The following is a 54,720-nucleotide window of genomic DNA, read 5'->3' on the forward strand; positions in this document are numbered from 1 at the left end:
TTGGTTGAAATATGTTTGTGCTAATCCCTTAACTGTTCATATACAATAGAACAAAGGTGCAGCCTGCACACCTCCTCTTCCAAGTCTTTTAGGGAAGCAAGTGAGGAGTAGAGTTCATTGCCTTGCAAAGGAATAGGTCTGACCACAGTTTACAGCGTGCAAGCTTCATACCTTCTGATTTTTTTTCTTTGCAAATATATCCATGCCAAAGCATAGCTACCATCAGTAGTGCAGTTGAGGGGGAAAAAAAACCCTTACAAAGCAGAAAGCATGATCGACGGGTCATTTGTGTTGTTCTACAGGCAGGCTTTGAAACTTGCCAAGTTTGGTAAACTTTTGGGTACACATTAATGAACAAGCTCTGCCAGGGGTCAGAAGGTAATTTGCTTCTTGTGTCAGGTGGACCTCATGATATTTTACTTTCTGTAAAATACATGAAAGATCTCATCACAAGCACAAACCTCAGTGCTCAGTTCTCAAAGCACAGCTGGGAAGGAAGGAGGCAGAGATCAGCTGGGGAACTTCCACCAATCTCATGGAGATTGTGTCACACAGAATCATGGACCTCTGAGGTTGGAAGGGACCTCTGGAGATGACCAAGTCATAGAATCAGAGAGTCATAGAATCCTTTAGGTTGGAAAAGATGTTTAAGATCATGAAGTCCAACCATTAACCTAGCACTGCCAAGTCCACCAATAAACCATGACCCTCAGCACCACATCTACATGTCTTTTAAATACCTCCAGGGATGGGGACTCATCCACTTCCCTGGGCAGGCTGGTCCAGTGCTTGACAATCCTTTCAGTGAAGAAATTTTTCCTAATATCCAAACTAAACCTCCCCTGGCACAACTTGAGGCCATTTCCTCTTGTCCTATCGCTTCTTACTTGGGAGACCAACACCCACCTGGCTACAATCTCCTTTCAGGCAGCTGTAGAGAGCAATAAGGTCTCCCCTCAGCCTCCCTTTCTCCAGGCTGAACAACCCCAGTTCCCTCAGCTGCTCCTCATAAGACCTGTTCTCTAGATGCTTCACCAGCTTCGTTGCCCTTCTCTGGACACACTCCATCACCTCAATGTCCTTCTTGTAGTGAGAGGCCTAAAACTGGACACAGCACAGTGAGGTGTGGCCTCACCAGTGCCAAGTACAGGGGCACAGTTACTTCCCTAGTCCTGCTGGCCACACCATTTCTGATACAAGCCAGGATGGTGTTGGCCTTCTTGGCCACTTGGAAATCCCACCTCCCCTATCTCAAAGCAAGGTCAGCTTACTCAGGGCTGTGTCCAGAAGTGTATCAAATATCTCCACAGATGGAGACTTCACAGCCTTCCTGAGCACATCTTCCAGTGTTTGGCCACCTTCATAATGAAAATTATTTTACTTATGTTTAAATGAAATTTCCTGTGTTTCAACTTGGGCCACTTGTCCTGTCATTGAGTACCACTGAGAAGACCCTGGCTCCATCTGCTTTACTCTTCTCCATCAGATATTTGTATGCATCGATAAGATGCACCTGAGCCTCCGCTCCTCCAGGCTAAATAGTCCCAGCTCTCTCAGTCACTTCTTGTATAAAAGATGCTCCAAGCCCTTAACCATCCTCATAGCCCTTTGCTGGATCTGCTTCAGTATGTCCACGTCTGCCTTGCACTGGTGAGCCTAGAATGGGACCCAGCACTCCAGCTGTGGCTCATCACAGGGCACAGGGATGAACTCCATCAACCTGTCTAACACAGCCCAGGGTGCTGTCTCCCTTCTGTGCTGCAAGGGCGTGTTGCTGCCTCATGGACAACTTCTTGTGACACCCTGGGATGCCCAAGGACTTTCCTGAAAAGCTGCTCTCCAGCCAACCAGCCCAGGCACTTCTGCAGCCCCAGAGTGGGAGAGCTGCACTCTCTCTCAGGAGCTGGGATCGCGTCCGGTGCAGTGCCACGATGGCTGCTCCGCGTGGTGCTGGAGATTGTGCCCCATAGCATGTCACTACCATCACTGAGCGTGTGCACACTGTGCTCAGCAGCGTTTCTGGGGAATCCAGATGCCTTCTTTTGACATCTGTATTTGGCTTATGTGGCAAGGTTGTGGTAGTGGGGGGCTGAGGGGGTAGTTTCTTTCAGAAGACACCAGGAGCTGCCTTCATGTTGGGCAGAGCCAGTGCCAGCCGGCTTCAAGACAGACCCACCGCTGGCCAAAGCTGAGACCATCAGAGACACTGTTGGCACCTCTGGGATAATGCATTTAAGAACGGGTAAAAACACTGCACAGCAGCAGCTGTGAGAGAGAGGAGTGAGAGGAACAACTCTGCAGACACCCAGGTCAGAGCAGAAGGAGGGAGAGGAGGTGCTCCAGGTGCCGGAGCAGAGATTCCCCTGCAGCCCCTGGAGAAGACTATGGTGAGGCAGGCTGTCCCCCTCCAGCCCATGGAGGACTACAGTGGAGCAGATAACCACCTGCAGCCTGTGGAGGTTAATGGTGAGACAGATACCCACCTGCAGCCCATGGAGGACCCCAAGCCAGAGCAGGTGGATGCCCTGAAGGAAGCTGCAGCCTACAGAAAGGAGTCCACACTGGAGCAGGTTTGCTGGCAGGATCTGTGGCCCTGTGGGGGACCCACGCTTGGGTGGCTTGTGAAGGACTGTCTCCTGTGGGAGAGACCCCATGCTGGAGCAAGGGAAGAGTGTGAGGAGGAAGAAGCAGCAGAGAAGAGGCATTATGGACTGACTGCACCCCCATCCGGAGTGATGTTGAGCCTGGGAAGAAGGGGAGGATGTGGTTTCATTTTCTTTTATTTCTGACTTTCCTACTGTGCAATTAATCGGCAATAAATTAATCTCCCGAAGCCGAACATGTTCTGCCTGTGTCGGTAACCAATGAGTCGAGATCGTTACTCCCGCGGAACCGCAGGATCGGGACGCGCTGCAGCCCACGCACCCGGCCAGCCCCGTGGGGTCCGCGGCGGTGCAGGCCCCGTATCGGGCCCGACAAGGCGCCGAGCGGCCGCCGAGGCTAGCGGCCTCCCCCGGGTGCCCGTCACGGCGGGCGGGAGGGACCTCCGGGGGAGGCGGTGCTGCCGTGAGGACGGCTGCCCAAGGTCGGAGCGGCGAGCGGCGGGGCGAGGTTGAGTGCTGACTGCGGCCTCCTCTGCCCGCAGATGGAGTACGACTGGCTGGGCTTCGGCTACGCGGCGCTGGTGGCGGCGGGCGGCGTTGTCGGTTACGCCAAGGCAGGTAGGTGCCGGGGGCGGGTAGGTGTCCCGGCCCTGCCCGCAGGCAGCCCTCCGCTCCCTCCCGGCCCGGGGGCGGCTGGCCGAGCGCTTCGGGAGGGAGGGAAGGAGGGCCGTGTCGCTGCCGGGCCGGCCTCAGGGGCTTGACTGCCGCCCTGGGAGCTGGCGGGGTCCCCGCCGGCCCTCCGAGCGCCCTGCGGGAGGCTGCCGCCTCAGCCGCGGCTGCGGGAAGCTCGGGCGCAAGGCCCCGGTCCGCTGCGGGGAGTGACCCCGGGGAGCCGTGCTAAATCCTTGTTGCGTGGAAACGGTGCTCGGCTGAGGTCTGAAAAGTATCTTACTAATTAAAAAAACCCCCCTCCAGTATCTTTTGTTTGGATTGGTTTTGTAGATTTTTTTTTAGTAACAGAAACTTGCGAGTGCTTTTGTTTGGTTTGCGGACCAAGCTTTATATGTGTTCTTTTGCTAACTGCTTTATCTTTCATTTTATTCTAGGCAGCGTCCCTTCTCTAGCGGCTGGTCTTCTCTTCGGTGGCTTAGCAGGACTAGGCGCTTACCAGCAGTCCAAAGATCCAAAGAATGTGTGGCTTTCCCTCGGTGAGTTTGCTTGGCACCCAAGTACGAAGTGCTACAGGTAGCAGTGGGAATAGTAACCCTTTTTCTAGCACGTTTCAGTCTCTCTGTGCTCTTTTATTTATACAAATGTTGTAAGTGGTGTCAGGAACTCCTGCCCATAGCCAGGAGGTATTTGTGTAAGAGCACGGTACCTGGTTCCTTTTGGTTGCCCTTTTGGAAGCCAGGAGTTGGTGAGCAGTACCTATCATCTCCTCTGCCAGACGAGATGCCACGTTAAACTAACGTGGGCACAGGAAACGTGTGTGAAAAAGGTTTGGTTGTGAAGCAGCATTTTTAGTCTATGGTCACGGAGTAGGCATTTTAGCAATAGTGAAAGCACAGTGACAAGCAGTATGTGGCTTTATGGAATATTGGTTTGCACGAGCATCTCAGAAGAAGAGCAGTATACGTTTTAATGCATCGTATGCTGTGGAAGAAACAATCTGAAGTATATAAAACAAAGGAGGGAATGATCTATTCTCCTTGTGTAATGTGCTGTGAGGCTTTATGAAGCCCCTGGTAGATACTGCAGAGGACCAAACTGCCTTGTTGGTAAGGAATGAAATGTAAACCGTAGCTCAGTAAAAAGCAAAGTTTCCTCTTGTGAACTTTCTCTTCCACTCTGGCGTGCCGTGGGAGTGGCTGTGCACCTCTGGCATGAGTTTTTTAGGCAGTGGCATGACAGAAAGATGAGCAGCTTCCTTATGTCCTGATGTGGTGTGAGTAGTGCTTTCAAGTGGGCCTCTTGAAAGCGGTAGTGTGTCCCCGTCTAGTACAGCTCTTTATTCATCCATTCCTCCTCAGCCCTGCTGCGATGTGCAGTTGCAGCTCCTGCTGAGCTTTAGGTTGATTGCAGTACATCAAGGGTAGAAATCCAGAAAAAGAACCTGGACAGAGTATCTTTAGAATACCTTTTGCCATGTCTGATGCAAGCAAACTTGAAGCTTTGGAGAAAGGTATACAATACCTCCACCTGCCTTTCTTTGAAGAAACAATGGCCCTGTAACTTATGTGAATATCGATAGGATTTTTTTTCCAGACTTAGAGATTAAATAATTTGGAGTAATGTTTAAAACATTAGTTGCTCTTTCAGTTTGATCCCTTAGATTGTTTTCTGTTTGTTAATTCATATATTCAGGTGGGGTTGTTTTATTTCTAGCTGTAGTATTTAGTTCAGAATGTCATAGAGAAAGGGGAACCGTAAGAATATTTGCCTTCCACATTGTGAACTTTGTCACCGTCCCAGCTTTCTGGCAGTTTTGAGCCTATCTGTACTCAAGGAAACAATCTTCTGCAAACAAGGAGAAATTGAGAGAGAGTTGGTGATCGGCTGAGAGGATTGGAGGTTGTGGGCAATCAGACAGTGGTCTCAACCCTGATGAGATCTACTCGCTTCTAATGAGCAGTGGAGCGTGCTTACCAAAGCTGCCGAGAAGCTCACAACAGCTCTGCTGTGTAACAAAAAGAAGTAAAATGTTTGCGTGGAGAGGAGGGAGGCATTCCTGTCTGTAGACACGGGCCTGTCGGGTTGGCACCACTAAATGTCCAAGCGTTGTGGTGCTGTGCTGGTGTTTCTATTTCACGTGGTTCTGACCGGGCTTCTTTTCGACAGTGGCCGCTGGGACTTTGTCTGCTGTTATGGGAATGAGATTTTACAACTCCAGAAAAGCAATGCCTGGGATAATTGCTGGTGCCAGGTAGTTACCTGTCTTTTGTTCTTCTCTGGATTTTTGAATAGGCATTTTATTTAACTTAGTTGTGGATTATATTGTTTTAAAAATGTCATGTGGTGAGTTCTGTGAAAAATGAAATCTTACGGTGGAGTTCAGCTAAATGATACAATGTCAATGTTCTTTGTGGGATTTTTGCCTTCCCTTTCCCCCCCCTTTTTTTTTTTTAACAACTATTCTGTTCAACAGTTTACTGATGGTTGGACGGCTTGGATTGCAGATCATGGAAAAGCCTCTTAAGCCGTAAGTCTGCGTCAAGTCACTTGAAGACGTGCGATTGAGAAGGCTGAAAGTGCAACTGCCTAAACATGCCACACAAAAGCAGAAAAGGTGCTGCTGTCTGTGCATTGTATTCTTCATATCCTAACGCATGTGGGTTGTGTTTTTAAAGGACTGATGTGGAGAGCCCTTGCTATGTCTTCCAAAATGGTATTTGTCTTAACATTTTCTGCACTGTGGAGCAGGAAAACACGAGTATAGCATTAGTTCAGCTTCTGGTCCTGCAACTTGCTGTGGGCAAAGGCCTCTTGGCACTTGTGTACGGACAGTTGCAGGATTGAGCTTAAATGTACATCTGGACTTGTCACTCTAAAATCATCTATACCCCTAAAACAAGGGGAGAGGAGTTACCAATTTATCACTAGTAATTAATACAACAAACATGCTAATTACATTACCTCTCCCTTTCCGCTTCCCTGCCAGCTTATCCAGCCAGTATGTTTGTCAGTCAGGGACTTTGTTCTCCCAGCACTGCGCATTAGAACCTGGTGGTAGCACAAAACATAATCAGGGAGCAGGCTGTCAAGGTTCTGCTGCAATGCAATGAATGGAAAACCTGTTACTTGCAATTACTTGTAAGCAAAAGTGCCCAGCTAAATGTCATTCATTTAACTTTTACAGATTATTATTCATAAAGCAAAAATAGGCTTTATTAGATAATGTTGAATTGTAGGCATAGCTCTTGCATTTCATGAGAATTAAAATGTTATTCTAAATAAACCAACAAATTATTATTACAAACTTTTGCATTTTACAGAACTATTTTTTTTTTCTTTTAATCGTTCATCTGGATTGATACATTTTGGTGCCTTTTCCGCAGGGTGTCTGGGTATATTTGCAAAGATGAATTGTATAAATAATCTCTATTACATTCCCTGAATCTAGTGACTTGTAAATCTAAAAATCCCATGAACTGGGGGGAGGTGTAGAGAACAAAAGCACACACACCACAGATTCCGACAAGTGTTATATTGAAGTATTTTATTTTTTCTGAGAGGAATTATCTATTTTAGATTTGAAAAATGCTGTATGAAAGTTTATTTAAAGACTGAAGGGCTCAATTGATCAGTCTTTGTCCTCAGTTGGTTCCCTTGATGCCCAAAATCATTCTAAATATAAACCTGCCATACAGAAATAATCCTGGGAGTTACACATGGATGGTAACATATCCCTTTTCTGGTCTCATTTAACTTACGTCCCTTTCTGCACAGATCCTGAGCTTCGATTTCTTCAACCGTTCTTCTTTGGTGGCTGGTACTGGGAGAGATGGAAGCAGAGGGATTGATCTGTTAGATTGGTGAGACTCTGGAGCTGCTTAAAGTTCTCTGAATATCAGGCTAGTACCTTAGCGGGGGGGGTGACATCTTGTGATCTTCCTTCCCTCCTTCCTTATGGCATCAAAGTGACCCGGGGCTGCCTGAGCAGGAGGCACAGAGCTAGCCGGGTGGCAGCAGCCAGGCTCTGCCAGCAGTGCTGTGCTGTGAGACTCACAGTGATGAGGCAGCGCTGACATCAAGCCAGGATGCCAAGTTAAGCAGGTTGGGTTCCCGATCAGCAGGGACACGGCCAGGCCATGGGCACAGTCACAGCACGGCTCTGGCAAGGGCCAGGGTCTCAGCAGCCCTGTTCTAGGCTGCACAATCTGGGTCAGAGCTGGCCTGAGCAGGGGCAGCGAGGGAAGTGCCTCATCCCAGGCCGTGGCCCCGCATTGGTGGGCAGGTATCTGAATGTCTTTGCTGTAGCTTGAAAAGGTTAATAAGCCAGACATTTGCATTTAAGGTGCTTCTCTTTAAACTACCATTTGCCTCTTTATGTTGCTTTTGAAGCAGTTGTCTTCTGTGGAAGGTGCAAACATAGATGCATTGCCTGCGATAAACTGAGAACAGCCACGATCCAGCAGTTTTCTAATTGTATAATGCTGGTCGCAAATCAGGTAACTTGCAAATTTGGGCTGCAATTGTCCTTTAATAGAATAAAGACAATAGAAAGCAGGGAATCACACCGATAAGCTTTTAAACTCTTAGACCAAAGTGTTAAGCGTTGCTGCTGTTTCATGAGCTTTGGAAAGCAGTAGCTGGAATTGAGAACTGCTGGTAGAACTTTGCATTACCACTTTTCACGTTCAGGAGAAACGGTGGCAATCCAGACAAAGGGAGGAGAGAAAAGCTTGAGCCTTATGTACTTTTTACCCCCTTGGAACTCTTATCAGTGTATATTGCATCTTGAGCATCCAATACTCAAGAAATTCATTTCTGCACTAACAGTTCCATGTGTATCGATGAATCAGAGTTTTTTCTTGCGGTTTACAAGAAGAATATCTTAACATTTGTCATGCTTTGATTATGGACAAGTGAAGGCTGTTACGGTTATGTCAAAGCAGTTTCAGCGTGTATTAGCATTTGTAAGGAAAGCATGTTTCTTCTAGCCATATTTAGTGCCATAAATAGTACCTATTTATTTTTCTGCTCTAGGTGACTTACGGACATGTGAGCTACGGCCACGTGATTAGTTAATTCCTGGAACAGACTGTGATTTTAACTAAGTTGCTGGCATATTGTACTAGCAATGGGCAATTCCTTTCTCTTGGTGGTTGTTTTGTTTTTTTTTCAATTATAAACCCAGTGCATTTATGCCTGCTATAGAAAGTCTGGGGTCATCCTTCATTGCCATAGCCAGTTACAGGTATATTCTACAGATAAATTAAGATGCATTTAGATAGCATAGGGACATCTGTTAGTACTAAGGGAATGACAAATACTTAAACCTAGACCAATTGAATTAAAGTCTCTAATGCATTACTAACCAGATATTCCTATCCCTATATAGCTCTTCCAGTATTAAAGTGGCATTTTCTTTAGGTACAATTTCCATGACAAAATACTCGACTTTTTGGTACAACTGTTTTAGATTAAACTGACTTCCAGTAAGTTAATGTAACCCATATATTATGGCACATGAGGTCAACAGGAATTTAAATTTTTATATGCAGTTATAGAAGCCATACAAATACATTTCTCTTTTACAACACTTAAAGTAATCATTAACAGCTTTACATTTTTAAAGAATGTACTCATTTTGTACTTTAAAATGGCAGGTTTAATGTAACTACTAAGTCTAAAGCATGTATTCTAAACATGGCTGTTAACAGAAGTAGCCTAGATCAACATCCTAAAAACAATTTATTGTACATTGCAAGGTCCTTTGCGGTGTATTACTATAAAACATAACATAGAAACCAGGGAAAGTACCAAATGAGCATATAAACAGTGAGGTATTGTATTATTAAAGTTTGTGTTTGTCTGTGACTTTCTTAAAGTCAGCCTTTAAGATCTAAACCAGAAGGTAACGAACAGCCCAATATCCTCCATCACGTAGCTTACTCAACTTCTGTAGTTTAGTTTAATCAGTCAATAAAGACATGCAGAAACAGGAGTTTACTGATAATTTATGCCTTTTTGGCTAATTCACCCTTTAAATGACTGACAGACTGCAGTGATTCAGGCTCCTGAAAATGTCAGTGTGACAGATGTAAATCTCCACAGATCTTTGACCAAAAATGGTCATAAGTCAATTATAACAGTAGAATCTAATTTTTTAGACTTCACTACAGCTCAGCGAGGTAAGTCTAGGATTCAGTACTTGTTCAGCTATTTTCCAATATTGCTGTATCATTCTATAGCAATACATGGGCCAAGTCTTTAGACCATCCTTGTGTAGTAGTCATAGTGGATTGCTTATGTCCTACTACAAGGAATTCGGTTCTCATTGCTATCATGAATATTTGCACATTACAGACCCTAAGGAACGCAGGTACAAGTGAGTTCTGAAATCCTTGTTTGAGAGCCTGGTATTCTTCACCAAACCCGATCTGTGCTTTCACTCTCATCTTTCTGATAAGGAATCAGCCCAATACCTGAAGGCCTGGTGCTGCTCTGCCTTAGCCCTGCTTCTAGCTGCTTGTGCACTTCAAGCCTATGCCAATAGTGGATGTCATACTGCGCAAACAACCATAGCAGTTGTTTTAAGAGTACAAGGATAGGAGATCCATCTATAGAAAAATGTCAAGTGAAATCTACTTCTCAGTAGTTTTGGCAATGTGTGATACAATACTTCAGTAAGTCCTACCTTATAGCCAGTATTTTATGTGGTATTACATGTATGATACAGGTAATAGAACACAACAGGCATTTCAGGTTTCCAGTGCAGGAGAACTGAACACAGCTCACAGAAAATGCCATCCTGTATAGATCTTATCTGTTTCCTCCATATTTGGCCACCCAGTCTGTTCTTCCATGTACTGGCTGAATTGTTGGTGGACGAGTTAAAATATTCATGTGTTTTGCTGCTGAATTGAAAGTAGGACCTGGTAACTGAGCATGAGCAGCTTTGCTTTTCCAGGAATAATCTGAAAGGAACAAGAACTCAGAATTAATTGTGACTCAAGAGGTCACTCCTTTGCAGATAAAAGAATGAGAGCTTAAAGATGACTTGTGGTACTACTCAAGAATGCTAACACAGCAGGATGCTTTGGTCTCTGATATGCTGTCTGTGCTTGTTTTCAGATAAGGTTAATGTTTCCTATAGTTTGTGTATCTTCTTAGTAATTCTCATCTACTGGATACCTGTTTTGCAGCAGTCCCTTGAGAAAACATTGAGACTGAAAGTCAGTGGAAAAACTGATGTGTTTGTCTACAACTCTGTATCCCTATTGCAAAACTGCTACAGAATGGAAGTGTTCTTACCTCTATCTCAAATATTTTAAAAAGCAGGTAATTATAACACTGATAAACTTAAGACCCAAATAGCCTGAAGGACAGCTTCTGGAGACCCTCTTGTTCCTTTTGAGATTTTATGCTTTTTATTGCCCTCCTGCTTAGCTGAGAACTCCTGGTGTACCTGGTGGTAAGTCCTCTTCATTTCCTGTTTCTCTGTTGATGTGGTAGAATCTGTTCCAAGTCTGCAGGGTTTTTTACCCCTTAATATTAGCCTCCATCTGGTCTCAGACACTGGGAGTAGTGCTCTGCTGTATTCCCAGCCTTCCTACTCAGATTTCCCCTTTCTGCATTTCAGATAATCACCGCTTCCTCAAGCGTCATGTGATTAAAGTAACTGCCCTGCCACAGGGGCTGACAGCTCATGGTTTTCTTCATGTTCATCACCAATTCTGCCATTTTCCCAATCCTTTCAGTCATTTGGGACCTCTCTTATCCAGACTCCTGCTATACCTTACCATTGTCCCCTTTGCATTCCTAAAGAATATCCTGCCCCTTCCATTCCTACTTTTGTAGTTTAGTCATCTTTTATTAGGTGTTACTAATTATTTTTTTTAATTTAACATGTTACAGATAAAATAATTTTTTTGTACCTATCTATCATTCTGTTTCTTATGGAAAACCACCTATTTTTGGTGGTCTTGTTCAATAGTGCGTTCAACCCATTAAGGAGCAGGTGAGGATCAAGACATTTGAAAAGGAGGAATTTCAAAGAACTGGAACTGGGGGTCAGGTCTCCACCTCTTTGAAAACTAATACTGTTCCTTTTTATTGTAGGCTGGCATTCCCTATCTTTCATCAGTAAGTATGATTCCATCCCACCTTCTCTTGGCAATGTAGGCCACTTTTCTCGGGTCTTGGTGTTTTCCTCAGAGAAACTGATCTTTTATATTACGTTAAACTATTGTGACATTAAAAAACTTAACAGAAGAATGAAGATAGCAAAAACAATTGAGAACATAACTTATTTCAGTTTGGATAATACAAAGCAAAGGGTCACCAAAATGTTAATGTTGAAGTATTGACAGATAAGAGATAAAACCTGCTATTTGCTTCATCCTTCTCTCTCTTCCCATGCAAGTCTGCAGAGTTTAGGCTAAATACAAAGGGTTTAAGCAATAGGATTCTTGCTGTTCTCCGGGACATGGAAGAGTCTCTTAATTGACCTCCATCTGCCAGCCTTTCTGACTGTTACTACATATTTTCCATTTCTAATTAGAGATTTAACAGTGAATTTATTTCTTTGGATCACCATAAGTAATTACTTTTCATTGTCACTATTCACAGCAATCTAGAGATAGTGGCAGATTTTGTCCTTCTGTGAAATTCTTGATCCACACACTGTGACAAAGCAAAACTCTCGCTGTTGTATTTCAGCGGTGAGTTGATAAGATAGTGAAGAGCAGCCCTAGCCTTCCCTGGCGGGTTTCTGATCAGGTCAGACTCAGAATATGCATACATCTAAGCATATTTTATATATGTGTGCCATCTCCTTCCTTCCTTCCCTCCCTCCTTCTCTGAAGTCCCTTTCAAGTTCCTAAGGGGAACAGGTAACTCAAAAGAGCATGTCAGCAAAAAGACAACATTATTAAGCAGGACTACATCAGATTGGTCTGACATAGGCCTGTTAAACAATTCATGATTAGTTTAGGGCCTTGCTATTTCCTCTGAAGAAACTAGAAAAGTGTGCTGTTGGGTTTGGACAACGGCTCTAAACCGTCACTCACACTACATCATGAGCACATCTTTTCATCTTCTCTGAATTGGAAACACCAACAAAGAAAGGTGCTCAGAACATTGTTAATACTGTAGAGGATCAAAGGTAACAGTTACATTCAGAACAGATGTCACATTGTTTGTAACTGATGAATGGAACAGTCTTTTAATGTGTTTGTTAGCGTAATGTACAGCTACATCATTACTGTATCATAACTATTAAGAACTGTTCATTTGCATTCTTGTGTTTGGCTTTTACCTTCTATAATGTAGCAACATTGAAAGTTTCACTTCACAAAGCACTCTTGTGATATTTCATGGGTACAAGAGTAGTGTCATCTCAAGTATCCACAGACTTACATAGCCAACACAGTGAAACGCTGTCTTACATTAGCAGCGCAGAAACCACAGGCCAACTAGATAGGGCCAGTAAATAAGAGAGAAAATAATTTTAATTTACTGCTTATACCATAGGTGTAACATTATTTTGTAATTTACTAAGTCACTTGATGAAGGTCTTTGCCTTTTTTTAAATTGTTGAGGCCACTGTAAGCATGGATCAGCATCATTCAATTGCATTAAGTGATACTAAACTGATTAAAGACCCACAGAAGACAGCCCTAACCTACATGAAAGTTACTGTCAAGAAAATTCCAAATCCACTCAAATATAAAGCTTTTTTAAAAAACTATTTTGCACACTGACTAGCTGGTGACTGTATCAGTTCCTACCAGCTACATAAATCACAGATTTATATTTGTGCCCAGACTACATAACTATTTACTACAGAGTTGTGGAGTTACATTATTTTTACAATTCTGCTTAACCTTTCACCGCTAATGAACGGTAGTTGAGCGAATGGCCAAACCTAGAATTACAAAAGGTTTGCACCTTTATTTTCTCTTTTACCTAGCAAATGATAGTAGGAATAGTTTTTCTAGCTATCAGAACTGCCTCTAAACACGTACATTCAAATTCACTTATGTTAAGAACAATTTATGCCCAAGAATTTTATTTACAAAACTTGAAGAAAAATGTAGTAAGGGTTAATAAATCTTACGGGAGGCATGGGAAATGAACGTTTCTCTGCATCTCAGATATGTATAGTAAAAGGATGTTTCTTACCTGATACAGGTGCACCCAGAGGAGCTAACTGTATCCGTTGTCCAGCTGATCCAACTTCTTTTTTATGAAACGAAGGGATATATACTCCAGATGGGTTGTAAGCAGCACCACTTACAAAGCCAGGATTTCCTGTTGACATTACAGAGATTTAGTATTTTCAGTTGCATTCAGAAAACGTTCCCTATTTTTTTTATAGTCACTTCAAAATACATTTGCAGTACCACAAGAGTACTAAGAATGAGTGTTCTTTAAAAACTCCCTTGTGCTTGTCTGTTGAAAAAAAATAAATATTCATTCTTTGTTTTGTATGTTAGTTGGACCCTTTACAGCACCTAACAGACTAAGTTGCAGATCCAGTAATCTGATCTGCAATTCAGCAGGAATAAAGACAGCAGAGCAAGATGAACATTTCATTAGCACCTTCATTAAACTTGAATCACATAGAAAGGTTTACACTGAGTTTTAGAGAAAGGTAGGGTCTTACCTTTTACTTAGAGCTACTTGCTTTACTGGAAGCTGGTTTAAACCCTTCAGTATTTGAAAACTAGCACTCAACAGTACTCTTGTGCTCAACATGTTCAGCCTAAATCTATCTAAAATAACGGAACCAAACTTCTCTTGTGGCAAGTGGTGCACCACTTGAAGTTGACTTTGCGGGTTCCACAGTTAAAGGCCTGCTATAAAAGTCAGACCCAGTTACCCTCTTTCTTTAACCCCAGTTATAATTTTACTGTGCCTAGTTTTGGTCCAGATCTTTCTTTAAAGCAGTGCTACCTTGGGAAGGTTGACATAACCATCCTCATTTGGAAGCTGAGAAACATTATGCATTTACACACAAAATTAGTACTGAAATTATTGTCCTATAGCAGAGGGATCTGTTAACAATATTTAGGGTCTCTGCAAGAAAATTTCTTACCTTCTCTGTGTCTGTCATCACTTGGGACAGTGTTAGGACTGTTGGCACAACATCCCGAGAGAAATGCTTTTCGCTAGTGTGTGGTATTCAGTAGAAGTAAATTTGTGAACTATGAGGCCATACACAGTAGTTTTAATTTGACCTTTATCAGTGTGAACATTTTTATCATACTAATATTCAGCATAGTTTCAATGGTACTTGCAGTAAAACACACAATATCTGATTTGATAGTTTTTCGGTCTCCTTAATCTCTGGCCTTAGTGCAATCCCAAAATGATCCTCTTCACACAGATGCTCCCAGTCCTCGGTGATAACATCAGAGCTCAGAGCAGTGGATCTGTAAGCTGCAAAATTAGTCATCTACAACCCCAAAAGGGTATCCTCAGCTAATTACAGCTGTGCTGGGTCATTGCATACCTCCCTGTTCAGGAGCACTAACAAAAAGCATTCAGCTAACTCAGTTTTGCCACTGTCCCCAAACTGTCACTTCTATGAGTCTTCTAGTTGAGTCTCTGTGTGGCTTCCCTGTGCCCAGTTGATGCCAGTCTCCAGCATAGTAAAGAATGACACGAAAGTCTTGGTGAAAAATACAACTTTAATAAAGTATTCTACTAAAATTTAACTTTCTTGTAGTCTTTAAGTTATTCTTCCTTTTCAGGAATTTGCCTGAAAAACAAAACACCACAGTTTTAGTGGTTTGTTCATCTGCCTGTGCGCACATACACACACACATATCCTCTTATTCCCCCAGTTCCTAATTATTTCACTGGGAGCAGTTCATAGCTCTAACAGCTCAGTAGCATTCCTTAAAATTCTGAGGTCTGAAAATAAGAACATGGCAGGCCTCAATTAACATAACCTCACAAAGACTACTTCTGTCAGCTTCTTATCTACAGCTCAGCAAAGCTGCCTATCTGTCAAAAATTGCTCAACCATTTTTTGGTTCTCCTTACCTCTCAATGTCCAGTGTCCTTTGTGAACCCTTCTGCAGGAGACGGAAGAGTACAGCCAGGAGGAACAGTCTGGGTGAAATAGAGAGGTCTGGAGAGGTGATCTTTTGTTGGATGAGAACAAGGGAAGGAGGAAAAAAGAGTTCAATATAAAATAACAGAATAACTACAAATAAAAAAACCCCCAAACCAAACCTCTATTGAAAAGCACAGGTCCTTACCTGTGACCACTGCTGTACAAAAGAATTCTTGCTATAGAAGTTATTCATCCATCAGGCATCCAGGAGGTCTGGCAGCAGATATATAGGCAAGCACTCACGGCAATGATGTCAGCAAGTGTAAACGTGGCCCAGGCCATATCCCCTACCTCAAACAACACATGCCTGATTCTTCATAAAGGATAAAGTCATTGAATTGTTTGAACTGGGTAGTGAGTTCAAAATACCCTACAAATAGTTGCAATGAGATGTATCACACAGGCAGTACACACCAGAGGGGCCAGAATGTGGGGGAGAGGTGAAACATTCCAGGAGCTTTACAATGCTCGCAGCAAAGGACGTGTTTAGACGCACAGTAGGCTGCCTGGAAACCTGAGTTTCCACCCCCTCACACTAAGGTAACCACCAAAATCTATGCAATCACAGCACTGTAAAATCAGTGCAACAGAGAATCGGAATGCAGTCAATGGTGCAAGTCCCAAGCGCTGCTATGAACAAGCAGTCCTTCAGGAGACAGCGTATGCTGCTGCTTTAGGATCGCTTCTTCACCGTTACCCAGCAACAGTGCAGTCACATGGTGTGGATTATAATTAGGGTAATAAAATACTGTGCTTCAAAAGACAGGGAAAATAAGTGTCAAGAGTCCAGAAGAAGTCCCAATGAAGAGAGCAAGGTTTGACAGAACAGATTGTAACTGAAACTGAAGTATATGATCATTTGGAATCTGCATTGTAAGTGTGATTTTTACAAGAAAATGTAAAACATAAATATGAAATGTGCAAAGAACCTGTCTATAATTACTATAAATTACCTTTTGGATCCTCTAATTTTTCATTCAACCTTTCTTTGCATGATAGCTTTTCAATAGGTATAATTAAGTTCTCATCTGTAGACAAGGAAAATGAAGAAAAAGATGGGAAGACAGAACTTTAGAAAAAAGCATATGAAGAACCTGGGTAGGTGATATAAAAGAAATGAGGGAAAACAAAGCAAGAAAGAATAAATATCTGACATGTTTGTAAGTATCGTGCCTCATTCCTATGTTTTCTCAAGCAGGAAATGCTACTCTAACTAGTTACTTTACAAGGTCCTTTCTAATAATGGAGTAAAAAATCTGATTTACCAACAATGCAATCACATTCCAGTCACACAAATACATAAATCACAAGTTTAAGCACTCAGGCGTATCTGCAAAGTTGATCCTAACCTTACAATTCTTCATAAATAAAGCATTTGTAACTATTTACTCTTAACTTCTTTCACCATAGGGCAATGTTGTGGATGAGGAGAAAAAAAAAGCAGTTAAATTAAAAGTAGTTATTTAAACAGTAAACAGCACAGTGTCAACCTTCAGTTCTGTCAATATGAAAAAAGAAAACATACATAATTTACACGTGTTTTATATCTGTGACCAGTGCTCCAGCTATCCTGGTTTCATGTGTGTCTGTTTTAAATATTGTTGCCTGCTCGGTATGTGAAACATCACATGCAATTTAAGATACTGACAAATAATACCAAGTATTTTCAAATATACAAAATAATCAGTTTTAGGGGTTTTTTTCTTTAAACTTTTGGTACATACCTAAAGTCAGTCACTAAGACAAAAGCAGGATTTTTACCGTTAGCATTTTATATTCAGTGCAATTCAGTAGGTAGATGTCTTGCTTATTGATGCATACTTTTGGAAACAGCTCTTTGCCTTTTTGCACCGAATTCCCTTCCAAGACTATTTTACAAATATATTAATTCATTCTGAGGCACCCAGATACTGTATTTTGGAAAATAAAAAGGTACACACGGTGATTGCTTAAAAAAGTCCATTCTATTCCATCAAAATTCTGGTAGGTGCTGTTACTGTTCCACTTCCTAAAACCTTTTGCATAATTTCAGATGAACAACTTAGAGCTCACCTGACATTCAGAGGTTTGTTCACACTGCAGAATGGCTACTAAAGTTCTGTTAAAAAGGGGTGCAGCATCTGCATGTAAACAAATCTTCTAAAGTTCTTTCTGCACAAGGATGTAAGGCTACGTGGTGTATTGCCATTCAGGTATTTGGGAATAGCTCACGCTAGCTGGACAATGGCTGCAAAGTTGTTAACAAGGTAACCTCCTGTAACAGGGTGATGGGACTGTGTACTTAAAGTATAGGGCTTGATGGTCAGAAGATAGATTTTTAGTCTTGAGTCTGATGCCTTCCTCAGTAAAATCTTAGATAAGCCGTTTAACTAGTCTTAGTCTTCACTCTATAAAATGCTCATAATAGCATTCTTCACAAAACATAGTACCAAAAGGCACCTTAACTGCAAGTTCCTGGCTGAAAATATGGGGACTTTTCATGCAGCAAAGTATTTAGGACAAGGCTGGTAGGTTGTTAAAAGACATGTTTAGAATATTAGGCAGTACTTTTCTTACGTGAGTATACCACCCACCATCTTTTCTTCATATGTGAGCCTGCTGTTTGAGAAGTGTTCCATGACACACTGACCAGGCAGTAATGAGGTCAAACTACTTGTTTAAATTAACACCGTAAAATAAAGGTCTAAGAGGATTATAGACAAAATTTATCTTGACAGGACTTTATAATAGGGGCTGGTCTATACTTTATGATCTGAAAGCAAAATACATAGTTTACATATGAAGAAGCTGTTATTTTAAGAGTCTGTCATTAAAACAAGAAAAAATTGCTAGCCTAGAAGCTAAGCCTGATAACAGAAGTTAAACCAGATAGTCTTAACTAAATTAATTAAAGTTTGATGAGATATCATGTGACCACTTTTAATTAATTACACTTTTACCTGTAGTATTTCTGTTAAAAGTCACTCCTCCAGTATGTGCCAGCGGTTTAGAAAATAACTGGTTGTTCCAGGTTCCATGTGATCCTTCTTTATTGACTGCTACTAAAGAGACACTCTTAGGGTTTACACCTTAGAAAACAAATTATGGAAAATGTTATAAACACCAATTTTCAAACATAATTCAGCCAATAAAAAATGGACATTTCTAGAACAGTAAAACAACATTGAATTATTTGTGATACATTGTAAACATCATTAATGTAAAAGAACAATGTCCATTGATTAGGTTAGATTTTTCAACCAAACCATGAAAACTAGAGACACTGATTTAAGAAAAATTCTCATGCTTTCAAGAAAACTTTTAAAAGCTTTTTTAGTACGGTTACTTGGTTTCCATAAAATCATACTCTTACTATTTATATCTTTGACTCTCAAACAATTAACACAAATTAAATATACCTATCAAAAACTAGGGTTCTCAAGGCTGAAAATAAACTACTACTTCAAGGGATAAGTTAAAAAGTAGGACAAAGAGGTTCTTGTTAGTTTAGCATGTTATGAGCATTACAAGAGTTAATGGGATTACACTGCATGAAAACAGCTCCCAGATCTAGTGGTAACAGAAGTAATATGGATAAATATGCTCCTTGGAGCTATTATTCTCTTAAGTGCTGAAATTAATTATTTTTTACATCTATGCTTTTCTCATTGAAAACTCTACTAAAACCAAAGAGACATTAGAAGGATGCTTAAAAAAAGATAAGAAACACAGATGGGCTTTCCATTTGTGTTATCTTTAGATAGGGAAGCTTTATATTGGATTTATATTACTGAGGGTTTTATATGTTACTGGCCATAAGAGGGCCTGTGAACTTTTATGGTGTACAAGCAGTGTTGAGCTTTCTTCCACATTTACGTAGCCAGGAACTTCTGTATCAATTTTGATGATATATGTTCTGGGAAAGGCATTTAGTCCAAAACTTGAAAGTTTAGCCTGGTTATGAAAAGCAAAATTATGAGAAATCTAAAGTTCAAGTGTACTGTATGTAAATTGTTCACAGCTTGTATTTTCCATATGTGTTGACTTTTACCCTTACCAGGTAGGTATCTTGATTGCCTTAGGTAGTACTGTTTTGCTGATGTATTTGATCTTCCAGAATCATTTCTCATCAGAACCTTATTTTCCCCTCCTGGCTGGATACAGCATGCAGCTTTTGGTTCTGGCACACTGAAAAAATCAGAATGTTCAAACAATGTGACCAACAGCTCCAGCTTGGAATACCACTAGCTGACCCTAGCCTGAAGAGTGCAGTGCTCTTCTCTTCTCCTACTTTCAGCAGTAGAATTTATTCCCACAAAGTAACAGCCAAATCTCATACTTCATCAAAGTTTGACCAGGGACTTTGAAGAAAAATAGTAAAAGCAAATGTGGGTAACTTTGGCAGAACTTAGTACCTAATTTAGCTGACATAGGAAATGAAGTTAATGTATCTGATTTTAGTAAAACACACAGTTTTTAAATAACACAACGAACACCTAAACCACACAGTGGCTGAAAACAAATTTGATTCAGTTTGGATATTACTGGTACTGTATCAACACCACACCCAAAGCTGGTCTGCTCATACAGCTCTTTGTATTCTTGCAGAATTTTGGTGACTTAATTTTTAGCAAATTGTCTTAATCAATCTACAAATCTACTGGACACTCTTTAATAAAAAAACCCCAAATTGTAATTTTGTAATTATAGGACTTACCTAAAAAGGCATTCCTTGTTTTTCTTTTCTTTTAACAGTGCAATACTAGGCTTCTTTGAACATGACATTCCAAATTCAGTGTCATCCAAGTCATCCCAGCTATCCACAGCCTTTACCAAAGTCTGACCCCATCGTCTTCTGCAGCTTTTAGGACCCACTGCACCATTTTGAGGGCCACTAGCTGCTTGTTTCTATATTAAAAAGGGGAAAAAAAAAACCCCAAACCATTCAATTCTAAAATTTTATATTTTGTATCTAGTTCACCTCCTCACTACCCCTTAAGAAATTTGAGGGGAATTTTTCCCATTGTGTTGTATGTATTTTGGTCATAGTCTTAGAATGATTTTAAGCACAAAGCATAACGATAATGTTGGCAGATATTTTGAGTGTAGCTCTTTTGGACCGTCAAATTGCTCAAATTATCTGAAGTAGTGAAGCTGACATTCTATTTGCAGATCCAGTTCAATGGTCAGCCTCTACTACTGGTATTGTGCTGAACTCATGCTCTCTTGACAATGGTAGATAAACTGGCAAGAAGTAGGGCACAGTGGTGCTCAGGGTTTAGGAGTACCAATTGCTGTGTCCCCAAAGTAAATACAGGAAATAAAAGAAGTTAGTCAGGCCTTTCCTTAACATTGTCTTCCAAATAAATTATTAGGTATTAAAACTGTCCTTTCATTGGACTATAGTTTGTTTTCCAGTATTCTGAATACCTATTATTTTTATCATACTTTATATTGGAGTTCAGCAAGTGTAAGTGGAAAACCAAATAAAGATTGCAAACTAAAGTTTAATATTCATCTTGCTAAAAATCTTCCTTGTTAAATTCTTACCAGCTTAGGAATTCGACGAACTGCTTGAGGCAAATGAAGTTCTCCCTTTCCACTTCTCTATTGCATACTAACAAAATTTTTGTGAATTGTTTCTCAAAAGTCAATAAACAATAGCTTCCTTAACTACATTACTGCATAAGCATGCCAGTAGGGGCTGTTATAAATGAACATACATTGTTGTTACAAGCAATCTATTCTTCTGATTTGCTGTAAAATTTTAATAAGTGGCTAGTTATATCCTTAATTAGTCCCTAATTATCTATCTGCATTTCCTCTAATAAACAGTATGATAACTTTCAAGGGATCACCTGGCTGAATGTAGTAAGAACTTGTAAAAGAACCACCTAAGCATTTATTGAAGACAACTTACTGGTGATGAGTTTTTATTGATAGTTGGAAAAAATGGTTGTGCCTGTGGCTGCTGCTGGTTTTGTACTTGCTGGTTAGCTGTATTCTGAGGCAACTGAATTTGCTGGAGAGGCTGGTGGTTAACCTTTGACAGGGGCTGCGGCTGTGTTTTGTTGGGTACATCAGGTGAAGACAGAGGTTCTGGCTTGGATAAAGTTTCCAGTTTAGGTAAAGCTGGCTTTGGCTCTGTTGGCTGAACTGCTTTAATAGGAGTCTGCTTCTCCAGAAACTGCGGAGGAGGTCCTAAAACTTGGCCAACTTGAAAGTAAGGGTACTTCAAAGCCTGAGAAGAAGATATAATATAATATTTTACTTCAAAATGTTGACTTTGGTAACCTCATCAAGGATCTAAGCAGATTTCTAAAGAACTTGAGGGAGCTCTACAGCACAGATAGAAGATGGAGGCATAATAAGATCATATGTAAACAGCAGGTATTGCTAATTGTCAGTTCCGTACTTTAAACTCTTCCCATCATATTTTAGTAAGATGGATCCACTTGTACAGTTACAGCAGTCACGTCCTTTCTTTCCATCCTTTACTTCTAGGTTTTGTGGAGTCTGTGTTTTAAGGTACATTTTACATTCAGTACCATTCTATATTCATGCAATAACAAATTCCAATCTTAGAACAGGTAGTTTCCACTGCCTTTACCACATGCTTTATTACATGTTTCCACTGCTAACTATGTTTTGGCTTTTTTTTTTTTTTAATTAAACCCACCCCCCCCCCCCCCCAAACCAGAAGTGTGATGATTACCATTTAATATTAATGTATAGGATTTACCATTAGGGGATGTTAATGAGCAGAGTTTCTCCTGCATTTTCTTATCATCGGTTTTTCCTGGGTCTGTTTTGCTTTGAAGTACATTCACTGTGGTTGCTGTACTTTCATGGTATTTATTAGGAAACTACAGCATCTGGCTTCAGGCAGATATGCATTTTATTCTTTTTCTCTGACCTTTTCATGTCCACCACTAGATGCACAGCAGGGAGATACCTTACTGATACAGCTCCTGTGTCAAAACAACACACTCTGCTACTCCTTCTGGGTAGGATCCTACTCTTTGTTAGTTCTCAAAGAGATGTTTTGCCTCAGCTGCACTTGAGAATTGCTGCCTTTGTACGCATTTCCACATATATGCATTAAAGTCTCCCTTTTGGCTGTGGATTAGACAACTGCTGCAGCTGCTTCCTTGACAACTCACTTGGGCAAAAGCTGGTTATTTGCTTTCATAAAGGATTGTGCAGCATTCTGTGTAGAGGTATATAGCACCAGACTACAGTTAGATCTCAGTGACTTTAACATAGATATGCTTTATAAAGTGGAGAGAAATAGTTGATCTACTTTGCACCATCTGCTTAACCACTCCTGGATCACTTACATTACATTCACCTAGGATAACGTGCAATGTGTCCTTTTTGTTTCCCAATTGTATTCCCCTTTTATACCTTCTAAATAGGATTGTATTAGGTATGAATACTCAAAAATCAATAGAATGTAACCATCTTTGGTACTTAAAATATACATACTTCATGTTTTAAAATTAACTTGGAGAAAAATGGAGACCTTGTGACCTATTGGTATGTTCTTCACAGAGTTCTTTCCTTATTGCTTAGCACAGTTTACATCCCACCTTCAGGTAAAAATAATCCTTAGTTCTTCCACACTGCATTTCATCTGCAGCTTCAGAAAAAGCAAAGCTTAATTTTCAATATCCCCCTTCATACAGATGGGGGAGGAAAAATGAAGACCCAGGTGACTTATAGTTACAATTCAGGAAACCTGCAGCTCAGATGTTTTTGTGTCTTGTATAGACAAAGTGTTATGATGTCTGCTGAACCAGATTAGAACTTTCTCTCCTCACTACTCAGTCTAATTCTCACCACAGTGTTCAAAAATGAGAAGACTTTTCTCTGGCTACCAGTGTTAGGACAAGCAATAGGTTTCTATATCTACAATTTTTTAACAATGCAAGAAAATTCAGTCATATACTTAATCATTCAGGTGCTCAGACCTGACTTGCTGTAGGTCTCTTCTTTGGATTCCAGTTCAGCATATCACTCATAAGCTGTATTGCTTCGTTGCTTGCATTTGGGATGAGAGTTTTTAGGCTTATAGGGACACATTGTGGGAAACGGAAATTCATGGCAGAAGCAAGGTGGTATCCTTCTGGCCAGTCACTCTGTTTCAATGAAAAGAAAAAATGAGCACAAAAAAAGAACAAAGACTATATATCTTATGTAGCTTAAGTCATGCTTGGTCTGCATAGCTCCTTCCTATACAGTGGAAAACAGGCATTCCTATTTTCTGTTACAACTATTATACCACCAGTGAACACAGCATCAGTCTCCAATAGCAGTCCTTCTCAAGCTCTCCTGTAGGTAAGGGTGGAACCATCATTGTGGATACCACGCTTGGACATATTCTATCTGAAGGAGGGAAGAGTGCAGCAGTACTGAACATCCCATCTGTCACAGAAATGACATCAAACAGCTGACTTCAACATACCTTCTTTATGGGAATAGTAGAAGCAAGGCCCTTCCACCCAGCATTCCATGGTTGTGTAACCATGATGCAGCCTATGCAATATACCCCTTATCCCACGATTAAGATAGTCAATGATTAAATTACAACTAGACACTACTGCAACAGGAAAAAAACATGACCACCAGATGAACACTTTTTTTTTTTTAATGTTTAACTTGCCAGAAGTAAAACCTGAAGTCCTTAGTTGCCTGATAATTGCACTGTTTGAATACAGAATAAGATTAGCAAAGACCTCAAGAGATCATCCAGGCCATACCCTTGTCCCTTCCTGACAGGCATTAGTCTCAAAAAGCTTCCGGTTTCTGGTACTCCACAACTGCTCTAAAACAGTCTATTCCAGAGCTTAATCCTCCTCAAGATTAGAAAAATGTACTTTTCTCTTGAAGCAATACAAGACCATTGTTGAGTATGCTATCATCCATGGATACCAAAAAGGACTATTTCTTTTGTCTCTTTAGAGCAGCCTTTTTGTACGTTAGAAAGTGTATTATTTCTCCTTTGTTCCAGTCTTCCTCTGTATGGTAAAGAAGCCCAAACAATTGAATTCCTAGGTCTAGGCTTTTTACATTTTCCCTATTCTCTGGACTCTGATTTTTCTTTCCTGAAAGGCAAAACTTACAGCTGAACATAATACAACAAGCGGAACAGGAAGATTAGTTCATACATCAGTGGACTATACTCCTTTATCTACACAGTTGTATGGTATTTATCTTTGCTTTAACAAATATTGTTGACATACAACGCACTATGTAGCTCCTACATCCTCTTCTACAGGCATGTCAGCTGTATAGTTATCCACAGATGTTTATGTGGCTGGTTATTCCTGGCTAGGTACAGCCCTCTACACATTACTAAAGAATTTTTTTTTTCAAAGCTACATCTCTAATTTTATAAGAAACTCTGCATTCTAATCTTGTCTTCTAACATATTCTGTCCTTGCCAGTCTGCTGTCTACCAACTTAAGTAAAAGCAGCTCTCCTATGAGGACAGGATGAGAGAGCTAGGGTTGTTCAGCCTGGAGAAGAGAAGACTCCAGGGAGACCTTATAGCAGCCTTCCAGTACCTGAAGGGACCTACAAGAAAGCTGGAGGGGGACTGTTTACAAGGGCATGGAGTGATAGCAAGGGGTAATGGCCTTAAGCTGAAGAAGGGTAGATTTACATTAGATAGTAGGAAGAAATTCTTCACTGTGAGGGTGGTGAGACAATGGAACAAGTTGCCCCCTGTTGTGGGTGCCCCCTCCCTGGAAGTGTTCAAGGCCAGGTTGGATGGGGCTTTGGGCAACCTGGTCTAGTGGAAGGTGTCCCTGCCTGTAGCAGGGTGGTTGGAACTAGATGATCTTTGAGGTCCCTTCCAACCCTAACCATTCTATGATTCTAAAAATCTATTCTGTTAGAAAGCCTTTTATACAATTAAAAAATTTCATCAGATGCACTATCACTGAAGAGTACTATTCATCAATCTATCTTTCATTTTGAGTGCAAACCAGAAAAGCCTGCTCTCTGAATAAGGCTTTCCAAACAGGTATGCACTTATCATGCAGTTTGTTTATATAAATACGCCGATCAGAATGCTGTGAGGGACGGTGTCAGAAGCCTTACTGAAGACAGTGTATGATATTAGTGTTTCTCCTCTATCCACAAAGCTTGTTACACTGCTATAGGAGTAAACTGGATTGATTTGATAGAATTTGGTCTTAAGATACCATGAAAGCTATTACTCATTATGTACATCAACTTACAGTTTTAGCTCTATTAACAGAGTCTATGGTAATTAAAGTACTCAAATATAATTATAAACCAACTTTGGTTAAAATAAGTCTCAAGACTTCAAGTGACTTTCTATTCCACCTCAGAGAATAATTTGTTCATTTAAATTAACGGAGGTAGACTCTTTCCTTCTCTGCTGCATCTCCCTCCTTTGAGTTGGTAACATTGTGTCTGCCAGAGATAGCGCTAAAGGAATGATTTAGAACTGAGTAGCAAGGGCTGAGTATTGAACTGGTGAAGTACAGGCATAGGCTGAACACAGTACATGTGCAAAAATTAAATATACGTTTCAATTTTTAAAAAGAAAGAATTTGGAATTATTTAAAGTGCCATTGCCAACCTTCAACTAATCAAAATGCATTTTATTAATCTCTCCTTTTCAGATTGTGATCAGCTTTTTCATTAAATTGGCACACTCCTAGTGTACCATCACTGCTAGTACTTGAATGGTGCAACTTATTGCTTTACTTTATAAATAAAGCCTCATTTTATAAATAAAGCAACTTCTTTTATAAAATAAAGCAAAACAGTTGCGTATCACTATTTAAAAAACCCAGACTCACAGATGTCATTAGTATGGTATTACGGACTTAAAGAAAGGCAAATTGGAATGAAGATAGCTTCTGGGCATAATTCCTGTAATTCCTTATTGCAGGATAATGGCATAAATGAAAACATATATCTGAAAAAAATCACTATTTCTAAAACTATCTGCAAAACCAGACTATTAAAACAACTGCTTGCGTTTTTTCAGAATGCAGAACAGTAATTCACCTGTATCAAATGCACCATTTGCTGTGATAATTCCTATCATAATATTTAAGTACTCTTCTTACATGGTGATCTCCCTGAAGAAGGCCTTAGCATTGTCATAAGGAGATAAAATTCCTAAGTCTACCCAGCAGATGACAGGGGCACAAAGGCAGTAATTACAGTTTCCTGATCCTAGAAGGCTGATTTACAGTCTCTCTAACCCTTGGGGTCTTTAGAAGAGGCTACAGTTTTCTCTGTAAGACTGAGCTGGTAATGCTCCCTGCTTTCCCAAGCAATCCAGGAATGACAGTGTAAACAGTCACAATTTGCTTCTGCTCAACTATTTAGAATGTTGGAGAAAAAACACAGCAGTCAGCTCAGCACTGCCCTGCTACTACACACAGTGAAAACCTCTCTCTGATCTCCCTGCACTTCCAGAACTTGTTTATACTGTACATTGAAAATGTTCCAGAAGCTAGTACATTGCTCTCTTTCACAGATATTCTTAACATACATCAAAACATTGTTCTTACTATCCTAGATTTGTGAGCTGCTTAAGAAACTTAACACCTGTGCTTGAAAACGCAAGTCTGAAAATACCACTCCTGTTACACGTTCTTTCTGATGCACAATTGTCATAGCTAGCACTGTTTTACACATCGTAGCAATTTTCATTTAGTCCTCTAGACTCAATTTTCACTTCCACAACATATCATCTGTAACTCTCCACCTCTGACCTTTTACTCTCTTCTCTGTCATGAGTTTGCACCTGTTTCTGAGTATGTTCTCTCGGATGTTTTTCCACCACTTCAAGCTCTGCATGTTCCTAGCTAAGGTTAATCTATTTCTGTTTTAAGTTTTCTGTTTCTCCTTCTCTATCAATAACAGCTCCTTTACTAGACAAGAATTATGCTTTATTTTATATCAGTAGAACACCAATGAAACTGATGTTTTTCTCTCCCACCCTTCGGTTTTCCAGATCTAGAGACTCCGTGTTCAGTCAGTTATTTCACATAGTTCTGTTTGCTCCCACAAAGTACTGATATGCATCTGCCATCTCTTATTCTCAAAAAAGTATATTGTCTTTTTTCAGTTTATTCAAAATTTCAAAGGTAAACTTATTCTTTTCTTGCATGTTCATATATCTATTTGCTTTTAACTGACATAAATATAATTGTGTATCTTTTTATATGCACTACCCACACCTTCCTTGTAATTTTAAATAGTATTTAGCCCTTCCAGAAAATAATTGTTTCCTCTCTAAAATACTGCACATTTTTCCTCCATGACTTTTTATTGCTAATAATATTTTATGAGAGATCTGTGTTTGAGATCAAATGTTTCCTTTATTCCTTAAAAAAAAAGCAAAGCATCATTTGTCTTATTTATGGTATCTTCTACACTCCAAATTCTGGGTGCCAGCCTAGAAGAATTACACTTTTAGGAAAGGAAAACTCATCCGCTGTGGCAAGACGAAATCCTGTGGAACTTCAGATTTTCTGGCTAATATGCATAGCTTTAAATAACTGTGTTAAGCAGTTTTATCTGGCTTTCATCAGAGGAGAGCAAGGCTACTCATAACAATACGATATACAATGAATGCTAATATGCAACAAAAGACTAGCATTACATGCCTTAAAGGAAACTTAAATACAGTTCAGAAAACCTTAAGTCTGCAGGAAACTTACTAAAACAATAATTTATATGTATGTTCTGAAAAAGAGATAACATTCAAAGTTTTATAATAATCTTATGTAATTTTTTTTTTAAATACTACTGTGTGAGTTTTTTTAAGAAGTGTTACCTTCTTTGGGGTCCCTAATACTTGGCAAATTTTGAAGATTTCATCTACTTCACTCGTGCCTGGGAAAAGAGGTCTTAGTGTGTACAATTCAGCCATTATGCTGCCAACTGCCCACATATCAATAGGTGAGCTATAAATAGATGATCTTAGCAAAACTTCAGGAGCACGGTACCTATGAGGATAGAAAGAAATAATAGATAAATTAAAATAGTAAGAGAAAGGTAATTAGTTAAGATAATGTATTAACTTGTTAAATATACTTACCACCTGGTAGAAACATAATCTGTATAAGGTGGCTGAGACCTTAGTTCTCTAGCCAAACCAAAATCTGCTATTTTCACAAGTTCTGGTCCAATACAGAGAAGGTTTTCAGGTTTCATATCTCTATGAAAAAATCCTATAGAAAATCAGACAGAAAAGAATCGCAAATTATTGTGTCATCGCTTCTTAAACAGCAACCTTTTAACAGAGTAATCCAAAATTTACTTTGAGATATTTTGAAAGAATATAGCTTTTTTTTTTCTTTTTCAAATTCAAAATAAATTAACGGCAACCCTCTCCCCAACAAGCACACACATTTGCCCTCCAGTGATTATTACACCAAGTGTTCTTAAATTAACAAACGTAAACTGTCACTAACACACAAAGGAAAAATCAATTGGCTATTGCGGCAATATCAAATAACAACGCAATTTCAGAATGAAATCTTTGGCAAAAACTACAACCGCTTTATCAGTTGCGGATAATGGAAAATTGAGCATCTGACACTTACGTGATTTATAAAATCCCTTGAACGATTTTTAACTAGTTTGTTTATCATTGTGACAACAATTTTCAGACACAGACGTATAGAAGATATCAAAATTCTGCTCAGGAATGCTAGCATTAGTAGGCACATAAAGCTTCTTTAATGCTTACTGTTGGCTTGAGCACCTATATACTTGGACAGTGGTTAAGCTGCTAAGCAAATAAATTCTGCTGTTTAATTGGTACACACAATTTGTTATAATATAAATCAATTTGATTGAAATTCACTTGCTACAGTGAAGCATTCAATTTCTACATACAGAAACTGACAACCGCTCTAAGAAATTGGCTGAACTTATTACAGTGAAATGTAAATGTTCACATTTATCACACCCATCATTCCCAAACACTTACAGTCAAAACAAAATATTGATATTGTAACTCAGAAATGGAAGTTTTCATTAAATTCTAATTTTCTCATTTATTTCATGTAGAAATGAGGAAGGAAAAGAGGATGCTAATAATCAGAGAACAGTATGTGATCTTGATCAGAAAGACATGAAATGGCAGTTTCTGGGTATTTGATAATACTGAACAGAACTAATTATTTATTTAAGTTCATCAACAGGCCTCGCCAGGGTACATGAAAGCCAAGCAGAGATCACTGGGAACACTGTTTCTTATTTCATTTTCAGCTAATACTTTATTGTCTTTGGAAAGTGTTAGGGTTACCAATGTGATGAGAAGGACGAGTACTAAATAAACAAGTTGAGCAAGACAGTAAATTACTTTTTTTTTTTTTTTTTACATGCAAAGGAGTTTAATGCCGGTATGTCAGAATGCAGTTTGCAGACAGGTATTAAACATGAGAATTAAAAGTTTTGTAAATGCTGTGAAATTTTTTGTTGTTGTTGTAAGCACAAAGCACCTCTTATTTAGACTGTGCTTGTAATTGCTAGAAAAGGCCCATCTCAATACATTTAAATCCAGGTTGTATTTGATAAAGACACTGTTTGAATTTCTTCATGAACCTGTTATGTTAGTATTTTTTTTAGATGTAGGGTATCATATTAGTTATAGTATCTCAAGACAGGAGAAACTGCCATTTGTAAAGTATCAATGCTCCTTAAATAGATCTTTTTGAGGAAACAGAAATGCATAGTATAGCACAGCATACAGGCTTCTTCAGTTTTTTTATTCATCTGATAAGTAAGGAGGAAAAAATTACTCAACAGTGTATGAACAATATCCAATGATCTCAAAAAGAAAAAGGAATACCTGATTATAGAAAAACAAGGTATAACTTCAGGTATGGTTTAAAAATGCACCATACTTGAAGCAGATAAAAATATTTCTTAGAGATAATTAATAGCCTTTGCTAGATATTTTTATTCATGTGATTACTGTGTATTATCTTATTTTCTAAAGAAGTGCTATACAGTTAAACTCTAGGATGAAACCTACCGTGTTTATGGATAAAAGCTAGCCCTTGTAATATCTGATACATCATGTTTCTGATGACTGACTCAGGGAACAACTTGTTTCTGTGAAGAAACAGATTAACAACTTCACATAATTAAAAAAAAATAATGTATTTTCAGAACATTTGTATTTCTCCACTTTGCACAACACTTCATAAACAGATGAAAACAGACCTGTCATGTCCTGAGCACAAAGTAAGATAGATGCAGCTAGCTCATCTCAAAAATCACTTGCTGCCAGGCCTTAATTTCATTCTGAGTGCTGCAGAGGGACTTCTCCGCAGAGAGGTTCATGATCCTATCTCTCTGTAGAAGCTGCTTGGCCAGCAGCGTGCTTGACGAGATGAACATGGAACACACAGTAACGAAGCAAGGAAGAGAGCGCACAGCGTAGCAGTGTGGTAGGTGTGTAACTCAGTGGTACCCTCCAGGGAACCCCGATTGAGAGCAATGCTTCTCAGCTGTAGGGTAACATTGTGCTAATACCACTAGCAGCTATCTCAGGATGCAAACCTAAGAGGTTTGCACATTAGGAGATCAAGGTGCATGACAATGTCAGAAGGAAACACACATTAAAGGCAAAAGAATTCAGCATAGAAAAACGTTATTGAAAAGGCAGGTCCTATTCCAAAGTCCACCTTGCAAACCTTGCTATGTACTGTTTGTCCAAGACTGCAACATCGCACAGTCCATATATACGTCGGTCTTATCAGCATGCATGCATATACGTGCAGATGACCATCCACACCTTAAGCCAAATCCAACAGCAAAAGCAGAATGAACAGTGCTTATGCAATCCTTCATACATTAAAGTGAAGGCTAATAAAGAAAAAAAAAGTATTTGGAATTTCTCTCGTGGCTCTACATACCAAAGACATGCAAACTACCATGTTAACAACTGAGCAAACTGTTATTTCCAAAAGCATTACAATACACAATATTGTAATGCAGAGCAACGCAGAATTCTACCCTCAGATAAGCAGGTGCAGCAACTCCTGTTCACATCAGTGGGGCTGCAAGAGCCTAAAACAGAAATTCCAATGTGTTTTTCAAGATAGCATAAGAATTGTTAAATAAAGCATGACAGCACGCTATTTGTTCTGTAAGAGACATACCTGTCCTTCATTAACTGATAGAGATTTTCCTTCATGTATTCAAATACAAAGTAAAGGTGGTCATTTTCTCGTATGACTTCTTTCAGTTTTATTACATTGGCATGATTTAGCTTCTTCAGAGACTGTAATAGAGCAAAACACAGCTTCAGATAACTCGACAGTGACTTGGATTCCTTAGCAGAGCTAAATTTTTAACACGTAAGAGTTTCTAGCAGGGAATTTAAAAAACATGTCCATCTGATAGTCTGTATTTATCTTGTAATCTCCATTTCAGACAGCAACAAAATAGCATTTTAAATTAATTTTTAAATAAAAGTAGCAAAGATATTAATAGTAGTTTAAAACTTCTATTTCTAGGGATTACATCATAGCTGTTAATCTTCAGATTAACACAAAAACCTAATTCCCTACAATGAAAGTTCTGAAGCTGTAACAGCTCTTGCTCACAAAGCTGAATAAGGAAACCCATCAATTTTTTGTTATGAAATTTTCATGAACAAGAATTCTCTTACAGGAGTTCTTTTTGGAGATATTGATTATGCGCAACCTCCAATAAGTTAGGCCTAAATTATGGATACCCAACTCCATTGTTAGAGAGTGTTGTATACACAGAAAATCAGATGCCCAAAACATCGGATGACTTGGAATTTAAACTCAGGTTTTCGAGTGTTATTCTATCGTTTGGCTAACCAAAACTCCCAGTGCTTTCTACAAATGCCCCAAATACAAGATATAAGGACTGGATATACACCTACAAATCTGCCAGTAAAATGAAAGAGCAGGATGGTAAAACGCAAACACACACACACAAAATCATAGAATCATAGAATGGTTTGGGTTGGAAGGGATCTTAAAGATCATCTAGTTCCAAGCCCCCTGCCACAGGCAGGGACACCCTCCACTAGACCAGGTTGCCCAAAGCCTCATCCAGCCTGGTCTTAAACACTTCCAGGGAGGGGGCATCCACAACCTCTCTGGGCAACCTGTTCCAGTGCCTCGCCGCTCTAACAGTAAAGAATTTCCTTCTAACATCTAATCTAAATCGACCCTCCTTCAGCTTAAATCCATAAATCAATTTCTTTATCTTCTCTCAAAGACAAGAGGCTTGGCTAGGAGACATGGCCGCTGCTTGAGAACAGTGGGATATTCCATAAAGCAGCAGGAGCTGTAGGAGTGTCGGCAGCCCATGGTTTTGTGGAATCTGTCACCCCCATTTGAAGAGTTCACAGGGTTTAGTCTTATGCTTGGACACTGTAGATGTCCTTTTCCTTCATGCAAACCTAACCAGACACTTATTTTTAAATGTGGTATGTTCACCACTTTACCTTGACTTCTCTCAAATTCATACATTCATCCCATGAATAGAACTTTCTTTTCATTCTGAAATACAATTCCGAGATAAAGTATTTTCAGTGAACAGTACAGAATGCTTTTAGAACAAAGAATCTAAACATGTTATTTTCCAAGTGTAGCATTAGCTGTATTTTGAACTCAATTTAAAACATTCTAGAATACAGCAACATAATTAAAAACAAACCCAACTCTTAGAATTGCTTAAAATTTAAGTGCTTGATGATTAATCACTGCAAACATATTTTTACAGGGGTAGCTAGCCAGAGAGACCATGATACTCCAAGGTATTTATAAAAACATCAGGGACACAAAATCTCCTTGTATAATTTGAATTGTGCTCTTAATAACAAGGAAAGCAACAGTTCCACTGCACATAAAACATCGATATTTCAAACCAGAAAAGTCACCTCTTTGTGCCTAAGTTACATAGTCTAGGAAAACAAGAAAATTATATTTTTTGAAATCTGCAAAGTATCTTGACATTATAATTAAGCATCTGACTTGATCAGTCATTTTTACAAACCTCTTCAAAGGTATTAAATACCAAATAAAAATGGTTTCATTTTTTTTCAAGCAATACTCATACATACATACAATAGTCTCTAAACTAATTGTTATCTATAACTGTTTTATTTATAAGTCTTGCATAGATAAAAACATGGATATTTGGTGTTGCTCAGATCATGGGACAGGGTTGCGAATGTCATTTTATTTGCTGTGTTTCTGTAAAGTTCTAGTACCTAGGGCTAAGAGATTTAAACCCAAGATTTTCATTTAAAATAAATGCATCTTCAACTAAAACTGTCCCCCTCCCCCCCCCCAAATCCCAAGCTTAAAAATCACACAAAAGGATTTCAAATCCTGAAATCATGAGGAAGAAAAACACTTCCCACAAAGTGTTGTTCCTTTTGCCCCAAAATAATGAAAATAATCAATTGCAGATTTTTTAAAAATTTTAGATTAACATTATTAACTTAGGTAACAGTACTAGCAGTATAGGAAAAAATCTGAAAATCTCAGAAATTCTTAAGACAAAAGTCAATTATATTACAATTATCTTTCTGCAGTAAATCCATAAATGGAGGGGAAAAAAAATCTCAACGACATACAATTTTTGGTATTTCAGCTTAACACTTTACATTCTGCTTGCAACTCCGTAGGAATACAAGGGGAACTTCCCCACTCCTCTAGTATATTTTTTGTTGTTTTTAACAATCTTTTTAGGCAAGTATGACAATGCTGATGATTACATACAACCCAACTTTATTAGATCCAAGGAGACAGCTTTTATTTACCTGATCAGATTGTTACCTGGTATTTATCATTGTGGCAATATCTGAAACTTAATACAGTTCCTAAAAAGATTTGAGAGGGCAGGAAGGTGTTTCAAATCTACCCATTAAGATGGGTATTCTTACCATTCATATAAATAAATTCCCTAATTAACCAACTGCACAGTTAGTTTTGCTTTTCCTTTGGTGTTAGCTTAACAATATTTTAGAAGGAAGTATGTTCTAACTGAAGAAAAGCACCATGCATTTTTACAAGCCAAGGTAAATCAGCAACATATGCAAACTGATGCGTCTCACTATTGATCTGCTAGCTGGAAGTTTGATCCACCTTGTTAAGCATCTTAATTTAAAAAAATAATTATGTTAATTACCTTAAAAAGAAAAAGGACATTCTTTTCTACACAGATGGCAGACAGCAATAAATTGAAAAGCAAAGATCTTTAAGATTTTGTAAGTACCTGTACTGAATTTAGATGTACATACCTTTTGATAGCCACAAGTTCTCCTGACTCATTGCTCTTCCCCATCAACACACTGCCATAGGTGCCATCACCTAGTTGTTTGATGATTGTGTAACGATTCATTTTTTCTTTTTTTTTTTTTTTTTTTTAGGACCTGGAGAGCCAAAAGCTTATGAAATTCTAAATGTCTTCTGTTTTATTAAAGGATTCTATGCTCTTTGATTTTCTTAGAGAAATCTTCTTCCAGACTGTTTTACGGTGGTGAATGTCTTCTCATAACTCAGCAGGATATTCACTAGTCTCCTCCAAATTACAGCTACTTTGAGATGCAGATACAAAGTTTAAGAGACAGAAGAAGATGGTCATTCTCACACAGATCCTTAAAAAAAAAAAAAACAAACGTAATTTTACACTATTTTAGGAAAGAGACACTCTACTATTTGTACCTAACAATAACAATCCCCCAGATCTGTACAGATAGAACACTTCACTGTAACTAGTTCCTTTAAACCCTTCAAACCACAGAAAGCATCTAGTCTAGGATTAGGGAGAGATCAGGGACCGGAGAGTCAAGATTACTGTCATAATTCCCTAGAACCAGAGAAGCGTGGTTAAGGCTGGTGTGCTCTGATGGAACTCCTTGTTTGTAATTTGCAGACAGCACCAGGTTCGTAATCTGTAAGGAAGGCAGGGCTGAAGTTTGGGAAAACAGACAGAACCACCCAAATTTTGCACAGGGTGCTACGGTAAACCTAGGGTCTGAATGCTGTGGTTTGGCTTGGTAGTGCGAGCAGACTCGCTATGCTTAAAGTTCGTGAGGCAGGGAGGTGAAGAAGCGATATAAACCCTGCATTCTTCACCCAGGTAAATCAAGTTGTTATAAATGCACTTGCATATCTTGCTCTGAAGTTCACAGAATTCTTAGTGTATAGTGACAGTTTGGATTATGCACAGTAATGGCTGAAGAGTGAAGTTTATTGTTTGGTTTTACAAGGCCTGCAGATAGAAGTATGGAGCTCGTGTGCAATGGTGTGGGAGACCAGATCTGAGTTGTCATTTGGAAAAGAATTCACATTAAACAATATTGCACCCTCATCTTTGAATATATGTAAACCTTAATTCAAATCCTGATCCAAACTTGAATCTGAACCCTAGCTTTCATTATACACAATAACGCTTAAGATGAAGGTCTGTTTCCGTAGGTCCTATGCACAAATCTTGATTCTAACCTTAGCACCGCCTGCCTACTAGACACAATCCTAAAAACTGATGTTAAAGCACTTACGCAAACTTACAATAGTCATCCACTTATTTACATAGGCCTAGGAAAAACTAACAACCAGTCACTGCAGCATTTATTCACTGTAACCCAAGCGCTTAAATACAAACCACTGACTGCTAATCGAACTCCAGCATCACCTCTATCTTTTGCCTATGCTGTCTGAAAACGCAAAATAAAGTTCAAATCAACTGACACCCACTGTCAGCTTACCTCTATAGGAGATGCAGAATTCAGCATGCAACTCTGTAGTCCTTATCCTTATGCCAGAATTAGCTACCAGCTGGTAAAGCTGTTCAAACAGATTAAGGAACTCAAATTCAGCTGGCAACAAGCCTCAGGCCTGAGGTTTACACACCTGGCAAAATTAAAAAATAAAATTGGCCTCTTATGAGTGTGAATACAGCATTCTCAAGTAGGCTAGCCTGCTGTGTAAAGGAAACATCTGCCTGGACAATGCACCAATGTTTCTAAGCTGTTATGACTTGAAACGCTGCTTCCTTGGAGAAGACTGCACCTTGTTACTCACTGTTGCTTCTGTTACCAGGGAGGAATCTTACATCAGCTGTCACGATGCCAGTAACAAGTGACCAAGTGGACATCTCAATTTGTAATCTTTGCACCAGATAACCACCAGTTTAGCAGTGAAAAATATAAAGTAGTTTTTATCCATTGCCCAAAAAAGCCACCGCTACAGTAAAATAAGATTGCTGGTTAATAGCACGTTCTATAACAAAGCTAAACCCCAGATTTAACAAAAAGTAACCATCATAGATGATTTAAATTATGACTGGGTTCTAAATTGGACTTTCATATATTTAAATCTATTGTTTTTTCTCAGAATTCAGCTTTATACTTTATTCCCCAAAGAGCCTGCATGTACTCTAGTCTAAAACTTTGAACAGTGCCATTTCTTCAACAAGACTATTTGTTGACTCCAGTAATAAGCAGATGACCAAGTGTTTATGCCAAATTAAGATACATACTAACCACTTATATCTTGGAAGTTATCAACTGTCAGTTTTTTTATAAACCCAAACCAAACACTTTCTGAAAGTATTCTAATACATGTAGTGATAGGACAAACTAAAAGAGGGTAGATTTACATGAGATGTTAGGAAGAAATTCTTCACTGTGAAGGTGGTGAGGCACTGGAACAGGTTGCCCAGAGAAGCTGTGGATGCCCCATCCCTGGAAGTGTTCAAGGCCAGGTTGGATGGGGCTTTGGGCAACGTGGTCTAGTGGAGGGTGTCCCTGCCCATGGCAGGGGGGTTAGAACTAGGTGATCTTTGAGATCCCTTCCAACCCAAACCATTCTGTGATTCCGTGATTTTAAAACACGGCATCTGCATCTAAAGCATCAGCAATGATAAATCACATATGCATTTTGTGTACAGGTATACAGAGACATATAATATGAAGTTAAATGTAACAGGATTTGGGTGCCTGTGTTTCTCTGTTTCAACAAATATCATCATAAGATGTTTAAGACATAGTTTTCCAAGGGTATTCAGCAATATCCGCCAAAGATAGCCCTAGCCTGAACTCCTCGAGTTACATACATTAAAAATTTGGAGACCTTGCACACATTTCATGCCCAACCTTTTGCTCTCTAACAAAGTGAACCAAAATACCAAGATAAACCCCCTTGTATTTGCAACAAACAGACCCAGATCTAATCACAAACCTCAACTTTTGACCTAAGTCCTCTAATTTTGGTGCCTAAATCCTATCAGCTTTCCAAGTAATTTTTGGAGTATAAATTTATCACAGGCTTTCACAATTATTCCTTTTGTCCAATTCTATTACTTCGGCACATGCACTTGAAACAGCATCACATAAAGTGTTTCTTCCTTCCAGAAGTCCTTTGTAATGTAACACATCACAGACATAATTGTGCATTTTGTCTGTTCTGTAATATATTTTATTGCCTTATTCCTTTTCTACTATATACTGTAATTTTTAGGGTATGAAAACGCTTAATCAAGTAAAGTACAGAAATGTCAGCACATTCCTTCAACAGTCAAATGGAAGTGTCAAAACTGCTGTATGAAAATGCACAAATCAGGTGTGAAAACTATGTACTCTGACAAGAATATTTATGTACCATCATACATACTGCGTACGTTCACTACCACACTGATGCATGCTAGGCCATTCCACCGAAGACTCGTGAAAGAGGTGTCTTGGTCACTTACAGTTAACAAAAAAGGCAAATAAGGGGACTCAGTGCGACATCATCAACTGAAAACTAACCAAGTCCAGTGGAAAAAAAGGACTGCAGGTATCACACTTGACTCTAAGCTCTTCTCCAACTTTTTAGGGAATTCATACAGAAGTATCTAAAAAAAAAATTGATAGACTTCTGCAGACAACTAAACAGTCAGTTTTATGGCAGTGCTATGTCACACAGTAATCTGTAAGAAACAATGGAGAGTTACAGAGGTTTGCTGACCAAGAGGTACAGCACTGGATCCTGCAGACTCTAACCGCCACCGTCACTGATACTAGAATTAAACGAGGCTGCTAAGTACTTGTGTTTATCAGCCTGCTGTAACATCAGGGCCAGGGCCTTCTTTTGCTCTTACTGGAATTACAGAGCATAAAATCACAGAATGGTTTGGGTTGGAAGGGACCTTAAAGACCACCTAGTGCCAACCCCCCTGCCATGGGCAGGGACACCCTCCACTAGACCAGGTTGCCCAAAGCCCCATCCAACCTGGCCTTCAACACTTCCAGGGAGGGGGCATCCACAACTTCTCTGGGCAACCTGTTCCAGTGCCTCACCACCCTCACAGTAAAGAATTTCTTCCTAACATCTAATCTATTCAGTTTAAACCCATTACCCCTTGTCCTGTCACTACCCTCCCTCATACACAGTCCCTCTCCATCTTTCCTGTAGGCCCCTTCAGGTACTGGAAGGCTGCAATTAGATCTCCCTGGAGCCTTCTCTTCTCCAGGCTGAACAACCCCAACTCTCTCAGCCTGTCCTCATAGGAGAGGTGCTCCAGCTCTCTCATCATCAATGATGAGTTAGAATATAAATGCTCTGCAGTCACATTTCACTACAACAGACTTTTGCACACTTTATACTTTGCACCGCACATACCCAGCTCAGGTGTACAATTTTTTCCTCTGTGGTCTCTTTTTTTTCAAAATTGCAGTTCAGTTTCCTGGTTTGTACCAACCTCAGGAAAAGCGAGGGCTCAATCTAGCTTTTGTGTTTAACACAAGCCTCTGAGATGGCCTTTCCCATCATAAAGCTTGTATGATATTATTTCCTGAGTTGCATGAAACCCTAAAATGTAAAGTTATCATAATAGTCAGCTACGAAACTGAAAAGAGAAAGCCTATTGTAAACAACAGCTTGTTTTATATTGTTAATGACATATTGCCCATAATCTCTTCACATAGGATTAAGGAAGTATTAAAGCAGGGGACAAATAGAGGACAAAATACAATAGCTTGAAAGAATCTAGTAATTTGTGTAAATTTAGAGAATCTGAACAAGTACTAAATAATTTAAGCAAATTTTCACTTTTACTATATTACTGTTTTAAGCACTAACAGCAACTTTAAATTATTGTAGATGTCTGAATTATACTTTGAAATGTAATGAATAACGCCAAATCACCTGCATTTCTGCTGTACAAGTATTACGCATTACCAAAAGTTTTAAATTTGCATGCTAAAGAAAAACACGCAACTCCCAAATTAAAATACAAACTAGAATATATGACCCAATAAAGACCTCCCACAGAGATAAGCAAAACACAGCCCAATTTCACCAACCTGTTAATGGTAACTGCTGAACTCATCAAAACCGTTCACAGAGCACGGTCCTACTCTCAACGATCAAAACTGGCAGTATTGCACAGTATGGAATGTATGCCGATACAATTTTAAGAGTTAAAAAAACCCCAACACCAACCACAAACCAACGAACAAACTGTTGCTACAAGAACCTTCTTTGTAGTGACTGTATATTACTAAAGCTGACAGTAATCAGGTCCCATGACAGGTGGATCCAGTTCTGGAGATTAACTACAAACCCATTACTCTAATCAAAGACCAGTGGTTATTTAAAAGCATGACAGCTCAGCTGCAAGCAAGAAATTAATAACATTTGCAATAAATATTTGTACTTTCAAATATATTGCCTTAATTTTTTTTTTTAAAAAGTCTCTTCAAAAACCTTATATGTTGTTTCACTTATTTGTATCGGGCATTCAGGACAGGCCATATCAAAAAGCAGGAACTCCAGTTTTCTGGAAATATTTTCCTTCATTTTGTTCCAAACCAGCTTTGGTCTCAAACCAAAATGGTCCACACCAACTTTTTCAGGATGCTTCAACAGTGAGCTGCACGGATGTTTGTCACCCCATGCCAGCAAGGTTATCCTCTTCCCGCAATGCAACGAGCAGTACAGCGAGTTTCAGGACAGCGATGGTTTCAGTGAGACCTGCCGCCGGACTTTCGAGTCTCCAGCCTTGGGTGGTGTCCAGAAGGAACACAGACTACTCATCTCTCAACATCTCGGCATCACTCTAAGTTTCAAGAAGTGCCCATTTCCATGCCAATTTTAGTTCCACCTAATGACATCGTTACCTCCCAGGAGCGTGCAGTTACCTCTCGTAATACACGCTCACAGTGGAAAGGGGAGCACAAGCCTCCTCTCACTTATTCAAGCTGTGAAACTCAAGACCTCCTGGCCTGGAACTTTCACTCTGGTTCTCATAAATAAAAATTCACCTCCTCTCATTAACTCTGAGCACATCACGCTGCCAAGGCCTGGACCCGCCTTACTGAAGCCGAAGCAGGCAGGATCCCTGTCTCCACACACGGCACCTCTGATCCGCAGGGAGCTTTCCTCTCCTGAGCCCAGCACTAAAGAGCGGGTTAGCTCCTCATACACGCGAGGAAAGGCCACTAGTGACCCGGCCCATCTCAAATCACCTAGGGGCTGGGAGAGGCCATCCCGTCCAGACGACGGACCCCCGGCTGCTCCCACTGCAGCTTAACCCGGCAGCTCCTTCCCGCTGGGACCCTGGGGCCGCCCCAAACGGCCCGACCCCAGACAAGCGAGACGCGAACACCCACCCACCCACCCACCCACTGCCCCCGCGGGGCACCCCGCCCCCTCCCCGCCACCAACCAACCAACCAACCAAGCACAGCCGCCCACTCACTGCGGCGCTGCGGGCGGTGCCAGCCGGACGGCCGCCCCCGCCGCCGAGCCCCCGGCCAGCCCGCCGCTGCCGCCGCCGCCTCCCACCGCCAACCGCCGCGGGGCCGCTCTGCCTCGTCGCCGGAGCGACGGCGCGAGGCCGCGGGAGGAGCCTGCCGCTGGCCCCGCCCCTCTCGCCGTGGTCACGCGGCGCAGCAGGCGGGCGCGAGGGCCCTGCGAGGCGCGGGTGGAGCCGGCGCATGCGTGGGCGTAGGGATGCGCATGTGCACACGTGGGTGGGTGCGCGGGCACGCAGAGGGCAGAGACGCGTCTCGCTGTGCACGTGCGTCCGCGCAGGTGCGTGCGTGCACAGGTGTGCGTGCGTGGGTGTGCGCGTGCACGCGTGCGCGGACACACAGAGGGCACGGGCGCGTCTCGGTGTGCAGATGCTGCTCAGGAGGGTTTTGAAGCCGGGAGAGCAGGTGGAAGGCGGTGAGTGCCGGTACGGAGAGCGGCGGCAAGACCGAACTCTGCAAGAAAGCGAGTAGCGTAAAACGGGATCTGGGGCTGACGGCAAAAGCCACGTCACATGTTTCCTGAAGGTGGCACCCCAATACAATACACGAGATCTTCTTGAGAGTGTCTTTACTAGCATCCTCGTTATGATGCATCAACTAAAGCCACCGGCTAAGCTACTGCGTAGGTGGGATTTGTACAGAAATTCCTGTCTGCGATATTCACAGCTGCAATAAAGTCCGAAGGGTATTTTCCCCTAGCGTGGTTTATCGTTATTTATTGTAAGCAGTTTATTAAAATGCACGTTACTAACATTGATGCAGGGGGAAGACTTTGAATGCTATATGCGTTCTAAAATATATATATTTATTATAAAAATAAGGATGAAGTTTCTTCCTGGTCCTTTGTAACACCCGTTTCTCCAGTGCGTGCAGAAGGCGTGGTTAATAAAAGTGGCATGTTTAGCGGCTGAGTTAGCAATTTTGGCAGTGAAGTCTCATTTTAAGCTTTAACTCTCAACGTGAGTTTGAACTTCCTATCTTTCAATGTTTTTGAGAGCAAGAGGCAAGAAAAGGAGGAGATCTTTTCAACACAGTAACTACTAGTGGCACCATGGAGGGAAAGGCATAAAATTGTTTTACAAATTCAGATTCATACTGCTTCACCCAGCTGGCAGCTCATTCCCATCACAGCTTAATGGGAAACAGTCTTAATTACACCTTCCTCCCCTCCCCCCTGCCCCGTTCCTCATTAACTGGTGTGGTAACTTTGTGATGGTTTAAGCACCGTTGACAGATGAATTGATTCTACCTCAAGTCAACTGGGTGGAACGTGGGGCTATGGGAATCGGTTTTCTGGAATCCAAAGGATTCAACCACTCGCACATAGTTTGCTGAAATCAAAGTACAAGAAAACAACTTTATATTTTCTGAAACAGAATATGCCCATTTCCTTTATTGAAATAAAACATCTGAGGTGCCTCCCAGGTAAGATGAAGTTCACTGGTGAGACTTGGACCTGAGAAGGGAGAAGGTGCCATCACCCACATGGGCAGAATTCACGCAGAGATTCAACAGGAGTTGATCATACGTAGCAAAGCATTTAACCGTGCATTCCCCTGTAAGGATGTGTTTGAACACTATTACATGTATACATTACATGCATGGAAGTACCTGCCCGCCGTCAGTGGAAACGGTGCAGCGGTTGCCCTGCGATGTCCCCTCCCTGCCCTCGTGTCCTTTCCTCTCTCTCCAGCTTACCCTTGTCCCACGGCTGCCCTTCTTTCCCAGTGATGGGCTCCCTCCTCCTCTGGTGCTGCCACCCAGTTTCCCCAGATACGGCTCCGGCTATCATGCCCTGCAGGGCCGTGGGGCTAACGGGAGGCTTCCTGGGACCTGGCTGTGCTTGCATGCCTCCGTGTTACGTGGCCTGTAAGGCTGGGTTGTGAAACTAATCTCTTCTCCAAGGAGATTAGACTGCGGAAGGGAAGGAAGCTACTGCTGCTTTAATGTTTTTATCTGGGAAGCCCCTACAACGATGTTCTTTGTTGCTTCTGGGGCATTTCTAGTCTAATTACAGTCACTTGCAAGAGAACTGGCACAAGCAAGGGGTCTGATGTTTAAATAATTTTGATATTATTTTGCACAGGTGCAACACTAATTCTCTTTCCGAGACCTCGTGTCTGTCAATTGTTGGTACTTTCTGTAACGCTCCCCGGCATTTCACACACATGAAGACAGAAAGGCTGTAGACAGAACTTGCCAGTGTTTAAGCCAAACTGCACCATGGCGCGGAGTTGCAGGACAAGCACTGCAACCCAGTCACTTAACACCTCATTTTGTCATAAAGACAGGAGAGAGGTGCTGCGCTGTGCTCTTGCTATGAACCAAGAAACTGAAGGAAAGGCAACAGGCTGGAACAAAGAGGCCCAGGAGCTGCAGCGATGTTTGTGAGCCTCACGAAAAGACCTCCAAGAACATCCTCGTACACCTGCTTCCCTGCTTGTTTTACACAAACACGCGAGCAGACCCCCACTAATTTTCTGTTGACAGAACCCTCTTTGGTCATGGTCCTCAAAGGCATCGATGCTTTGCTCAAATGCTAGCCCAAGTACCCGAACCCAGCTTCTTCCAAATGCCATCACAAGTGCCAGCATGCATGTTGAAGCTAATAGGGCCTGTGAAAACTTTGTTCGGTTTCTGGTTTTTTGAATGAGTTCGATCCAAACGAGTGACATTTCTGTGTGATACTTGTTCACACCTGTATCATCCCACTGATCTTCGTGTTGCATACGGACTCTTGTGAGCCCACAGAAGTGTCGTGTTGAAATGCACTCTCCGTTTTGCACAATCCCAACTGTACCACTACATAAACAGTAACTGGTTCACCTTCCCTTTGCTCATGAGTGACAGGCAGGTATTTACACAGCTAGAAGGCCTAAGGTGGTTATCCAGACACGGGCCACCACTGTACATTGATTTCATTACTTCTCAGGCAGAGTGATTTTAACAGGCCCGGACTAACTTTTCACTTTGTGTGTTGGGAGGAACTACTCCAACATTAAATGTCCCAGTTCTTCCCTTTTTATCTGCATGTGACTGCTACTGATAAGGGTGGGAATGACATGAACTTTCCTAAATACATCTCTAGAACTGCATTGTGCATCCTGCTAAATGGTATCTCTCGAGAAACATGATCTACTTTTGTCAATGGGAGTAGCTCAGTTGTATTAGACAGCTTCCCCCAAAGAGACACAAAGAAAAACCCTAGAAATCCAGAAAAAAATCCCAGAAAACCCCCAGAAAAAACCCCAAGAAAACAACCCAACCAAAACCCAAACAAACCAGTCTCAGAAATCATATTCTGCTTTGTTGCATTGTCAGTGTCTATAGAGTAGCTCTGATTTCCACCCAGAGAGCTGGGAGGAAAGCTTGCCTCTGTCTTTAAAGATGACAATCTGTACACCAAAATGAGGAGTTCGACTAATTCAAGCCCAGTAAGCCCAGAACAGCCAAGTTTCTGCACGCCTTGTTTGTAGCATTTAGTATATTTGAAAAGCCCAGAGGTAACCCGCATTCAGCAGAGGAGCAAGGGCGAGGCGAATTGCCCAGACTCTCACCCGAGGTCTTTGACAGGACAGGGTGGACACGTGTGGCCATGGAGCGGGACACTGTGCCAGGCTCTGTCCTCTCAGCAGGAGGGGACACGACCACAAAATGACACCCACATGTAGTTGCACCCGCCAGATGTGTGACACACGGCTGTATTCGGTGGGTATGTGGTTGAAAAAACATTGTCACGCGGCCTCTTGTCTCTGGGAGGCTTCCATTCAACACTTGGGCTTTTAAACTTTGCCATTAAGAGGCTGCTGTTTTGGTACAAAGGGCAGCCTCAGCATGAGGACAGATGGTACTTTACCTCAGTAGGGCCCTTGTAGTCCATATGAAGCCAGAGCCACAGGTGGCCGAGGTTTGAAAGCACCTTTTTCCTCCCTCCCTCTGTGGTTTTGCCATAACAACTGGAATTTGTTAGATGAAGACATTTGCCGCAGTACAGGATGCGGGCTGGCGAGGGGCTCCTCTCATCTGCTCAAGGTGGGAACAGAAACCATGCTTGAAGGGGATGATTAATGGAAGATGCTTACTCAGGGACCGAAGGGAGCACGTCTTTCTTCAGGATGCTGCTTTGCTTGAGAAACACGCTTTTAAAATCAATTCTGCAGCTATATAAACGAACAAGGAGGCTTTCAGTTTCAGCTTTTTTGTTACAAAGCTCACATTGCTTTTACATTTATGTATTTTTGAGAGAAAACTATGTACAACACCAGACAATGTCCATCTGATCTTTTATCTGAAAAGGGTAATGTACAGATACATTGTCCCAGACACTTGTGCATGAAAGGGAGCAAAGTGAAGAAAGACCGCAATAACCTGTACAGTGGTTTTATTTGTTCTAGTGCTACAGATGATGCAGTGAGGTAATGGCTACCATAGTTTTTTACTGTGCTTAAACAGCTGTCACATTTATCAGAAATCAGTCCACACCCAAAAAGTAGCATCTTAACACAATTGGCTGCATTTTAACTGATGTACAAAGTTCTGCTTAAAAGGCTATGTTTAAGAGCATAGCATAATGATTTAAGCATACAGCTACAACAACAAGTTTTATACCAGTAATATTAACAGCACAAAACCCCCACAGCTTATCTGAATGTTTTAATGTACCTGAAGCATGAGTTGTGGTTGTCTATCTCCTCTAAAGTCAATATAAAATGGAGCAACTTAAAGCTTTAAAATTTTCTTTGACTTCTGCATCCGCTGTGAATCTTTCCAGATTTTTCAGTCATTTTGTTTGACCTTATTCCCCTCCAATATGTTTCTTTTTCTTTTAAATTTAGAAGGGTGTAAATCTTCATTTTTATTGTACATGCCAAATACCTCTATATGATTTGGAGTACAGAATAGAAATCTCAGCTCTGTTAACAGGCATAGTGCTATATATTCCTAAACTCTAAAATTTTGCATCAGTCTTTCTGGGTGGTGACTTTTTTTTTTAAGGTTAGTATATGGACTAATTATCAAACTGATGTTTCTCACCTGAATCAGTTCTTGTCAGTAATTTAAAACAACTGGTAGAAGAATTGCCAGGAGAGTTTAACAAGAGCCAAGTGAGGTATACAGCAAATACCCTAAAAGACAAGTTGTACTCACTGCAGATGAATTCATTTAGTCTTTTTGTAAATTCCAGCTTCACATGGCTTGAATTTTTAAAATGCTGAACAATCCACTGCTGAAACAGGCTGCTATTAGTAAATTCCTGTGGGGCTCAATTTCACATGTCAGAGTGCACATGTTGTTTTCATAAAAATACAAAAAGAAAATAAACTATACCAGAAATAATGATTTTAAAAACTCAGGTATTTGTACACCGTGCTTTGCAAGTAAGATTCGTTTAGCAGTTTTATGATAGCATTACAAGGTTCTGTATGTCAAAGCCAACTAGCCAGCTACTTATGTTAATGCGGTACTTTGTTTTTAACTGTGATTTCATGTTTATTGAAAGGGTACAGTAGCATACTGTTACTCAAAACATAACAAAAATATACAAACCCCAGATTTTCCAAAATATTGGAAGGTCCAAAAAGTTAAAGATACTTGGTAACAATAATAAGAAGAAATTCTGTCACCCTGACCAATCCCCTGTGTCTGACATAGCTCCCTTGCTCGGCACACAGTTTGTGTATGGATTCCATTCCCCAGTACGAGGCAGCTTTCAACGTAGCTAAATGTTAAACCAGCAAAGCTCCTCCATTTGTCTTCTTCCTGGTCTGCTGGAGAATTAGTTCTATTAGCTAAAAATTTTGGGACACAAGTCCTCACATTTTCTTTGTTTAGCTCAGGGTTTCTGGAAATTTTGTTTTCTGACCTCCCAGTTTGTTGATTGCTTCATTTCCAGGAGAACAGTGCCGTCACGGGGAGTTATGATTGCAGAAAAAATGATGAGGAGAAGCCCCTTGGAGCAAAGAGAAAGATCTAATGGAGAGGCAGAGTGCAGAAAGGTGGCCCGGGAAGGTACATCAATGCTAACCTGTACTGCTAAGCAGCTAGGATCGTGCATTTTTAGACAGGATGGAGTTGTATTTGTGGGTAAGGTGAATTTCTGCAGCAATACCTGGCGCACTATTGGTCTGATCGGCTTGCTGGACCCCTTTAGACAAAAAGCAGTTTCACTGCCAATGGTTTTCAGGACCATATATGCAACCCTGACACTCACACGATGCCAGGTGTGCTTGGTGGGGGTCACCTGAGCCTTCTTACCTGCAGGTCGAGTGTTGCAGGGGGTCAGTTCTCAGTGGCAGTGGGGCTATGCCTGGGCTTTCCTTTTGCATAGAAAGGCTGGACAGTCTGTACTCCTGCTGCAGGGGATCAGAAAGCAGCATGAAGTTTGCGTGGTCTTTCTGTTCATCGAATGGATTGCAGCAGGTGAATGGACCAATCAGGTGAATTATTTGGCAAATTGTCTTGCTTTCATTTCTTTCATTTTCTGTCACTTCTTTCAGTTGACTGTAATTCTATAGCCACCTTCCTTCATCTTTTTTTCCATCACCTGGTAAGCATTTTCTTTTCACAGATGGAGTGTTTTCTCTCAAAGCTCGAGGCATCTGGCAGGACTTGTGACTATAAGCAGATAGCATCCCCCATCAGAGGAGGCTGTTGACTTCCAGTAGTTCCATCCCTCCACATTGCCCTCTCTCAGGCATGTCTGGGGCTCAGCTCCTTGTGCCGTTTTAGAGATTAAGTGGGGCTGGTTTGAAATTGTGTGAAATATGCTTCACTCAGCACAGCTCCAGAAAGGCACCTGCGGGGGATAAGCTGTCCTGGTGTACTGCTTCCTCACCTCAAATCCCAAACCATGGATTAGCATGAACATGGTCAGCAGGAGAATGTATTTTCCCATTTGCATATATTTGGAATTTAGGCAACATTTGGTCAATATTCAGCACTCTCAAACCTTAAGGTCTGTCCTTCATGCTCAGCATAGCTGTTCCCCAGCAGTGGACCATACCGATAGGTCTCCATGCTCTCGGCTGGTTCAGACTTTGCGGGGACCGAGTCATGCTGGTAGAGCAATGCCGACTTGATCATCCCAAAGTCTTCCTGAATCTTCATCCCTGAATAGATAGCACCTGAGACATTTTCTGCCACGTGGGTATAGCTCTGAAGATTTTTCATATCGCAGAGGTTGTCACTGTATTTCAGCGTGGATGGCTTGTAGGCCTGGTAGGACACCTTGGTGGTGGTTGTGATGACGGTTTGCAGTGGCGGGGCTATGGGAGAGGGGCTGGGACCATACCTGCAGGGGTAGTCCCCACCGTAGTAAGGGTGGTTAGCGCTTGTTTGCATCTGTCCGTAGTCACTCCGGTCTCCACCACCAGTTTTCCCCCAAGCTGGTTTCAGTCCGTAATGTCTGCCAGGGTTATCGAAGCTCTTATCATGGGTGGTCACAGCGCTGTAGTGAGATCCATTCAAACCCAGGGGGTCGGCATCGATGGCAGGACTTGTCAGATCTTTGTAAAACGTTGGGTAAGGACTCGAACTTATAAAGGTAGGAACTCCAAACTCATAGCTGCATGGCCTGGGCATGTAGATCCTTGGATTGGGGCACTTTGAGTATGGCGAGAGCTGGTCCTCTTGGAAGCTGGCTGAGTCGTAAGATGCTTTGTAGAGCTCAGTGTTTTGCAGCGAAGGGCAAGATTGAGCTGGAATCGAAAAATTGGTGTCTGAGAGGATACCAGCTCTTTCTGAGCCATCTATGCAGGGCAGATTCTGTAGGTTATTGACATAGCCAGTGCTGTCATGGTGCCTTCCTGCCTGCAAGTAGATGTTTGAGATTTGGGAATGGATACTGCCCATGCACATATATACATCTCAACACTTGTGCTATTGCTCATTTCAGCCCCAGATGAGCAAATATAACGTGATGTAAAGCTTTGTTTTGCTCTGGGATCCCCAGTTCATGCTTATGACACCTTTTTGACTAAAAATCTTCACTTACAACACCTTTTTAATTGACTAATGACTTTGACTTACCTCTGAGTTTAAAGGTCTCTTTTTCTGGGAGTGGTGAGAAGAGGACATTTGCTTCTTAATTGCACTTCGTCTTGCCTCTGCCTCCAATTTACTCTCTGGCCTGGGGTGGTCATGGACTCCTTTAGCCTAAATTATAATGAGCAAAGAATTAGATGTGAACTGGAAGGGGGTAAAAGAAGAGAAAATGCCATAAGTAGAATGAGAGGTAGCCACAGCATGGTCTGTGATTTGGCACAAGAGAACAGGGAGGAGAAACTAAACAAAAAGGAGGGATTACATTATAAAAAAATTAAAATAAATCATGATTTTCAGGTAGGTAGAAGTAATAAGTGGGAGAGAAGTCAGTGAGGAATAAATCAACATGAAATTTCAAATTTTAGCTTTCTAAATTTCCTTTTTTCTGACAAGTTTTTAAATCCTTTTAAAATTCAAAGGTTATTTTCACATGAAATAAAATTTTCACATTTGAACTTATGCAATTTAAGTGAGACTCCTTTCCCCATTTATTTAATAGAAAATAAATATTAGGTTTTTGGTGAGATTCAGTTGTCAGACACGCCAGTGTGCAGGACAACCTTTTTATTCATATTTGTGTACTGTAATCATGAGAATTTTAGACATCTATAATGATACTAATTGGGGAGGTCCCAGGTGACTGGAAGTTAGCAAATGTGATACCCATCTACAAGAAGAGTCAGAAGCAGGACCCAGGGAACTACAGGCCTGTCAGTCTGACCTCAGTGCCAGGGACAATTATGGAGCAGATCATCTTGAGTGCCATCACGCAGCATGTACAGGACAACCAAGTCATCAGGCTCAGTCAACATGGGTTTGTGAAAGGCAGGTCCTGCTTGACTAACGTGATCTCCTTCTATGACAAGGTGACCTGCTTAGTGGGTGAGGAAAAGGCTGTGGATATTGTCTACCTGGACTTTAGTAAAGCCTTTGATACCATTTCCCATGCCGTTCTTCTGGAGGAAATTGGCTGCTCATGGCTTGGTTGGCTGTGCTTTTTGTTGAGTTAAAAACTGGCTGGATGGCCGAGCCCAAAGTGTTGTGGTGAATGGAGTTAAATCCCATTGGCATCCAGTGACAAGTGGTGTTCCCCAGGGCTCAGTACTGGGGCCAGTTCTCTTTAATATCTTTATCAATGATCTGGACTAGGGGATTGAGTGCACCCTCAGTCAGTTTGCAGATGACAGCAAGTTGTGCAGGAGTGTTGATCTGCTTGAGGGCAGGAAGGCTCTACAGAGGGTCTGGACAGGCTGGATCAATGGGCCAAGGCCAACTGTATGAGGTTCAACAAGGCCAAGTGTCGGATCCTGCACTTGGGTCACAACAACCCCATTCAACGCTACGGGCTTGGGGCAGAGTGGCTGGAAAGCTGCCTGGAGGAAAAGGACCTGGGAGTGTTGGTCAACAGCCAGCTGAACATGAGCCAGCAGTGTGCCCAGGTGGCCAAGATGGCCAACAGCATCCTGGCTTGTATCAGAAATAGTCTGGCCAGCAGGACTAGGGGAGTGATCATCCCCCTGTACTTGGCACTGGTGAGGCCGCACCTCGAATACTGTGTTCAGTTTTGGGCCTCTCGCTACAAGAAGGACATTGAGGTGATGGAGCGTGTCCAAAGAAGGGCAATGAAGCTGGTGAAGCATCTAGAGCACAAGTCTTATGAGGAGCAGCTGAGGGAACTGGGGTTGTTTAGCCTGGAGAAAAGGAGGCTGAGGGGAGACCTTATTGCTCTCTACAGCTCCCTGAAAGGAGATTGTAGCCAGGTGGGTGTTGGTCTCTTCTCCCAAGTAGGAAGCGATAGGACAAGAGGAAATGGCCTCAAGTTGTGCCAGGGGAGATTCAGGCTGGATATTAGGAAAAATTTCTTCACTGAAAGGGTTGTGGACCAGGCTGCCCAGGGAAGTAGTTGAGTCCCCATCCCTGGAAGTTTTTAAAAGACATGTAGATTTGACACTTAGGGACATGGTTTAGTGGTTGGACTTGGCAGCGCTAGGCTAATGGCTGGACTTGATGATCTTAAAGGTCTTTTCCAACCTAAATGTTTCTATGTTATAGCAAAAATTGAATATAGTTAACCCTCAAGTGCTGCTTTTTAAAAGGCAGCCAAATGTTACTGTTTTAATTGTTCTTGCCATGTTTGTACTACAGAGGAATTCAGTCATGAACCAGGAGTCCACCTCGCTCACCATGCTCAGTGTTACACAAAAAAAGAGAAGACAAAAAGGAGGGGGAAAAAATCTCTCACTCTAGAGATATCTAGTTTTTATATATACATATAATTTTTGTATTTGTATGTGTGTGTGCATGTGTATCTGTGCTTTTTACCTGGAAAAATATTGCTTTGCCATCAAGCCTCCAGAAGTTAGTGACTGGGTAGCCACTGTGTCCTCGGCAAGGAATCAGCTCAAGGGTTGAGTTACAGTTCGGGCAGGCTTTCTCTGCAAACAGAGATAAAGAAACTGCTGAAGACACTGGTTAAGGGTGAGGGTGTTGTCTGAGAATAAACAGAGCTCAAGAGCAATATGATCAGCCTTCACTGAAATTCAGATTAAAATATGATGTTCAAGGAAGTGCAACATAGACTAACCATAACTGAATGGTATGAACTAGAGCTGCATACTTGATATAAATGCTATTGAGTTAAAGGATTTTAGATCCATTTCCCCTTAAGTATTTACAGACAGACATTGATTGAAATTTGGGAATAAATACATTCATCACACTCTTTGCAATTACGCCTTAGTCTGCATGCAAGCAAGGGCTATCCCAGTTTAGAAATCAAGCCCAGAAGAAAAATGGGGTCCCTTGGGCATCCCGACTCTCCTCGGGCACCCCTCACTTTGCTGCTTCTGCCGAGCCTTGTCGCATATAGCGGGGCGAAGCTGCAGCCTGGCTCCGCTGGGCAGAGCGCAGCTCCTGGCGCACACCACCACCCCCAGGCAGGACTTCTTGAGGATCTGGCAGTTGTGGTTGTTGGTGTTGCGCATAGCCCAGCCGCTGAGGTGTCTCTGAGCATTCTTCTCCTCGCTGGAGTAGATGAACCGCACATAGCCGTCGGGCCATTCCTGGAAGGCATCGAAGTGCTTGTGCTCCTGCGGCCGGGCAAGCGAGGTTGGGAGAGAAAGGCAGCAAGGAAAAGAGCAAGAGAATATTAGCAGGATTTTGCAACCTGATGGTTTTGTCCTGTTACAAAATACATAAAGGCAAAAAGGGCTTTTTCAGTGGCCACCCAAACAGGAGGAAAAAAAAATACTGAAAGAATAGCTTATTCAGAAATGCTTTATAAAAGGGGAAAACCAGTCTGAGCTTCTATGTCTCAAAAGAATGTCAGGATCCTTTCCTCTTTTGCATCATGAGCCATAACAACACGGTCTGTTGTCACAGATGCCTCTTTGCAGTGAGGTTACACAGCCGTAGGATATCAGCCTTGTTACCAGAACTGACTGACTGGTCTACCACTGACACACCCAAACAGAACAGAAGCCATCCTGCTCATGCATGCTATTAAGTTCTCGTTGCTGGATCATGCACTTGCAGGCTGGAAACTAGAAGTTTTAGCTAAGGAATGGTTTCTTAAAAATGCATCTAATATGAATTTAATAGGGCTTCTGCCAAAAAATACAAATTTAAAAAAAAAAAAAAAGCCATTGCAAGTATACTTCCAATATACATGTAGTGGTTCAGAGAAAGAACATTTCAATTTGAGATTTCACTAACTTTCTGGAGTTCCTTACCAAAATATAATTACCAAGGCAATGAAAGAACAGCTAAGTATTAAACTTCAAATATTTACAGTGCAAATAAAGAGTTCCTGCAACACTCATTTAACATACATATGTACCACATGTGAGCAATCCCAGTGAACACAGCTAAACTACTAGCACTTAGAGCATTAAGCCATTCTGTAATTGCATAGGCTCCATAAAATTAAACAAACTCTACGACAAAAAGTTGTAAATTAACAATGCATTTGGAGCTCACAACTAGGAAAAAGTGGCATGCTCATTGAGAGTAAAAAAATCACATCAACAAACAGATGAATTATTTAGATAGTTTGAATTATAGTAACAGAAAATAATCAATCCAGTAGTCAAGCTTCTTTTCAACATTTCTTTAAATAGGGAATGAGGGAGAAGGAAGATGGCCAAGCAGTGGAGCTGAAGATTATTTTAGGAGTTCATACACAGCTTGCCATAGCTGTGTATCAAATCCATATTTTCATTACAAGTAATTTTGTAGGGACTACTGCAACCCATCAAGACCCTTATAATTATATTTGAAAAGGTGCAGGAGAAGTAAACCAGCCATAAACCAAAGCTTTGCTCAGAGGGAAGGTTTTCCCCCTAGTACCCCAGCCACTCGGCCCCGCGTTATAGCCGGCTGGGGATTATTCTACCGCGCCCCCGCCCTGCCCGGTACCTGCGGCAGCTTGGGGTCGTTGATGTCCCAGGTGAGCTTCATGCTGGGGGGCAGAGGCAGGCGGCGATTCCCGCTTTTTTTATGCAGTCGGGGGCGTTCCCGGGGTGGGGGCCCCCAGCCGCCCCCGCACCTGGGCGGGCGGGCTCTGCCCCCCGCCCCCCGCAAACGGGCTCCGCCGCCGTTACCTGGAGGTGTATGTCTTGCTCCAATCCCACCCCTTCAGCACCGGGGGCGAGCTGTGACCTCTGCAAATTTGAGCCGGGTCTGGAAGTCTAATCCGGCAGTAGCAGGGCTCTGCCGCTGGCTCCCGCGGGTGCGGGGCAGGAGGGGTGCCCGGCTCCGGGCGCAGCTCTGCCCGGCCGGGATGCCCCCAGTGCCTCTTTGCGAGCGCGGCTCGGAGCTGCCCGCGGCTTGAAAAGCCCCCCGGGGCGGGGGGGGGCGAGTCAGAGGGACTGTGCAAGTAACCTGCTCTTCCTTAAGTATGAGTACACCCGCTCTTTGGGTTTAGATGCAAACGAATTGTGTTACTGAGCGTGTTCTCCCTTCACACTCTGCTCTGTGACACAAGGTTTAAAATGTAAGAGCAAAGTTAGTGATCAGCATATTTTCACCTATTAGGAAGTTACAGATAATATTTTTTTTACCTTCTTTTAGGAAAAGATAGCCGATGAAACTTTTGGGTGAAAAAAAGCTTGCTTCTAGCTCTTAGAAACAACAACCAAAAAATATGTATAATATTATAGAGACTGAATCGTTAAATAGCTAGTGTTGCTATAAACTTTTAAATGATCCCACCTGTTCTGAGTTATTTTCACAATCACTTCCATCCCTTCTAGTCTCATCTAAAAAATTACTGAACTTCATGTTTCGCAAAGTGAAAACTAGCCTGTAGCAGAAAAGGCTGACTATGACAACAGGACAGCTCCCGGTGGGGTGCTGGGCTCCCCTTTTGTACCCATCTGCTCGGAGAGGTGTCAAACACCATCACCTGGGTGCGGAGGGGCCCTTCCCAGCCGCCGCCCGCCGCACAGGTGCGGCTTTTTAGTGCGAAACCCAGCTTCCCCCCCTCGGAGCCGGGGACGGAGC

The 54,720-nt window shown here is 41.4% G+C and overlaps 3 protein-coding genes across 8 annotated transcripts; 1 reads left to right on the forward strand and 2 right to left on the reverse strand.

The window, feature by feature from the left end:
• The first annotated feature begins 2,936 nt into the window (after positions 1-2,936).
• LOC142600453 (transmembrane protein 14C-like) lies at positions 2,937-6,579 on the forward strand. The gene is made up of 4 exons (XM_075745018.1): positions 2,937-3,221; positions 3,710-3,811; positions 5,442-5,526; positions 5,749-6,579. The coding sequence occupies exons 1-4, from the start codon at positions 3,146-3,148 to the stop codon at positions 5,804-5,806; spliced, it is 321 nt and encodes a 106-aa protein (XP_075601133.1). The 5' UTR covers positions 2,937-3,145; the 3' UTR covers positions 5,807-6,579.
• A 43-nt stretch (positions 6,580-6,622) lies between these two features.
• MAK (male germ cell associated kinase) lies at positions 6,623-41,251 on the reverse strand. Of its 6 annotated transcripts, XM_075745009.1 has the most exons (16): positions 41,121-41,174; positions 36,146-36,290; positions 34,676-35,032; positions 32,873-32,927; positions 31,548-31,669; positions 30,416-30,495; positions 28,469-28,601; positions 28,205-28,376; positions 23,346-23,513; positions 21,293-21,613; positions 20,090-20,280; positions 19,430-19,560; positions 18,333-18,461; positions 16,347-16,421; positions 13,452-13,580; positions 6,623-10,243 (listed from the first exon to the last, which is right to left on the reverse strand). In XM_075745009.1, the coding sequence occupies exons 3-16, from the start codon at positions 34,774-34,776 to the stop codon at positions 10,089-10,091; spliced, it is 1,962 nt and encodes a 653-aa protein (XP_075601124.1). In that variant the 5' UTR covers positions 34,777-35,032; positions 36,146-36,290; positions 41,121-41,174; the 3' UTR covers positions 6,623-10,088. The 6 variants fall into 6 exon arrangements, 5 of the variants coding, with proteins under 5 accessions (XP_075601124.1, XP_075601123.1, XP_075601125.1 ...); XM_075745008.1 differs by lacking the exon at positions 36,146-36,290 and having other exon boundaries at positions 41,121-41,251; XM_075745010.1 differs by lacking the exons at positions 16,347-16,421; positions 36,146-36,290 and having other exon boundaries at positions 6,627-10,243; positions 41,121-41,251.
• A 6,851-nt stretch (positions 41,252-48,102) lies between these two features.
• On the reverse strand, positions 48,103-53,676 carry GCM2 (glial cells missing transcription factor 2). Its single transcript, XM_075747126.1, has 5 exons — positions 53,635-53,676; positions 52,055-52,307; positions 51,541-51,653; positions 49,204-49,329; positions 48,103-48,984 (listed from the first exon to the last, which is right to left on the reverse strand). Exons 1-5 carry the CDS (start codon positions 53,674-53,676, stop codon positions 48,103-48,105), a joined length of 1,416 nt encoding a protein of 471 aa, XP_075603241.1.
• Between the last annotated feature and the right edge of the window lie 1,044 nt (positions 53,677-54,720).

This window comes from Balearica regulorum, chromosome 2 (assembly GCF_011004875.1).
Source record: "Balearica regulorum gibbericeps isolate bBalReg1 chromosome 2, bBalReg1.pri, whole genome shotgun sequence".
Classification (NCBI taxonomy): Eukaryota; Metazoa; Chordata; class Aves; order Gruiformes; family Gruidae; genus Balearica; species Balearica regulorum.

Excerpts from the sequence above, each read along its gene's own strand:
- LOC142600453 (XM_075745018.1), top strand. The coding sequence starts at position 3,146 with ATGGAGTACGACTGGCTGGGCTTCGGCTACGCGGCGCTGGTGGCGGCG. Across the intron at positions 3,222-3,709 it reads TGTCGGTTACGCCAAGGCAG|GCAGCGTCCCTTCTCTAGCG; the intron begins GTAGGTGCCGGG and ends ATTTTATTCTAG. Across the intron at positions 5,527-5,748 it reads GGGATAATTGCTGGTGCCAG|TTTACTGATGGTTGGACGGC; the intron begins GTAGTTACCTGT and ends TCTGTTCAACAG.
- MAK (XM_075745008.1), bottom strand. The coding sequence starts at position 34,776 with ATGAATCGTTACACAATCATCAAACAACTAGGTGATGGCACCTATGGC. Across the intron at positions 32,928-34,675 it reads GAACTTGTGGCTATCAAAAG|AATGAAAAGAAAGTTCTATT; the intron begins GTATGTACATCT and ends ATTGTATTTCAG. Across the intron at positions 20,281-21,292 it reads TCAATAAAAACTCATCACCA|AAACAAGCAGCTAGTGGCCC; the intron begins GTAAGTTGTCTT and ends TTTTTAATATAG.
- GCM2 (XM_075747126.1), bottom strand. The coding sequence starts at position 53,676 with ATGAAGCTCACCTGGGACATCAACGACCCCAAGCTGCCGCAG. Across the intron at positions 52,308-53,634 it reads ACGACCCCAAGCTGCCGCAG|GAGCACAAGCACTTCGATGC; the intron begins GTACCGGGCAGG and ends GCCCGGCCGCAG. Across the intron at positions 51,654-52,054 it reads GGCTCGGCAGAAGCAGCAAA|AGAAAGCCTGCCCGAACTGT; the intron begins GTGAGGGGTGCC and ends CTCTGTTTGCAG.